Genomic DNA, 72089 nt, shown 5'->3' with positions numbered 1-72089 from the left:
AGCTAAGTGGCAGATGAGATTCAATGTTGATAAATGTAAAGTCATGCACCTGCGATGTAAATATATGCAAGCAACTTATACACTTAATGGGACTGCACTAGGCAAATCCATTATGGAAAAGGACCTTGGAGTCCTTGTAGATAATAAACTTGGCTGTAGTAAGCAATGCCAGTCGGCAGCATCAAGGGCAAATAAGGTCTTGAGCTGTATTAAAAGGGGCATAGAGTCACGGGAGGAGGGAGTCATTCTTCCACTGTATAGAGCACTGGTAAGGCCCCATCTAGAATATGCTGTACTGTTTGTTCTCCAGCGCTCAAACAGGACATTATTGTATTAGAGAGGGTACAGAGAAGGGCAACTAAGCTGGTAAAAGGTATGGAAAATCTTAGCTATGAGCAGTGTTGGACTGGCCCGGCGGGACACCGGGAAAATACCCGGTGGGCCCCGACCTTCAAGGGGCTCCGCCGGTCCAGACCCCCAATCGTAATAGTTCAAAAAAAAACATAGCCGGCGCGATGCGCTGTCTGTGCATTCTCGTCAGCACGGGTGCAGTCTGTGCATGCACGCCGGCGTGGGACAACACCAAGGAGGAGCGCGGCGCTGGCGCCGCAGCAAGGGGAGGTGGGGGCCGGGGGGCCCTGGACAGCAGTCCCGGTGGGCCCCAGGCCCCCCAGTCCGACCCTGGCTATGAGGAAAGACTGGCCAAGTTGAGGTTGTTCACGCTGGAGAAGAGGCACTTAAGGGGTGATATGATAACTATGTATAAATATATAAGGGGATCATATAATAATCTCTCTAATGTTTTATTTACCAATAGGTCTTTCCAGCTGACGCAATTAGAAGAAAGGAGGTTCTGCCTAAATATTCGGAAGGGGTGTTTTACAGTGAGAGCTGTAAAGATGTGGAATTCTCTCCCTGAATCATTTGTACAGGCTGATACATTAGGGTTGGATGGCTTTTAGCAAGTGAGGGAATACAGGGTTATGGAAGATAGCTCATAGTACAAGTTGATTCGGGGACTGGTCCGATTGTCATTTTAGAGTCATTTGAAATCATTTTGCCCCCCTCTGAGGCAAATTGAAGAGTCTTCAGTTAGGCAGGTTAAAAAAAAAGACGAAAGGTTGAACTTGATAGACGTGTGTCTTTTCAACCCAACTTACTATGTTACTATACTATGATTTACAACACAGGAGATTGTGAATCCTGCTGGGGTGACAGCTAGCTAGAAAGAGACAGAGTCAGAAAGGTTGAAGACACCAGTCTTTAAAAGGGAATAGAAGTTTTGGAGTGTACAGTTGTCTCTGGATTACAGGCTAGACTTCACCTGAAAATGAGGACAAAGAAGAAGCCATGGTAGGAACAGATAGACAGAACAATTAGGAACTACTCTAAATTTGACTGAGGTTTGTACAGACTGGAACAGATAAATGCTCATGCAAATTGGACTGTAAATAAAACATCGGGGTGACTGGAACAGGCCGGGCCAGCTGGAACTGGGACAACAAATCAGTGAAACTAGGCTGGATTGCTCAAGGCAACTTAAGAAGCTCAGTAGGACAGACTAGAAAAAAAAGCAGAGCCTGTCCATAGACACATCAGTAGGATGAAGTCTGTATGGAATAAAAGGTAATATCAACAAATATTTGGCATTTCTACAGAGATGCTTCCTGGACGACTGAAGCTGTTTTATTTATCTTGCCACAGGGCACAAAAACACTGGGTCTGCAAATTCTGGACGATTTTCTTTTCAAGCATATTCTGTTGGTATCACAGATCATTGTCTGTGGGTCTTCTCTGGGCCAGTTTATGGAATATTTGCCTCCAGGCAAAATGTGCAAGAAGAGCAAAATGCACCTAAAATTATTATTGAACCCTGTACTTCAGTGGCAGTTGCCATGTTGCCTATAGCGCTGTGCACGTCACCATATCCTCAACATGAAAACCAGACAAGATCATTCCCTAGGTCAGCCCAGTATAAGACATTGGTTTTATTTCCTAGTCATGTATTAAACTCAGTATAAAAATCAAGCCAGTCCAGCTATAGTAATTAAAATGTTGTTGGTGGCTACGGTGAAACTGCACTTGAGGGGAAATTAAGTATTTTATGACTTTCTTTAATCAGTTACGTTCAGCAGGTGCCACTTTTGTTATAAATATTCATTACACTGGCAGTTAATAAAGGACTTTGAAACGGAAAATAATATAATTAATGTAAATTTGAAAAGTGCTTGGAAAAGCACCCTGAGCAATTATACATTGCCATTCTCCTTTTCAGTAAGGTTTACATATCCTTTAAAGACTTTTATTTGATCTTTATTTATTTTTATATCACTGATTAAGTCAACATTAGCAGTACCAGCATTGAATGTGATTTGCTGAAATCTGGCTGGAGATTAAACATATAAAATTTTAGCTTTCAGCTTTGCAGTGATCTCTCCTTGCCCTCTTGGCTGAAGGACTGGAGACAAGTTGCGTTTCTTTGCGATCATTATCTTATGTCACACTGTAGCCTGAACTAAGTCACACTGTAAAAATAAATCCCAGCCAGACATAGGTACAAAGGGGTGCTGTCTAAGAGCCAAGAAAACCAGATTGGGGTTGCAACCTATAGAAAATAACAGACATGTTTTATTAATGTCCTTATAAATTCCTGCAGGCAGTGCTGTAGTTGCTGCTTTTATTAAAGTAGGTCACAATAACCAGATCTGGCTGCTTAATGTGTACTCAGGACTGGCACCAAGTATATAAGGGCAGAGGGCCAAGTTTTCCAACCACAGGATACACAAAGGTATTACACATGGAGTCACCTACCAGTCTACCAACTTTTAGCAAAATTTAGTATGACCAGTCAAGGGTATTGGCTTGGACATTTTAATTATGTATCAAATGTATTAAAGTGGGCCTTGGGTGAGTACTGACCCAATACGCTGATGCAGTGCTTGCAAAACTGAATCTTTAATTATGGCCGATCGATACCTGGCTGATTTTCATCCAATATAGGTCTGGAAGCCCCCATACTTGGCTTACAAGATGCCAATGGGCATGTATCCCAAACTTAGAACAGACTCCAAGACCCAGTTGCTGCTCACTCATCGGCCTATAACAGCCTATGACTAGCCCTTCACTACTCGGATGCTGACAGGTCTTAACATGAGAGGCCCAAGGAGAGAGTTCTGAGCAAGCAAGGGAACCAAGCATGAGATAGTGGAATGGGAAACAATAAGCGTAGTCCAAAACCAGGTCAGGTCTATGACAGTCGGACAATGTGGTATGAATACAGGAGACACAGGAATAGTCGGGGCACAGGCCAGGTCAAACACACCAATATTGTGGTACAGAACAGGATCCAAGAGAATAGTTGAAACAAGGCAGTGGTCAGGACAGGCAGTGAGCTAGATGTGGTCAAAAATAGGCAATGTCAATAACAGATCAAAAATACTCACGGAACGCACCCAGGAACTATGAAATAGACCTTTTGTTGGCCAGTAATTATTTTCCCAAGGCCTCTTTAAATATTTAATCTTTGTGCCAACCACAATGACGTTGAACACGAATCCACGTCAAACCCCAGAAGTGCAAAACTCCCGGGTGAAGAGACAGGACGTGGCGGGCGTCCCCTAAAGGTATATTAATTACAACTGGGAAATAGACTGTATTTAAAAAAAGAAAATATGCACTCTGACAGCAAAGGGTGAAATGTTGGGGGGCACAGGACTCCCTGCAAATACTTATTTAGGGTGTGTCCCTTAACAAAACACCAGCCCCCTATGGTTGTGATGTTTGCCCCCTCCATAGATACAGCCATGAGTGTGGCTACTTAAACAGCAGTCATTAGCAGATACGTACTCACACAGTAGGTATTAATATATTACTAACCAATTAAAAAGGAACCTTCACCTAAAATGTAGTTTATAGTTAATTAGCAATATAACATTTTCCCAAAGACAGAGGATAGCAGAGGCAGTGAAATGTCAGAGAACAGTAAACTATTGATATATCTGGAACAGTGCCATAAATTCTGGGAACAAGACATTTTTCCTGAACATATTACTGGAGCTGCTTACCAGTCCAACGGCGCCCCTATAATTCCTGCTCACCCCAGCAGTTACAGAGTCTGCTTTGCTCTATAGTTACACCCCTGCCTTTCAGTAAAATGGTCAGTGAGTTTGTATTGTAGTAATTGTGGATGCAAAAAAGTACATCCAACAAATTAAACACGTTGCCCAAATGTACACAAGGGGAGTGGACAAGAACTTATGGTACTTCACACTTGTGTTCATGGGGGGGAGGCATGGAAATAGTTGCTCTGATCTAGAAACTTGGTTGGTAACTTATCCAGTATCTCTACAACGGAGCTAGTTCTGCACATTTCTTTGGAGTTGACTGTTTCTCAGGCATTTAATTATGAAATATATCCAGAATAATCACATTGGACTTTATACTTATAGTTGAGTAACAACCACAATCATCTTATGCTAGAATGTATTTATACTGAATATATACAATTTCCAGTACCTAATATATTTGTTATGGTATTGTGACATCTAGTGGTGTTTTCACATCTTTACAACTTTTAAAAATAAATCCTGAAACAATGGCAGTATGTACACAATTTAGACTACGCACGGACTCTAAATGTCACAATATAAGGCTAATTAGTAATTAATACAGATAATTACTACATGGCAGCACAGAAACCAGTGCAATTAGCATCAGAATTTAATAATAAGCCCTGTAGCATCATCTTATATTACAGACCAATCTCCTTTTCTGCTGGATAATTTGCAATGACTCCTAAACTTAGCTTCTCAACAGCTGCTCAGAGCCCACTGAGCATGTGAGTGTCACAGACACTTTCCAAGATGGTGACCCCCTGTGACAAGTTTGAAGTCCTGGATCATTGCTGCTTTTGAAAAGCTGAAACTTTAGGCTGATGCAATAAGTTCAGTATATAAAATATGGCATTTTTAGCGATATTAATTTTTAGGGTTTAGTTCTCCTTTAATGAGGTAAAGGAAAAGCCCACTCCAAAGAAATGCTCAGAATTAGCTATACTGCAGATTTACTGGAATCACTGGATACTTTACCAAACAAGTTTCTAGATCAGGTATCAATGGGAGTATCAATGTGAGTGTTCCAGGGTGTGCGTGGTCACAAAAGTTGCTTTCTGGCAATTCATAACTGGGAACACCTATAGATGCAACTTGCAAAGAGTTCTCTGTACTTACTGAGTGTACAAGGCAAGTGTTCCAGGGCTCCATTATGCCTTACGCTTCAAAGCTTCTTAACAAAATGTGTAGAAAAAAACGAGTGTGAATGTAAAGTCATTAGACTTGTCTGGGCCAATCTGGCACTTGCATCAACTAAATTGTCACATATAACTATTGCTTGTTGGAGATGGAAAACTCGGATGTTTATTTTTGCTGTTGCATCTTTACACCAATCTCTCGAGATCTATCTTTAGTGCAAATGGCAAAATCAAATTTTTTTCAGTGAAGGAGATGTATTTCTGGATAAAAATATGTCGATTCAGCTGTTAAAGCTACCAGGGTAAGTGCCGCCTGAAGAGAAGTTCTCGTATTGAATCATAAGAGATGCAATATTCTAACAGTTGGTAATGATTTTGTGCCTATATACTAACTGGATTAAGAGAATTCTGTATACATATGCTGCATATTTAGCATAATTGAAAATACAAATCATTCTACTGTGAAATGATCAATTTTACAACTTTTTCAAGTTTTCACAAATTATATGCTTGTTTTGTGGTCCCACCAATATAAAACAATTGAGCATTTCCCTGATTTAATTTTTTTTCCGGATTTTAAACCATTTCTTTGCTGGTCCCCTGAAAAATGAAAAATGAGGGTTCTACTGAAGTTCCATTTTGTCAGGCTGATAATTCACTGGAATGTTGGGAAAGCCTGCAATTGTTATCACCTTAGCTGGTCTCTAAAGGTGGCCATAGACATAGACAAAGATGACGCCAAACGAGTGGACCCCCCCTCCCATATGCCCACTTTAAAGTGGGCGACATGGGGCTGATCCGATCATGGGCCCTAGGGCCCAACGATCAGATCATAATGCATCCGAGGCGGGTGGTCGAATTGCGGGGCCGCATACACGCACAGATGCGGCTGCGTTCTGACGGGATTTGTGGGAGGCCACAAAGGCCCGGGCCTAGGGCAGCAAATTCCTAGGGGTGGCATGCTGCCCAGCCACTCTATATGGAACAATGGGGACGCGCAGCTCCCCGGTGCTCACTAGAGCGCTGTGGGCGGCGGGTGCTAGGACTGCGTGGCCTAGGGGCGCCCGCCTCTCAAATCAGGCTCTGGAGGGGATTTTTTAACCTGCCCGATATCGATAGGTAAAGCCCGTTGGATGGCCCCACACACGGGCCAATAAGCTGCTGACTCGGTCTGGCTGCAGCTTTTATCAGCCCGTTTATGGGGGCCCCACATTTACAAAACAATATGCAACCTTTTTTTTGCTGTTAGTGAAATGGAATTCTCAGCATCTCCCAAAAACCAGCTGAGCTCATCTGAGGTTTACTTTACTGACATTTTTTTTTTATTTGGAAGAGGGTGCACACCGGATAGCTCTTCTGAAGGGTTTAGGGTTGCTATCTGGCATATCTGCAGCTTCGCCAGTAAAAACAATGCTTGTAGAGCAGAATAACAAAAATACAGGAAAACTGGCATTTTTTCAGACAATTCGTCAAACCTAATGTTTCAGGATCTAAAATTGTTAAATAGCATAGTGTGTAAAAAGAAATGGTCTCCAAAAACAGGCTTTCATCTGCTGGTGTTACTTGTTCATTATGCAACAGTCATGGCACACAATCTGGAATTACTGTCTGAGAGAGAGATATTTTATGTTGTAGAAGATTTTTAGCTGAAGGAAGGAATGAGATCATTAATTAGATCTATCAGGACTATATAATGGATGTGCGTTAAGGAAAAATAGACTTGGGCACCCAAGCCTTGACATTCATCTGCATTTGTACGATAGTCTGTGTAGGGATGTGAAAATCTTAGACACCCTTACACTTTACAGACAGGCACATCCCTAGTAATATGGACACCTCAGTGGGTCCTTATGGGGACCTTGTGCTTATGTAACCCCTGCAGTTCACACAGTGTACTCTAGAGGCACTGTGCTAGAATATATGCTTCCTTTATGCTGCTGTGTATGTTCTATACTCCATTGTGGATCAATGTGCTAAATGATCTCTGTGCTATTGTTCAATAAATACTGTTCTTTGTCCAACTGTTAAAGAACTACTGGCGCCCATCATTGTGCTATCGCATCAGGTTACAGTTACACTACACCCTTGCCTCCACCCCGCTGCGAGGGCTTACCCCTGAGAAAGAGAGCTCATCGGTGGTCTCAGCCCACCAAGGAAAGTAGCTTAAACTGCCCTAGCACAAGTCAGTTTACTATAGCGCTACATCTGTTTAAAACTTTGGCTAATGTTACAAAAAACAGATCTCGGCCTGTGGATAAATGCAGCCTGAGAATCTGCTTCTACGTTGAGAGTTAGTCCCTTCCTTGCTTGCACCTGGATCCACTGCATCGGCCAGGTGCACACGAGGCAGATTTCATTGTCAAAACACAAGAGTTTGTATTATCTGCACTAAAATCCACCGCATGTGCCTGCATCCCGGCTGAAGCAATGGATCTGGGTGCAGGCAGGGAAAAAGGATAACTCTCGTAGTAGTAGCGTATTCTAGGCCTGTGTATTTACATCCTGAGATCCGGTGTGTGTGTGGCATTAGCCTTAGGCTACAGTCACACTGGGCTGATTCTCAGCCTGCAGATAACTGCAGCAGATAAACAGCCCCCTATGCTCAAATCAGCATTCTTCTGTGCCTTCACCCAGAACCACTCATTGATCCAGGTACAGGCACATGGAGAAGTTTTCATTGCTAAAATGCATCATAGTTTGTACCAATATCCACTCCACGTGCCTGCCCCTGGGTCGACACAGTGGTTAAAGTTGTGGGCACAGAAGAGAGCTGATTTGAGTGTTGGGGCTGATTCTCAGCTGCATTTTTTCGTAGGCTGAGAAATTGACCAAGTGTGTCCGTAGCCTAAATGTAAAGGTATATATATTACACCAATTATTTTGAGTGGGTTGTTTTGTAACCTGTGCCAATAGAAACCAGATATATGCCCTATGAGTAGGGTGAGCACTCTTTAATTTTTCATTAATTCTTCTTACAACATTGAACCACAGGGTTGCTTTGCATAGGGAGAGGGAGTAAGAGATAAAATATGGGTAACCAGTATGACTGTAGAGGTAATGTAGGCTAGGATAGTAATGGTAAGTGCACAATGAAATAAAACATTCCTTTTCTGATTAAATATATTTTCAACCAGTAGGTGGTACTGTTGTTTAAAATTCAATATGTTAGCCTTTTAAAAAAAAAAACTGCAAATATCTCAAACTGGAAAATGCTTTCATGCTAATGAAATAAGAACTCAGTATATTTCATAAATTCATATTTAAATAAGCCTTATACAGTACCTAATTTCAAGTCTCGTATGCTTATGAGAATAGTCGTTATTATGTCTCTGTAGATAAGAAATATCAACAGCGGGTTTTCAATGTTGAAGACCATTGTGCCTCTCATCTCCAAGGATAGAAAAAAGCAAGGTTTTGTTTGGCGTCATGTTTGATGCATCGATAAATGCCATTCATATCCCATTCACTGGATTCACGTGACTTGTGCCTGCACTTTAGGAGAGAAATGCTTTCTGGCAGGCTGCTGTTTTTCCTTCTCAATGTAACTGAATGTGTCTCAGTGAGACATGGGTTTTTACTAATGAGTGTTGTTCTTAGATCTACCAGGCAGCTGTTATCTTGTGTTAGGGAGCTGCTATCTGGTTACCTTCCCATTGTTCTTTTGTTTGGCTGCTGGGGGGGAAAAGGGAGGGGTTGATATCACTCCAACTTTCAGTACAGCAGTAAAGAGTGATTGAAGTTTATCAGAGCACAAGTCACATGACTTGGGGCAGCTGGGAAATTGACAAAATGTCTAGCCCCATGTCAGATTTCAAAATTGAATGTAAAAAAATCTGTTTGCTCTTTTGAGAAATGGATTTCAGTGCAGAATTCTGCTGGAGCAGCATTAACTGATTCATTTTGAAAAAATAATTTTTTCCCATGACAGTATCCCTTTAAGTTAGGTACAGTATAGCTTGTATAAGCATGATTGGAGCTTTGAAGGTATCCAGATTGGGCCTTTGTGAAAACCAGTAGAAAGAGAAGCAATAACACCAAAACTACCGGTGAAAGTGGAAAACAGGACAAAAAGAACTTGGTCCTACCATATGTAGCTGGGGTGTCAGAAAAACTTAGAAGGATTTTTAATAAACACCAGATCCCTATCTGCTTTAAACCCAACACACTGAGGCAGCAACTGGTTCACCCAAAAGACCCAACCCCAAAGCACAAGAAGAGTTACATTGAGTATGCAGTGCAGTGACGAGTGCTCTGATTTGTATGTGGGGGGAAACCAAACAACAGTTACACCAGCGTATGGCGCAGCAAAGAAGAGTCAGCTCCTCTGGTCAGGACCTACATCTAAAAGAAAAAGGACACACATTTGAAGACTGCCAAGTCCAGATTCTAGACCAGGAGAGCGACTGGTTGAAAAGAGGTGTTAAAGAAGCCATATATGTAAAAACTAAAAAACCAAGTTAGAATAGAGGCCGGGGTGCAACATTTATTGTCTGCCACATACAATGCTGTTTTGGCACCTCTCCCTGGAAGGTTTAATAACACATCAAAGCTCCAATCTTGCTAATACAATCAACACCTAACTTAATGACATCCTTGCTGATTATGATAAACAGATTGTGCTGATGGGAGCAACATTCTAGAGGATATATTCCCGAATAAAGATCTTATTTACAAGTTATTCTAAATTGAGAAAGCCAGTTGGATGACTGGTAAAACTTCTCCTTGGAAAAAATACAGAAAGTCCTGTTGATTTGACTCATGTCTACAGATAATTGGCAGATATTCAATAGTACTGAGAACTCTTTTTTCTCTCTAATATTAGCACTAGAAGGTTTGGGGAAATTTTTGGTGCCTCCTTAACATATGCCCTAAAATCGAAATCACTTAATCTCTTAAATGCTGATTTAGCAATCTCTTGCAACCTGGGCATATTTGCACCCGACACTGTTGGTAAATGCAGAACACAGTGCTGACTGGCACACAATGCCAATAACTGTACCATTGTAAATCAAAAAGAAAAAATAAGCAAATAATAAGGGGAGAAAAATACTCACAGGTAACCCAAGTCCATGCGTTCAAAAATCTGAAGCAGCAAATAGATGTGAGTTTTCTCCTAAAGTTAAGGCCACAAATTATAATCAAAAATTCAAAACATTTATTAGGACATACGGATAACCTCCTAACGCGTATTCAGCCTATGAGTAAGTGCTCCAGTAGGTTCAAAACGTGTTAGGCAGTTATCTGTATGTCCTAAGAAATGTTCTGAACTTTTAATAAACCCCCCATGTCAAAGGGGGTATTCCTTTTGTGATTAAACCCAAGGAACCGATGTGCTTATGGAGGGAGGCATGTTGCCTGGGTATCTGGGCGTTAACAGATCCACAAAGCAAGCCGGCTGGTAATTTCCACATCTTTCAAGCACATGAATGTCTAACCTCTTTTCCTTGAGTTGTGGGTATTTTTGATTTATTTTAATGGACGTTCTGTACTTTTATAGAAAATAAGTTCTTTGTGTTCTCCTTTCATCTCTCAATGCTTTCAGTTCACTTCCTGGCATACTCAAATGTCTCCTTTCCATTTTTCTTGTCAAACATTTATAGCGATTTCTTCAATTCTGTGTCTGAAAAATACTTAGGGTGGTCTACCTTCAGGTTAACTTTTAGAATGTTACAGAGTGGTCAATTATTTTTAATGGATTTCAGTTTTTTATAGTTTTTTAATTATTTGCCTTCCTCTTCTGACTTTTTCCAGCTTTCAAACGGAGGTCAATGGCCCCAACAGCCAAAACCTATTTATCTGTAAGGCTACAATTTTATTCTAATTGCTACTTTTTATTACTTATCTTTCTATTTAGACCCTTCTTTATTCATAATAAGAATTCTCTTTCAACCCAATGTTTCCTAGTTTAAATTCGACCCTAGATAGCTGCTAAAATTGCAAACTGGTGAGCTGTTGACAAAACGCTAAATAATTATGTATACAAATATAATTATGTCTACATCATACTAAAAGTTAATGTAAAGGCGAATAACCCCTTTATGAAGAGTATACGATAATTCTCACCACCGCACACCTGTTTATTTACTCCTCTGCTTCCAGTGGTGCTGGTACTCCGTGGACCAGGCAAGGTCCCTTATGCAAAGATACAGGAAAATACGGATCCGCACACACTTTATCTTCAAGCAGATGGGGATAGCCCCAAGTTTATTGTGCCACCAACAAGATCAACGTTTCGGGGGGGTTTAACCCACCCTTCATCAGGATGGCACAATAAACTTGGGGCTATCCCCATCTGCTTGAAGATAAAGTGTGTGCGGATCCGTATTTTCCTGTACCCTTTATGAAGAGGACATTATACTTTGTAACTGTCCCAGTGTCTACAAAGTGGTACATTGGTTGAAAGGAGAATTAAAGTTCAACACATAAGTAGGCTAGAAATGCTGTACAATATATTTTGGGGTTCTGTATAAACCGAAGCTGACCAGAGCACAGAAGATCTGTATCTTCAAAGATGTCCCAGTAGCTCCCCATCTTCTTTTCTGCTGATTTACGGCACATGTTCTGGGCTGTTGTCACTTACTGAGCTTAGGGACTGGCACAATATACTGAATATATAGAATTTAAAAGTTACAATAGTCAAGAGTGAGTTTGTCATTTCATCCATATATTGTACAGTACACAGTGAAACGAAACAACGTTCCTCTAGGACCATGGTGCTACACACAACATAGATGTTCCGGACAACAGACAAAAAGTGCAAGTGCAAAAATATGCAACTCCTGCAAGACAGGTCAGCACAGTGCAGGGACAAGACAAGACAGTGCACACTCAGCTGATGTAATATGTTAAGTAAACAATGCTAAACGTCAGACATGATGGGTGTATCTTTGTGACATGACAGTAGTAAGAACATGATAAAGAACATGATAAAGTGCAGATGTGCTCATAGAGAACAATTGTATACAATGGCTATTTATTTATACAATAAGGTCAGATGGAGTGTGAGTGTGAGAGAGATCTGTCCGGTCCCTGAGTATTCAGGAGCCTTATGGCTTGGGGGAAGAAACTGTTACACAGTCTGGAAGAGAGGGCCCTAATGCTCCGGTACCTTTTACCGGATGGCAGGAGTGTGAACAGTGAGTGTGAAGAGTGTGTTGGATCAGCCACAATGCTGGTGGACTTTACGGATGCAGCGAGTGGTGTAAATGTCCGTGATGGAAGGTAGAGAGACACCTATGATCTTCTCTGCTGTCTTCACTATCCTCTGGAAGGTCTTGCACTCCATGACAGTGCAGTTCCCAGCCCAGACCGTGATACAGCTGCTTAGGATTCTCTCGATAGTCCCTCTGTAGAAGGTTTTGAGTATGGATGGTGGAAGATGGGATTTCCTCAGCTTGTGCAGGGAGTAGAGGCACTGTTGGGCTTTCTTGGCTAAGGAGCTGGTGTTGTGGGGCCAGGTAAGGTTCTCCGCCAGGTGGACACCAAGGAATTTGGTGCATTTGATGATCTACACATTAGAGCCGTCAATGTACAGTGGCAGGTGGTTACTCCTAGTCTTCCTAAAGTCAACAACCATCTCCTTTGTTTTGTTGGCTCTGCACCAGTCTGTTAGCCACTGCACCTCCTCTCTGTATGGTGACTCGTCATTATTGCTGATGAGACCCACCACGGTTGTGTCATCAGCGAACTTTATGATGTGATTTGTGCGGTGCGTGGCTGCACAGTCATGCGCCAGCAGAGTGAACAGTAGAGGACTAAGCACACAGCCTTGAAGGGCTTCGGTGCTCAGTGTGGTGGTTCTGGAGATGATGTTTCCAATCCTGACTGACTGAGGTCTGTTGGTCAGGAAGTCCAGAACCCAACTGCAGAGTGAGGTGTTCAGTCCAAGCAGGCTCAGCTTTTCTATAAGATGCTGAGGAATGATAGTGTTGAATGCTGAACTGAAGTCTATGAACAGCATTCGAACGTAGGTGTCTTTTTTGTCCAGATGAGAGGGCCAGATGGAGGGTGGTGGCTATTGTATCATCTGTTGAGCAATTTTGACTGTATGTGAACTGTAGGGGGTCCAGTGCTGGTGGCAGCAGGGTTTTGATGTGCTTCTTGACAAGCTTCTTAAAACACTTCATGATGATGGGGGTATGTGCCACAGGACGGTAGTCATTGAGGCAGGACACTGATGATTTCTTTGGCATGGGTACATGGCGGTGGGTTTGAAGCACTTCGGAACAGTGGAGGTGTTCAGAGAGATGTTAAAGATGTCAGTGAAAACATCTGCCAGCTGATCTGCACATTCTCTTAGCACTCTGCCAGGGATATTGTCTGGTCCTGCAGCCTTCCGTGGGTTTACTCTTTCCAGAGTTATCCTCACATCAGCCACCGTCAGACGCAGTGCCTGGTCACTAGGCAGAGTGATGGTCTTCCTCATTCCTGTGTTGTTCTGTGCTTCAAACCGTGCATAGAAGTCGTTCAGCACATCTGCAATGGAGGTGTCACTGTCACAGGCAGATGGTGTTGACCTGTTTTTTTGTGATAGCCTGGATGCCCTTCTACATGCGCCATGTGTCGCCAAGCTGTGTATTCTCTGAGTGTATGCACGCTTAGCTACTCTGATGGCATGGGAAAGTTTGGTTCTCGCTGTTCTCAGGGCGACTTCATCACCTTCCCTGAAAGCAGAGTCTCGGGCCCTCAGTAACACACGCACCTCTCCAGTGAACCACGGTTTCTGGTTGAGGTGTGTAGTGATGCACTTGGAGACAGTGACATCATCAATGCACTTTGTGATGTAGCTGATTACAGATGACGTATACTCATCCAAGTTGATGTAGTCGCTGTAGGTTGCAGCCTCCCTAAACATGTTCCAGTCAGTGCACTCAAAACAGTCCTGATGAGCAGTAATGGCTCCTGCTGGCCATGTTTTCACCTGCTTCAGAACCGGTTTAGAGTGCCTGACGAGTGGTCTGTATGCTGGAATTAGCATAACAGAGATGTGGTCTGAGTATCCGAAGTGTGGGCGGGGCTCTGCTCGGTACGCACTGGAAATGTTTGTGTAAACCTGATCCAGCGTGTTTGGCCCTCTCGTAGCAAATTCCACATGCTGATGGAATTTAGGGAACACTGACCTGAGATTCACATGGTTAAAATCTCCAGCGATAATTAGTCCATCTGGGTGAGTGTTTTGTATGTCCATGATAGCGCTGTAGAGCAATAAATTGCTGATTGTTAATTCAGATTCACACTATATGGCAGCTCCAAATCCAGTGCAATTTTCATCATAATTCAATAATTCATAGCACCAGCCTCTGTAGCACGTGAACCTCATGATTTGTGACATTCCCTAAGCTTTGCTTCTCAACGGCTGCCCATCTACACTGAGCATCTGCAGAATTACATTGTTTCACAAGGAGCAATCGCCAATTTTAAGACAATAAGGGGTATATTTATCAAAGAGTGAAGTTAATAGTGAAGTTCCGCCACTAGAGTGAAATTCTGCCACTTTCCATTCATTGCTATGGGATTTTTATAGGCGTATTTATCAAAGGGTGAACTTTCACCCATTGATAAATACGCCTTTCAAAATCCCATAGAAATTAATTGAGAGCTGCGGAATTTCACTCTAGTGGTGGAACTTCACTCTTTGATAAATTTACCCCCAAGTGTGGTAGTGCTCCCTTGTAGATAGGCTGTGACTCAAGATGTAGAGCATGGAAACTGCAACTTTGCGTTAGACAAAAGTGTTCAGTCCTGTATCAGTCCATAGCTCTGGAGGGACCATTTGCCATTGCAAATGCCTCTCAAAATACCATTGTCTATATACTAAAAGTTTATAAAAAGGTAAACCTCTCCAAAATAATCTAAGATGGTGAACCCTTTGTGCATAATTTTGAAGACCTGGATCACTACTGTTGTAGAGATTCTGAAACTTTAGGCTGGTGCAGTAAGTTTAAGATGTAACATACTACATTTCTGCTTATGTTTGTTTTTAGTGTTCAGATCTCCTTTAACCTCTTACAAATATGTCTCCTTGGGCTTTTGATGAACACCAGTTAAGCAAAAAAGCTGTTGCACCCTTTCATGTAAGACCATATATCCGGTAGATAAAAGCATGCATCATGGGTTGGAAGAGTTAGAGAGGGGCAAGGTCTTCAAGACAACAGACAGCAGTTCTACTAATGGACAAAATGGCTAATGGACAAAATGGATTTTCATTTCCTGCATAACTACGGAGACTTCTAAAATGTGTAGAGTGGTTGAAGTCTCGCTAGCTTGTGGTGTGAACAACAAAATCAAGGAGATGGTTAAGGAATTGGCTTAGTTTGGACATGGATGATGTAAGGTGGAGACTGAAAGAGACCAGATATGTTGCATAATGAGGAAAGGAGGCAAAAAATGTGCAGCAAAATTGTCTTGGTGATAGCAGAAAAGATATGGATTTTGATGCTGGAGTAGAACCCAAAGGAGTGTGCAAAGTTGCTATAATGGTTTTCCTTTCAAGAGCATTGCGTTGATGTCTTAGATATGAATTGCAGTTGTGGGGCTGAGTTTTAATAGAAAAATGCATGTAGGGTTTATTTTAGGGATGCACTGAATCCAGGATTCGGTTCGGGATTCGACCTGGATTCTGCCTTTTTCAGAAGGATTGGGACGAATCCTTGTGCCTGGCCGAACCAAATCCGAATCCTAATTTGCATATGCAAAATAGTATTCAGATTCAGTATTCAGATTCCAAAATAATGTATTCAGTGCATCCCTAGTTTATTTACTTTTTGTATATGAGCATATATATAACTGAAACTTGCAGTTTGTGTCTTTCATAGACTCTTCATATAAAAAAAATATATGTATATGTATAACTGGGACCTGCTGTAGGCATTTTCCATAGACTTCAGTACAATGAAACATGATCCCAATGATGATGATAATGTGGTAAAGCCTCTAGAGAATTCCTCAGCTGATGCAAACAATATGTGATCAGAGTAGTAAAGCTCTCCGCTTTCAGGAAAGTCTTTAATTAAAACATGTGCTTGTGGTATGAAATACAACCATAGGCCTACATATTCATATTGATATGAGCTAAGTGCAATCACACAAGGCTTCTGTTCCTCTGAAATGTGTCTCATATATGTTGCTTTAGAGCCATACTGTCAAGTTGATACCAAGAAAGTGAACTCCATCGGAAGGTTAGTATTCTGGCACAGACAAGGAGGCTTGCTATGTCCTTGGATACCTCTAATTTGGCCTTGGAACCCCACTACTAATAGTTGGTGGTGAACCTTCACCGTAGCGAGAGAATGATGAGAAACAGATGCTGAGAGGGGGATAGTGAAGATATCACTATCAAGAAACGGTACAGAATTTATAATTGATTATATTTAGAAAGTTTCTTATTTCAGTGTGCTAAACCTTATATTAAATTAAAATTTTTGCTATAGTCCCCCTTTAAAGGGCATGTAAAGTCTAATATAGAATAAGGCTAGAAATGCTGTATTTTGTATACTAAATATAAACATGAACTTACTGCACCACAAGTCTAATCAAACAAATAATTTATGCTTTCAATGTTGGCTACAGGGGGTCACCATCTTGTAACTTTGTTAAACATCTTTGCAAGACTAAGACTGTGCACATGCTCAGTGTGGTCTGGGCTGCTTAGGGATCGTCATAAACAAAGCTGCTTGAGTAGCTGCTGGGAAGTAAGGCGGGGGCTCCACCTGTTGTTCATAAATAGTTAGGGACCATCTGACAATTCCTATCCACAGCAGTAAATGAAGGGAGAATTTCACTGCATACAGTCAGGTTTCTTATAAAAACCGTACACATTTTTTAATTAAAGCATATTGGATATAGGTTTCTTTTTCATTAAAGAAACTAAAAATGGGATTTCATTTTTTTGCCTTTACATGCCCTTTAAAAAGCTCTTATGGGCATTTGCATTGTGAAAAAAAAATTCACAATTCTGTTTGCACACTCGTATCCAGCTTTATAAATATAACCATGCGCAGGGCAAATGTATTCAATGTGCTAACCAATCTGCCCTGCGGGAAGTTTATAAATGAGCCCCAGTGTGTTCAGCCATGGGGCTAAGCATTATCAGGATACATGGATGCTAGACAGGGATTCCTCCTGCTCTTATATAAATAAAGCCCATTTAGTGGGTCGGTCGATTTATTCATTGTTTAACCTTTCCCAAGCCCAAGCTTGTGGAATTATGGTGGTGTATACTGTAACGCAGCATGTTAGTATCAAGTTATTTCAGACTGTATCTAGCAGGAGCAGCATGCAGCATCCATTCAGGTTCTATTGTGATTGCAGTGCACAGAGAGAATCCCAGGGATACTGGCAGATAGGTGGGTGTGGTAGGGGGTGGTCCGAGGCATATCACTGTCACGGGCTTTTGTTTGCCAGCAGCACTGAGAGCTAGAGGCTGGGCTACTGCTCCGTGACTATAATCCGGGAGATAACATGGGCTTTCCAACCTGGACCAGATAACATTTCCATGGCTGCAAATTAAAGGTAATTCTGGTTGCCCTGCTGCATGGCTCCTGACACAGGGAAGGTATAGAGCATGGATCTATTGCTGGGTTCTGTAATGAACAGACATTTTGCTTGCATGTTCTGGCTTGTAGCCATTCCTGATTTAATTTGAATGCTGTGGTGCAGGGTTATTTATTTTTTTGTATTTATTTGCAAAAAGGCATTTAGCTTTAACCTGTGCTGTGTCATTCTTGCATGTGCGTATTGATATATAATATATAAAATATATCCTGGGAGGTGTGATTGTGAACATACTGGATGGATACAGAATTCTGCTGACCTTTTTTGCAGTTCTCCCAATGACCACAGGAGGGCAAAAATGCTTTATATCAACATTTGCCCCTTTTTATAGCCAGGGTGGATATGGGTGTCTTTGTGCAACACACCCTGTCCGCTGCATTATATATATAAATATTGGCAGCTGTCGCCCTGTTTGCCTTTCACTAGGCACTAGGGTGTAGCTATGCAGCAGCATTAAATTAATTCATTCAGTGTACTGTGGGCGTGAAGCAGATCTCTCTCTCTCTTTCTGTACAGAAACTACGGGATTTCTACGATAAAACCCTGTAAAAGGGGCAAGTGGTTTGTATGCAAACTGCTCCTGTTATCACCATATTCATATCAGGTAAATATCCCAAAGAAATGTAGTTGGTCTGTACCAGCAGCTGAGCGAGCCTGTCTAGTGACATTTCAGCAGAGTTAATCAAATCCAACCCAAAGCCTATTGAAGGGAGTGACCGGTTTACTTCACTGATCCATATATTGTAAATGCTTCCATTACATCCGTGGGTGTCAGGCCAGCAATAGGAGAGATGGTGGCTTCACATGGGTATGTAATTGTTACTACGAGTAGAACCACTAGGAAACATTCTACAACACAATTAATGGTGTAAGAAATGCATAAGACTTCGGACAACAGTGCCGTTTGCTTTCTGGGCGTTCTCCGGCCACCCAGGGAACCAACTGGGCATAAAGATCCATTAGAAAGTTAGCCAGATAAGCTCAGACTATGTAACTGAAAGGCTAAAGACATTATCCCAACTGTGTTGGAATCACAGCAGACTGCAATGTTAGGTGCCTTTTAGTCGGCTACTTGTTTTATAGACATACAGTACTTTGCTGCTTTGATTTTTGTCTGGGTGCTGCCTACTTTGCAGCTAACCTTGACAGCCAATTCCCCGATCACATTTCTAGTGTTTGACTAAAAGAGATACATTCCATACATTCAGTCAGACCGAGTTTGATTGAAGCTTTTTTGATGGCTTACAAATACAGTGAACATCCAGAAAATTTCGCTGCCACTCCCTTGACCAGCACTTGAAGCTTTGTACGCCCAGTGTTGTAGAGACATGGCCTTGCTCTTGGACGGTCTCTGTTAATTGCTGGAGCATGTTCTCAGCATTTTCAAGGTTAATTCATAGGAACTAGTTGTTTTTTGTTATGAGATGCTGGTAGGGTTGCCACCTTTTCTGGAAAAAAATCCCGGCCTTCCTATATATTTTTATTTTTCCCCTATTAATAACATTGGGATCAGCCATCATTTTTACCGGCCAGGCCAGTAAAATACCGGCCAGGTGGAAACCCTAGATGCCGGTGGGCAAATACAGGGTGGTAGAATATTACTAAAGCTTACAATGCTTCTGTTTTGTTGTTCCACCCATAGAATGTTCAGCAGCAGCTCATGTAGGAGACACATCTAAATCTATTTGCATTTTCTTCTGTAATTGAGAATAATGTATCTAATTGCATTGTGGATAATAAATAGCATTATGCACTCCCGAGTAGTGCAGGCTTGCAGTCTCATATACCATGAGGGCCCTTTGCTGTCTGTGGATTCATCTTTATGTGAGTAAGCATGGAACCAACTCCTCACTAGTTATGTGCAGGGCAGTGATGTAGGATGGTGCATCAGCTTGTAATGTAAGTAAATTACAGATTTTGCTAATGAAAAAGTGTTAAGATGAGATACTAAATTGAGCATTATGCATTAATCAGTGACCTCCCAAAAAAAAAACAAATCCTGCACTGAATTCATGCTGAGCACTGATACAGGGTCACTGTGGGCACTCAAACAACCACTAGTAAGTAGAAAGAATTTTAAAGAAAGCTTTATTTCCGTAATGGCCCTGAATCGCGTTTCATGCTTTCAATGTGCACCAAGCCTGTGATTAAGTTCATTTCTTTGTTTATTTCTATAATCAATTTATTTACAGGGAAGTTTATGTGCCTGCTAATGTTTGGTTTCTTTATTATTCTTTAGTGAATGGAATTATAAGAGCAGCTATATCTTCATGCTGCTTACTCTTCAGTTTTTTTTCTCTTTTATCCTGTTGCTGCGTCACTGCATGGCATTTAGCTTAGCATGTGAAAAGGTGCACCCAAGCCAAATGGCAACTGGCATTCTAGCTGCGCCGCTGGATTGAGCCAGATTCATTTGTCAATGTACACATTCAGAGAGAAAACATTGGAAAAGCTTAGGCACATCACTGTGCCCGTGACCAATCATAGTGGTAGGATGCCAGTGTATAGGAAAAATGGCCATACATATACTTTGTGGCCAAAATGACACATAATTAGTGCAATTAATGTTTAGGTTGGGACTGCAACTTAATTGGCAACCTGATGGTTCGGGGGAATAGAGGTTTAGAACCCATTGTGGCATCACTACTGATCTACTGTCAAGGGTCATTTTACACCAGGGGATCTGCCAATACATTATTTTATTTGGAGGTGCAGCCTCTTTAGCTTCTACATGTAACATTTGCAGCAAGCAAAGATCATTTTATGGCCACATCTATTAAGGAAAGTGTGCCTGACATTTAGCAATGATACTACTGTATTCTCTACAGCAGGGATCCCCAACCTTTTGAACCCATGAGCAACATTCAGAAGAAAAAGGAGTTGGGGAGCAACACTAGCATGAAAAATGTTCTTGGGGTGCCAAGTAAGTGCTGTGATTGGCCATTTGGTAGCCCCTGTGTGGATTGTCAGCCTACATTGAGGCTCTGTTTGCAGGGCACCTGGGTTTTATAAAACCAAAACTTGCCTCCAAGCCTGGAATTAAAAATATCAGCACCTGCTTTGAGTCCAGTGAGAGCAACATCCAACAGGGATCCCCAACCTTTCTTAAGGTGGCCATACATGGAGAGATCCGCTCGTTTGGCGATGTCGCCAAACGAGCGGATCTACCTCCGATATGCCCACCTCGAGGTGGGCAATATCAGGCTGATCCGATCGTGGGCCCTAGGGCCCAATGATCGGATCCTAGCGAATGCGGACGGGCGGTCGGATCGCGGGACCGCATCAACGAACAAATGCGGCCACGATCCGACGGGATTTTTAGTCCCATCTGATTGAGATCGATCGACTTTCGGCCAGATCTCGATCAGGGAAGCCTGTCGGGGGCCCCCATACACGGGCCAATAAGCTGCCGACTCGGTCTGTCGGCAGCTTTTATTGGCCCGTGTATGGCCACCTTAACTCGTGAGCCATATTCAAATGTAAAAAGAGTTGGGGAGCAACACAAACATGAAAAAATCCCTAGGGTTGTGATTTGCTATTTGACAGCCACTATGTGGACTGTCATCCTACAGGAGGCTCTGTTTGGCAGCACACTTGGTATTTATGTCTCCAAGACTGGAATTCAAAAATAAGCTCCTGCTTTGAGGCCACTGGGAGCAACATCCAAGAGGCTGGTGAGCAACATGTTGCTCACGAGTTACTGGTTGGGGATCACTGATCCAAGGGGTTGGAGAGCAACATATTGCTCATGAGCTACTGGTTGGGGATCACTGCTCTAGAGTGTATAATGTCAGCACCAGCCTGGAGCATTGCAGGGCACATACAGTACAAAAATTTTAATGCAATAAGTCTGGCCTTGGTCTTGGACCCATTTTTCACAGTGTTGCTGTAATAAATTCCAAATTCACTGGATCTGGAAAAAGGAAATCCTGTATACAGACATACTGATGTGCTTGTTCATCTGCAGCAGCTGGACAGAAAGATTACTAGCTACTTTGGCTACTCACACCTGTAGGCAGTTGGCCATAAAGGCTGCCATTATCTGCCTTGCAGCTAAACACAGAACGTGATATGTCATATACAGTGGTTTACAGTACTCATTTTGTGGCATTGAAATGCAGAGTAGCCCTGGGCAAAATATGCCTGGATCCGCTCTTGGAAATGTGCCCCAAAAAGCTGCTGCCCTTGTTGCTGCCCATTCCCATGCACAGGTATTTCAGAGGGAATGAAAGGCATATATAATTGTAGTCTACTTTTTTCAAATACAATGGCAGTGTAGATGGGAGGTTTGTTTTTTGCTCTCGATAAAGTCCTTTCGGCTGAAATGTCATGTGTTTAATGTACAGCATTAAATAAATTTGGGAACTCCCCCACTGTTGAAATGAACTCATCTGTGATGTGTATCTCTGTCAGGAGGTGTAGTGATCGCTCTAGTTGATTTAGTACATAGATGAGAGTTTAGAGGGTAACTATTGTGAAAATGAAAATCATACTGAAATAAAAAACTTTCTAAATACAATCAATTAAATATTCTGTATCATTTCTGAAATAATCAAGTTCATCTTCACTATTCCTCTCTCAGCATCTGTTTCTCTTCATTCTTCATGCAGCAGTTGGGTGTCATAGTCATTGAGACTTGAAACCGGCAAATAGGCACGCACTCAGCAGGACTCCATGCAGCAGTAAAATCACTTCACTTTATTATACAAACATTAAGCGTCCTAGCGCGTTTCGTGCCTAGGATGCCTATGATTTCGTGTGTTAACACACGAAACGCGTTAGGACGATTAAAGTTTGTGTAATAAAGTGAAGTGATTTTACCGCTGCCTGGAGTCCTGCTGAGTGCGTGCCAATTTGCCGGTTTCAAGTCTTGATGTCTCCCCTATGCTCAGGGTTCGGGGCAAGCCCACCCGAACCAAACTATAACTGCGGTGAGTGGGTTTTCAACCTATAATATTGACCACTAAAGGAAAGATTGTCCAATAAACTAAATATATGGCAGGGGGTTAGAGCGCTCCTGCTCCTTTCCTCTATTGTTTAGTCATAGTCATTGACAGTTAGATCCAATATATCTTATAGGTGGGCTCCTTTCAGATGTATTAGAGCTCACTCAAATAACTGATAACAGCACAAACAAAATCTAACAAAATATCTGCACAAATTCTGCATGTAGAGAGACATGATGTCTGGTGATTTTAAATAGAGTGAGCTCTAATACATCTTCTAGGCAAAAGGAGCCCCCCTATAAGATATATTGAATCCAACTGTCAATGAATATCTGACATCCAACTCCTGCATGAAGAGAGAATGAAGAAAGACAGATGCCGAGAGAGGAATAGTGAAGATAAACGTAATTATTTCAGAAACTATACAGAATATTCAATTGATTATATTTAGAAAGATTCTTATTTCGGTATGCTGAAGCTTATATTACCTTTTCGTGCTAGTTCCCCTTTAATAGCACATACTGTGAGCATTTCAGCTGCTGCTTGTGTGCCCTGCTTAGTAGGTGGTTATTGCTCATAGCTGGAATGACTAGTAAATTGGCCCTTGTCATAAAGTAGTTCATTTATCTTTGTCTGTTAAGAATGCTGTCCTTTGATTCCAGGTACTCCTGGCGGAACAAGGAAAAGGGCCGCTTCTAAAAGCTAAGATATCAGCAGTCAGTCTGACTCACTTGCCTATTTTAAGTTTGCTCCTCTGTTTTCCTCCTACGCAGCCACATGAACACAAACCTGCTGCATCTCCCCAGCATTCTGCTTCTTGTTGCAGCGATGGTGTCATTGATCTGTAACCTTTTTTATTGCTAGTGCAATGTGTATTTCCTTTTGGACATCCCCTGTCCGTGTCCAACCAGGAATGTTATTAGAAGGAGCATTCACTGATATCCTCTAGCTTTCTTCCTCCTTCAGTGTTATTTCTGGATTAGTCAGCCTCTCCCGAATTCAACCTACATTAATGAATGCAGATTGCTATACATTTATCGCTGAATATAAATACAAGTAATGACTGTTCTAATGAATACATTAACACCATAGTCCTATGAATCACTATATTTCAGAATGAACTCCACATATTATTTTGATATAATCTGTGTGCAAAGCAGTACTATTATTATACAAATTCCAATGCACATGTCACGCAAAGAAGTTAGTGTCTGCTAATTCTAATATTGGTTTTATTGTTTTCTACAAGGTGCCCTGGGGTTCACTAGGATTTCGCCGGCCGGTGCCCTGTTGGCCTAGTTTGACTCTATCGGGGGAACGTAATAAAAGTCGATAACGGAAAAACTATTCGCAATGGGAAAAGTTATGCCTTTGCGCTAATTTAATATAGTTTTTGCGAATCCTGAAACTGTTTAGCGACCACTTCCAACAGTGGAAGACCGTTTGCGAATTTTATAATTTGCACCAATGCGCAGTCAATGTAAAAAAACTTCTTACTGAAAAAGTCGTTATGTTTGCTCCAAAAGTTTATGACACCTTCAAACACTTCTTAAGAGTGCGCAATTAAAATTCGCAATTGAGCAATTAGAATTCGCAATGCAATAACAGTTTAAGGAACAATATTACATTGCGAGATGCAGATTTATATTCTTATTAGTGCAAATTGTTGTTCTCTTTGCAAATTTAATTACATCCCCCCCCTTAGTCTACTGAAAACAGAGCATAGCTGTAAGGAAATCTTACCCTGGTGGTATAGTGGGGGGATGGCAGGGACGCCCGCCGCGTCTATCTGTTCTGGTAGCGCCGGTCTAGGGTGCGCGCACCTCTTCTTGGATTTTGTGCGCATGCGCGCTGACGTGATGACGTCAGCGCGCAGTGGCGCGAAATTCAAACGGTATTAAAGGGGACTCTTGCTTGTTTTCAGTGCCCGTGATAGGATTTGTTTCCTGGTGCTGTTAGCTGTTGCTATTCTGCTTGAACCTGATTCTGTTTACCTTGATTCTGCTTAACCCTCCTGTTTGACGTTCTGGTTTGACCTCTGCCTGTTATTTGACTCCGATTCTGCCTCAACCCATCTGATTGATTACCTGGTTTTGACCCTTTGCTTCCTGACGATCCCAGCTTTCTGCCTGCCTTGACCCAGCCAGTCTGACCACGAATCTGCCTTATCCTATTGTACCGCGATCTTCGGCCTTAACTGACTTTAACAACTGTCGTGCCCCTTTGCCAGCCAGAACTCCTCACCTTGCTCCCCTCGAAAAGTCCAGGTGGCATCTGAGTAAGCTGAGGGCTCCTCCCGAAGCCAAAGATGGTCACACTACTGGTGAAGCCGAGCCAAGGGAGCTTGGCACTAGTTCTGGTTTAGGGTGCCGACCGTGACAATAGCAATAGCCCCTAAGGCTAAGTTCTACAGCACTTGGGGCCATGGTGCTCAACAAAATCACCAGTCATTACTTCCTATTGCAAACCATGAGAAAAACTGTCTAGGGCAAACACAGCAGACTCCACTCTGAAACAGAGGTCTTCTCTTCTCAGCCTGAGCACCTTGGCTCTCTGAAATGCCCAATTTACACTAAACCAGTGCTTCCCAACTTTTTCTATGGTATAGGCCCATAATCTGAAAGAAGACATTTGAAGTCATATTATAGATATTATAGAAAGCTCTCTATCAAGCCCATAAGGCAGAGCCATAACATTTGCCTTTGCCTGAGCCCATGATCCTCCAGTTGGACAGCAATTGCAAAATCTTGGTTAACTTATTATGTTACGGAATGGCAAGTTCTAAGCAACTTTTCAGTTGGTCATCTGTATTATTTTTTTTAAATATTTGAATTTCTCTTCTGACTCTTTTCAACTTTCAAATGCATGGCACAGGCCCCTGCACCCAAAACACTATTTCTCTGTGAAGCTACAGTTTTATTGTAGTTATTACTTTGTATTACTTACTGTTCTATTTAGGAGCTTCTCTATTCATATTCTTGATAGGTTAAATCGGACACTATGTTTGACATAGCTGCTGAAATTCCAAGCTGGAGAGCTACTGCACAAAAATGAAACAATCCAAAAATGGCAAATAATAAAAAGTGAAGACTAATTTCAGATTGTCTCTGCAGAACACTAAGGGGCAGATTTATTAAAGTGGACCTGTCATCCAGACATAAAAAGCTGTATAATCAAAGTCCTTTTAAATTAAACACGAAATCCAAATTCTTTTTTTTTTATTAAACCATTCATAGCTGTTGTTAACTCATTTAAAAATCTCAGCTGTCGATCAAATTTTGAGTGCCCCTCCTCTATGTGTTAGGCACTTTCCATTCAGCACTTCCTAGATGTCACTGCTCTTCCCACATTCCCCCATTCTCATAACCATCTAATTGTGTAACTAGCGCATGGGGATGGACATCGGGTCCCCCATTCTGATGCACAAACAAGATTCTGAGATGATGCAAGACTTGCCTTAATAAAACGGTCCACAAATGGCTCCTTTCTGCTTGCTATAATTATGAATTCCCAGACTGAAGGAAACAAGATTCAAATAATTTATACAGTGTATTTAAAGTTCATTTGACTAACATGATAAAATAGGATTTGGGATAATTTTTTTGGGTGACGGGTCCCCTTTAAGGGTCGAATAGTAAATTTGAATTCTAATTTCGGATTTTTTTTGCTGTCAAAATTCACCCATTCAAATTTTAATCCCCCCAAATAGAATTTAAATTTGAATGTGAGATTTATCACCTGGACCATGGAATCAGTTCTAATTTGAATATTCACCCCCTAAAACCTGCCGAGTTAATTTAAAAGTCAATGGCAGAAGTCCGTTATTGCCTTCCTGACGGTCAAGTTTTTTTCGGAGGAAAACTCGATTCAAATTTGAATCAAATTCTATTCTAATTTTCAGGTCGGGACTATTTAATCGAATATTAGACGTTCTAATTTTTTCTTAAATAACCTCCCATTCGAGTTATGAGTATATCCAAATTTATTAAAGTGTTAAAAAAACGATTCACATAAATTTGAAATTCGACCTTTGATAAATCTGTCCTAAGATTTATTTTATAGGTGAAGAGTGCCTTTAACATGAGACAATTTCTATTTTTTTGCCACAGCTAGATTATAGTCATGACAACAATGGCATCAAGGCAGAATAACTAAAAGGCACATGGATCCCTCAAATTCAATACTACCTTAAATAAAACGTTTAAGTTTCTTGTGTCGTTTGCCTAGTGGAAAAGAAGCTTTTTGTCCAACTGTAATGGGTATAACATATCATATCATGTGTATAACATATCATCAACAGAATGCTATTTAAGGCACACACAACATTGTGCTGATGCAATTCTATTTGTAACTTGTTTGTGCTGGTACCAGTGAATAAATGTGTTTTGGTAGCAAGAAGGTAAACACTGGTTAAAGAAGTGCCTTCTGTAGTGTTTCAGCACTCTGGACAGCTCTCCAGATTCATTCTCAGTCTATACCAGCATTTGGTGGACTTTTATTTGGGTCAAGCCCAACCTTGAAGGTCAACACTTTCAAGGAGCCGCCCTTAAAGCTCCCCATAGATGCAAAGATTCTTCTTGCCGAACGACCGATTTTAGGGAAGTCCGTCCAATCCTTCGAAATTATCGTGAAGTTAGTGGGATTCGAACGATTCGTACATTTTGCGATTTTTCGCCCGACATCTGTCAGGAAATTGATCGGCCAGGTTAAAAAATCTTTGTCAGTCCCAGTGCAATTTATCTATGTTTGCAGGGCCAAGTAGGCAGCTCCCCTTTGTTTTCCTGGCAAATTGGTCTTTTTAGTTGATGGACAATTCATACGATCGTTCCGAGAAAATCGTGGTCTCACGATGAAGATCGGATCTTTTAAAAATCTTTACATCTATGGCCATCTTAACTCATAGCAGTGTTTTATATATTTTATATGTTACATATTTTATATGTTGGTGCTATATAAATACATCTTAATAATAATAATATGACAATATTGCAGTATCAGCCATTGAGCCCCATAATTCCAATAATATATATAGAACAGCAAATACTTCCTAATCCCCAAGCCCCACTCTCTTTAACCTTCATGCTAAATTTCCAAGAATATGTAGGAAAGCAAATAGACTTTCTTCCCAAATCGCAATGCTAAATGGACTTTTATATAACAAGATATTACACATGCAAAATCAAGATTTTTTTATGCATTTTTCCAATGTGAGCTGAACTCTAAACCCATAAAGTGGGTCACACATATTTAATCTTCAAAATGCAAAGGGATTTGAGTACTTCTCTATTATACTAAAAGTTTGGCTTTTTTACTATATGTTTTCATCCTGACCCTCCAAGCTTATTGTATAGTAATATGAACTTTTAGGCTAGTGGTAAGTGGGAACAGTTTGATTGTTGGCTGCTCTTGATGAGAAGGTAAAATGGATCCTGCCTTCTGTTTAGCACTGCAATACATCCAATTTCCAAATCATAGCATTAAAGAATCATGGAGTATAGGCAGTATCTGAATTTATTGCTGTTTAAAGCAATCTATTTAGTTCTTCCAAAATACTGGTGTGGTCACATCCCAATATAACTGAGAACAATATGCCATTTTAGGAGATTATCTATTTGCCCACAAAGACACATGAAAGCCCAACTCCTTTAATACTTATCCTTTAAAGTAGTGGTTCCTAACCTATAGTTTGGGTCCTCGTGCTGTTCAGGTTGGGTCTCCATGATATCCTTTAGTAATGTGGAATGCCCCAATACAACAGACAACAATAGTCATAAAAATAAAGGTGCATAGTTAATTCTAAACCAATTCTTAGGCCCCCAAAGTTGCTTTATTTAAGTCAACTGATAAAAAGGGAAAGCCCCGCCGTAGAGAGTCAACACCAGATACTTGGCAAGGCCAGATACTTGGCAACACTTGTTACTAAATGACCCAATGCTGAGCATCTGATACATTTACAGGAAGTCATTTTTAAGGTTTAATAAAAGCTTACCTTGTATGAACCTGGATCTGCTCAATAAGCTTGGCATCTGGCATCCTTGCATTGATTTAATGCTTTGCTTGTCAGCTGACACATCGCTATCTAGATGAAAGCTATTCACTTAATATGCTTTTTTTTCCAGAAAAGATAGCAACCCAAATACTGATTGCTGATTGGTTTCTCTGGGTAACTGCACATGTGCAAGACAGCACCTATGTTATGTTTACAGACACTGGGCAGTAACCCATGGAAACCAATCACGTTTTGGCTTTTACGACTGAAACTGCAGCTGACTGGAAAGAAAGTCAATCACTGATTGGCTGCTATCAGTTACTGCCCATGTGCAAATTTGCCCAGTGTTTATACATGAGCCCCAGTGGGGGTCATTTATCAACACTGGGCAAATTTGCCCATGGGCAGGTACCCATAGCAACCAATCAGATTGTTGCATTCATTGTACTACCTGCAGCTGCCTGAAAAAAGCCAAGCACTGATTGGTTGCTATGGGTTACTGCCCATGGGCAATTTTGCCCAGTGTTGTTAAATGAGCCCCACTGTGTTGCTTCATGTAGAGACTATGGGGCCAGTTAACATGCAGAGGATATGATGTAAATAAGTTGTTTAATAGACACTGGTTTTGGTGGAACATCATTCATAGCACTGTACACACCTACAGAATGTAAACCTTCCTTATAGAAAGTAAAACTGCCCATGCATGTTAACAGGGAAAACATGTGTAATGGGGTCCCATTCTACTAAATTTGCAGGGTCAGAAATCCCCAAGTATTGACCCATTAGCACCTGAGTGGTGGTAGAATAGGTGGTAGGATGGGGTTGCAGTGATTAAAATTACAACAGACAAGCATTGTCATTCCAAATCATGCCCATGAATGGCTGCCTGGCTGCCCAATAAAATCTGCATGTTTTGCAAAGACGAATACCTGATTTTAGAATTTTTAGTTCACTGAATATTGTTGAGAGGTGCTATGTATCCATGCCAATAAACTGCCAGTTCAGAATGACAGGCAATACCTGCCTATGTATGGGCAGCTTAAAACACTATGGGGTTATATTTTAAAGTCTGAATTGGCCTTTTAAAGAGGAAAAACACAATTTTCCATGGAAAAAAAACTAGAGCCCTGGAGGTTATAAAAGTCTAAATAAAAATGTACTCCAACTCAGACCTGCCAAGTTCATGCAGAAGTCAATAAGAAAAAAAGAGGTTCCGCCTAAATATTTGGAAGGGTTTTTTACAGTGAGAGCTGTGAAGATGTGGAATTCTCTCTCTAAATCAGTTGTACAGGCTGATACATTAGATAGCTTTAAGAAGGGGTTGGATAGCTTTTTAGCAAGTGAGGGAATACAGGGTTATGGGAGATAGCTCATAGTCCAAGTTGATCCATCATCCAGGGACTAGTCTGGTTGTCATTTTGGAGTCAGGAAGGAATTTTTCCCCCCTCTGATTCAAATTGGAGAGGTTTCAGATGGGTTATTTTGCCTTCCTCTGGATCAACTAGCAGTTAGGCAGATTAAAAAAATGTTAAAAGGTTGAACTTGATGGACGTGTGTCTTTTTTCAACCTAACTTACTATGTAACTATGTATGTTACTATGTTACTATTAGGGATGCACCGAATCCACTATTTTGGATTCGGCGGAACCCCCGAATCCTTTGTGAAAGATTCGGCCGAATACCGAACCGAAACCTAACCCTAATTTGCATATGCAAATTAGGGGTGGGAAGGGGATATTTTTTTTTACTTCCTTGTTTTTGGGACAAAAAGTCACGTGATTTCCCTCCCCACCACTAATTTGCATATGTAAATTAGGATTCGGATTCGGTTCGGCCAGGGAGAAGGATTCGGCCGAATCCGAATCCTGCTAAAAAGGGCCGAATCCCGAACCGAATCCTGGATTCGGTGCATCCCTAGTTACTATGAGAAGTCCAGAAGAAATCCTTATCTGCACTGAGTTTTGTGCAATAATCCGAAGATTTCATGGTTTTTGAGCATCAAATTTGAAACAGGCGCAGTTTTCGGCGACAAATCTAAAAGGTCACGGTATTCGGATTTTTGCACAATTTTAAAGAGTTTTTTCCCCCAACACCACATTTCCTGGGAAAATGTATTGATAAATAAAAGGAAAAAATCTGTACGGATTTTTGCCCAGGTGCCACTAGCAAATCATGCCATACAGTGAGAAGGCCCTTTAGTTATTGTACAGTCAGGATAGAGATTGGCAGTAGTACAAGTATGGAATTGGAGTCTGCTCTAACATCTAAAGCCGGACAGAGCTAAAGTTGGCCCCAGATCAGATTTGTAACAGAACAGAATGGAGAAGCCCCAGCTCCAGAGGGGGGGGACCCTGTTCCATACCCCCCCCCCAGCCTACCCCATTCCATATGGACTATGCCCTTTTTTATTAACATAGCCCTACATTTGTTTCATGTTGCTTGGCTACTGTCTCACTCTGAAGAACACGCTTGTGCCTTCAATGTAATGCATAATGATTCCCCCCCTCTACCATCGCTATGGATTAGTATTTTACAATCCATTATAATAATAACAACATCCTTGTAATTCCCTCTTATGTGATGATTTTTGGTAGCATATTAAAGAATGTATTAACCCCTAGGTGCCTGCACACGGGGTAACTATGAAGGGGGACTGTTGAAGAGAAGCTCTTGAATATTATGGATGAGACCGGGGCATTATATAATTCATGGGTTTATAACCTGCAACCCTCTTGCTGAACTGTATTTGCCAGCTTTTCTGATATCAGTGGGATACTGGAATACAAGCTGAATTTTTCCTGGCACAAAGACTAGTCATATTTATGCACTGAACTATCACTTGGGGCAGGGGTCCCCAACCTTTTTTGGACCAGGGACTGGTGCAAAAAAAAATTTTTTTGCTAGGGTTGGGGATGGGGTCGGCGGGGTCGGGTGAGGTTGGCGGGGGACGAGGGTGGGGTATGGGGGTGGTGGGGGTCGGCAGAAAGTTTGGACACTCCAGCGTCCAATTCAGTGCGCCTCGTTTTTGTGCACTGGGCTCGGCAGCCCAGTGCAGGAGTGTCCGTGTCCGTGTCCTTCTGGGCCGTGGCCCGGTGGTTGGGGACCGCTGCCTTGGGGTATTTGCAGACACCCAAGGCACCACACGGAGAGAGGAGCAAACTAAACATCGCCCTTCCTTATATATATATATATATATATATATATATATATATATATATATATATAAATAAATAAGAGTGTTTCAAAAACTGCACACACAGGACTTGTATAGATGAAAAAAAGAAGAAAAGTTTATTACAACGTTTCGGCTCTGATACTAGAGCCTTCCTCACCTGAGGAAGGCTCTAGTATCAGAGCCGAAACGTCGTAATAAACTTTTCTTTTTACTTTTGTATTATACCTTTGTTTGGATGAAGTACAATGTACTGTTTTATTATTACAGAGAAAAGGGAAATAATTTTTTATAATTTGGATTATTTAGATAAAATGAAGTCTATAGTAGATTGGTGTAACGATCTGTTACCTGGGATCCCGGAGGAGGACAGCTGGTCCTAGGCGGACAGATGGCAACTGGAATTCCTCTACGGCTCCGGTCTTCACCAACGCCCTTTTGGGGCCCCGGACTTTCTGCGGCAGAGTCAGCAAAGGAGCCAAGCGCGTTAGCCAAAAGCGAAGTATCCAGGGATCATGCAAAGGCGTAGTCAATTACAGGCAGTGGTCGGTTTCAGGAAGCAGAGAAGCGAAGTACAAAGGGATAAGGCAAAAGCGTCGTCAAGTTCAAGCAGTGGTCGGTCCGGGCAGTGAAGGTACAAGGTTGAATTAACAGGCCAAGGGTCGAATAAACAGGAAAGCAGGCAAACGGGGCTTGAGCAGGAACTGTGGAAACAGAAGCCAGCTTGGGCAATGTGAGGAGAAAGAGGAAGGTATTTAAGGGGACAGGAACCAATCAGGAGCAGGCTGAGGAAGACAGACAGATCAGGGACCAATAGGAAGCCAGGCACCCAAATTAGAGGTCATAGCTCCTAAGTGTTTTGGTGGGAACGTCCATTTTGACATGCACCGGTGTTTATGTGCCAGCGCCTAAGTTGACGCGCTCCAGCGTTTATGCGCTGGCGCGATGCCGGTGTTACAATGGGTTTTCCCTAATTCAGAGTTTTCTGGATAACAGGTTTCCAAACCATAGATCCCATAACCTGTATACTGTATAACACTTCCAGTGAATGTTATTTAAGGGGTAGTGCTCCTTCAAACACTTTTTTCAGATTGTTCACCAGAAATGAAGACTTTTTCCAATCACTTCCTATTTTCTATATGTGACCGTTTTTCTAATATTGAAGTGTAAAGTCTAATTTTAAAATTTACTAAAGCAGCTATGGGAGGGTCGAGACTCTTTAACTGTTCTAAATTGATACATTTAGTTGAGACATTTGTTATTTTTGCCCCTGCTGCGCAGAATTCCTGAGCTTCATTAAAGGCAGCTGTTAGAATTGATACAATAGTTGCTAATATTCCACAGATACTGCTGAGAAATGTAGCAACTAAATGTAGCAACTAAATGTAGCAAATTATAATCGTTCAGAATACGTTCCTGGGTCACTGAGCTGCCAGACTGAGACACTAGAGACACAAACATTACATTTTAAACTTTAAATTTTGGAAAAACAGTAAAAAATAAAAGTTGGAAAACAATTGAAAAAAGTCTTTGCTGATGGTGAACTTTTTGAAAACAACTGAGCTGAAAAAAGTGTTTGGAAGGTGAGCAGCCCCTTTAGGTATATATGGAAAGGAACATTTGAACATATTATAGAGAGAATCATGTACCCCCTATAGGAAAATATAAAGATCCAATTACCGTATAAAAACACAAAATAGCAGTAACTGCCGTATTCTGCTATTCTATCATTTATTAAAAACTTCTTCTTGTCCCACTTGGTCATTAGAAGTTATTAACTATTTAAGTAAATTAACTTTGTAAAGTATTTTCCCTGATACTGGGGATCCATGGAAACAAAAAAATACTTTTGTTAAATAGTTAACATGTGTCACGTTTCCCTCCCTCACTGAGTTTGTCACTGGTAGCTATTAGGTTTATTTTTTAGGCAGAGCAGTGGGTGGAGTAGGCAGTGAGTTTATCTCCTGGAAGCAGATATCTGTCCCCCCTCTCACTAGATCATGAGACAGATCTGTAGCAACAGCAGCAGCAGGAGGAGGAGAAGGGCACGTGGGAGATGTTGTCAGCAATTCCAGACAGTAGGGACAGTGCATGGTGGCCTCACATGGGACAGTCACCCAAGCCCAGAGCCAGTTGCCAAGAGCAGAAGATCCCTGAAGTCTGAGATGTTTGCCTCTTGCCTGATGCTGTTGGGATATACTCAGTGAGTAACTATGTGCTGCTGGGACAGTTTTTGTGAAGGACAGAGAGGGTTTACTCTGGGGTTTCAGAAGGGCTCCTTGAGGGGCCACATATATCAAAGTACAAAAATATTATTTTGTGTAAAAGTCATGACATCATTTCTGTATCTATGTAAGGCTTGGCTCCAGCTTTCCTTAAACTACAACTCCCAGCTTCCAAAAGCTGTCTGGAAGATAACTGGCGAGGCAGTACAACTGTTAGTGCAGTGATCCTCAACCAGTAGCTCATGAGCAATATGTTTCTCTCCAACCCCCTTGGATGTTGCTCCCAGTGGCCTCAAAGCAGGTGCTTATTTTTGCATTCCAGGCTTGGAAGCAAGTTTTGGTTTTATAAAAACGACGTATAGTGCCAAGTAGAGCCTTCTGTAGAGTGCCAGCCCCACATAGGGGCTACCAAATATCCAATCACAGCCCTTATTTGGCAACCCATGCTTGTGTTGCTCCGCAAATCTTTTTACATTTGAATGTGGCTCACGGGTACCACTGTGTTAGTGGACCACATCCCTCATGTATGTCATTCAGCTAATGGGTTCTGACTAATGAACAAATTCAGTACATTTGTGCAAAACAGATCATCTTCTTATCAGTTTTGAGGAGCCCTAAAATAATAAAATTGCTTTGGGGGGCCCTTTGATTTCAAGTTACGCCACCACACCAGTTTGCAAGCTCAGGTCAGGGAGGCATAGCAGTAGACTAAAGAGTTATAAGGCACTATTTATAAGTACATAGGGTGCAAAAACTGGTGCAGATTGTCATGTTTCTTTTCCCAGAATTAATACATCATTACACCCATTGCATAATTTCCACTTCCACTAGGCACACACAATTTTTGCTCCATTTGTATATCATGTATAAGTAGCACCCTCATCATTGTTTGCCTCAAGCGAGCATGTTATGGGCATTCTGTCACACTGTATTGATTCATTCTGTCACACTGGTCTTCATATTCGCATGGTGGATTTGGTGCAAAAAAAAAAAAAATAAGTATACAAATCCTGATACCTGGTACATTGCAAGGTTTGCTTGTGCCCATTGCAAGCAGGGGCGCTCCACCAATGAGGCGAGTTGAGGCACTCGCCTCAGACGGCAGCGCCCCCCCTGTTTACCAGGGGCAGCAAAAATGGCTCTCCTGGTAACTAAGAGCCAAATTTCCGCTTTTCAACCCAGAAATTCGGCTCTTCTAGTGCAGAGAGTGCAATTGCGTTCTCTGTACTAGCGACGTGGACCACCCCCGACCCCTCCGGTGCAATGTGGACTGCCCCCGACCCTCTCAGGCACTGAAGAGGTGAGTGCCTTGGAGAGAGGTGGGGGCAGCAAAAGGAAGGTTGCCTCAGGCGGCAAAATTACCAGGATCACCCCTGATTGCAAGTGGTACTGTTCCGGGCACAAAGGAGTGTTGAATATTAAAGCTATTACATTCGGAAGTAAATTAGCACCCATGATTAGCACCCACTCTTTGTACACGAGGCCCATAAAAGAATTGCTCTATATATTAATTGAGAAATGAATATTTCAGCTCATTCAGAGATGGAACTATGTTCAGTGTAGTCAGTGCAGTGGCACTTGGGTCAGCAATTTTAGGACACCCTTGGGCCTAAGAATGGCGGCAGCCAGTGGTGTAACTAAATATCACTGGGCCCCACAGCAAATAATTTTATAGGCCCCAAAAATGTCTAGAGATTGACCTGTTTTACCAAGTTGTATTGAATTTGTATATGAATTAGAGCCTCGTGGGGCCCCTATACCTTCTGGGCCCCCCTGCAGCCGCAGGGTCTGCTTCCTCTATAGTTACGCCCCTGGCGGCAGCTTTCTGACAGATAACGGTTTGTGTTACAGGCTGAAAGTGGGTGTAACTGGGTGGCATTAGAGCTATCCGGAGTTATCTGTTCTGCTTTTTAATGTTCAAACAATTCAGAGTTATTTATAGGCTAATCTAGCACTGGGGCCATTAATTATTTTGTTCTGCTTCAGATATAAAAAATTCTACATTTTACCCATTTTTTGCTCTGTATTTGTACGGTCAATTTCTGCTCTTAACTTAATCATGCTGAACCTCCACATACAGTGAATGCTGTGCTGTTGCTATGACACGTCTTTATAACAACTGAGACTCTTGATTCAGGACATTAACTCACCTTGGGTTGCCAGTAATTGATGAAGGGGTTTCTGGCTGGCAGCAGCTGCCTGCGCCCTTGTAACACATGTGTTTGTTTAGAGCAAGAGAGCGGGTGGCAGTTAGCTTGCTGCATGACTATCCCCGCTCCTGTCAATGTATCCTAGCAACCCCGGGGATGCTGCAGTTCTGTAGAAGAGGAGGAGGGTAATAGAGGGAACTGCAATTTGATGTGTTTAACTGCTTCAGTGGCATATATTCAATGCCTATCGTTTGCACATTATGAAAAAATGGCAAGTTAAAGGCGGATGATCATACCTCGCAAATCTCCCGTTTTCAGAGGGACAGTCCCTCTTTTGACAGCTCAACCCGCAGTCCTTTGTTTGTACTGGAAAGTGCTGATTTTCTCTGCACTGAAAAGCCAGAAAAAGAAACAATGTTTCTAACTTAATTGGCTTTTGGCAGAGAGCCCAGAACAGCCACAGCTGCAGATAAGATACGTTTGTAACAATTTTGAGATAAGCAAATAAGTAATTGTAACAATATAAGATAACAGGTCCCTTGGGAGAAGTTAGACTCACAGCTTAAAGGACCAGCAACATCAATTTTTTTTTAAAAAAAAAAATTGTTAGTATACAACAAAAAAAAAAACACAAAGACAAATTAAACTTTGAAATCGCTGTCTTTATTAAGAAATAACTTACTGAAACTCCGCTTGCGCTCCTCTTTAGAAAAGCGATCTGGCAATCCATCATGAGGCGCTCGATTTCTACTCCCTGCCTTCCTTATAAGAGATAGTCAGGGAGGAGAAATCGAGCACCACACAATGAATCGTCGCCCTGTCGCCTTTTCTTAAGAGGAGCGGAGTTTCGTTAAGTTATTTCTTAATAAAGACTTAGCAATTTCAAAGTTTAATTTGTCTTTGTGTTTTTTCTCATTGTATATTAACGAATATTTTTTTTAAAAAAATTTGATGTTATTGGTCCTTTAAAAGGCAATTCACCTTGATTTGTAAAACTGTAACAACTGAAAATACACAGAAATATGTTCAACTTTCATAACTTGCCAAATTTTATAAAATGAACATGGTAACTAGGGCGGTGGCCACAAAAATGGGCATGGTTAAAAAAATGTTGCCACGCTGTGCACGTTTTATTTCCAAAATGTTGGGAGGTATGCAGATCTAAATAAACATGTATAATATGTGAGAATTATTATGGTGACAGAACATATTATATGGGCAACGGATTTATAGAACTCTGAAGCTGCCCATGGACTTATGTTTGGACCTACTAGGTCTGTACAGTGACAGTCCATGGATTCAGCACATTTTAGCTAACCCACCACTGTCCTGGTTCTGTTTAGGTGCTTGTAGGTGACCTGTATTATTTGTTAGAAGCACCTGAGGCCTCATAATGAGCCATAAGAGCGATGAAGCAGGCGGATTGTGGTTGGCGCGTATCACAATGCAGATCATCGCCCAGTTCCGAGGTTGTATTTATCAAGGCAAAACTAGGACACTGCTGCTGTCAAGCAAATAATCCATATTTATCAAGAGAGAACCTTCCACTGGATTCTCTGCCATGTTTTCATGGAGCAATACATCAACAAAATATAAAGCTGCTGTCATTTTGGGTCATTGTATGTTTAGCACAAGGATACAGCAGTACTGATGGAGCAACTATCTTATCTACTGCTCTGCACACCCACCCACACACACTGACAGGCTCATGTAATGAGACACAGCACAGGCCGAGGTGCATGCACAGCAAACGGATGTAGATACACACTTAATAGCCAAAATCCACTGAATAACACACACACACAGTATATACAGTTGTGTTCAGAATAACAGCAGTGTGTTTAAAAAATAAAAGCTCAAAATCCTTATATTTAGTTGTATAATCAGTGTTTCTGAGAACTGCTGCACATCTGTGATGCATGGAGTCCACCAACTTCTGGCACCTCTTACATTCCACAATTCTTCTGCATTTCTTGCTTTTGCCTCAGAAACAACATTTTTGATGTCACCCCACAAGTTTTCTATTGGATTAAGGTCCAGGGATTGGGCTGGTCACTCTATAATGTCAATCTTGTTGGTCTGGAATTAAGATGTTGCTGGTTTACTGGTGTGTTTGGAGTCGTCTTGTTGTAAACCCCTTTTCAATGGAATTCCTCTTCGGCATAAGGCAACATGACCTCTTCAAGTATTTTGATGTAGTGAAACTGATCCATGATCCCTGGTATGTGATAATAGGCCCAACATAGTATGAGAAACATCCCCATATCATGATGCTTGTGCTACCATGCTTCACTGGCTTCACAATATACTGTGGCTTGAATTCAGTGTTTGGAGGTCATCTAAGAAAATGTCTGCGACCCCTAGACCCAAAAAAAACAACAAAGAACAATCTTGCTTTCATCAGTCCACAAAATGTTGCACCATTCAATGCACCAGTCAATGTGTTCTTTGGCAAATTGTAACCTCTTCAGCACGTCTTTTTTTCTTTAACAATGGGACTTTGCGGGACTAATTTAACTCAAATCTGCTATTATTTGGAACAATCCTCAATTAATGATTCAGTTACATAGAATCAGCAGCATGCATGTCATGACTGTTGGGTCTGTTGCTTTTCTATTACTCTACTACACCTACTAGTAAATTATTTGCCATGTAGAAATATAATTATTACCAAAACCAGTGATTGATCAGGTTAATGATGTCGGACTGCTATAATTCTAAACATAATTGTATATAAAACAAATGGACACTAGAGACCCAATTACTTACATTTGTATTAAGTTGCACCAGTGGAAAAACCTCAGAGCAACCAATAAACAAGGAGTTTGGATCAGAATAGTGCATACAAGTCAGTAAAAACAAATATGATTGGTTGGTATAATGCAACTTAGAATAAGTGGCTTGGTATATTCTGTAAGAATTAGTCATTTAATAACACTGGTGATGTTATTAAATGAGCCCCTCTGATTCTTACAGAACATACCAAGCCACTCCTTCGATTCACATTGACTGACTCAGAGAAATGGAGGACTTAGAGCAGGAGTCCCCAACCTTTTTTACCTGTGAGCAACATTCAGATGTAAAAAGAGTTGGGGAACAAAGCAAGTATGAAAAACGTTCCTGCGGGTGCCAAATAAGGGCTGTGATTGGCTTTTTGATAGCCCCTATGTGTATTGCAAGCACAGAGGAGGTTCTGTTTGGCAGTACATCTGTTTTTTTATGCAACTAAAACTTGCCTCCAAGCCTGGAATTTAAAAATAAGCACCTGCTTTGAGACCACAAAGAGCAACGTCCAAGGGGTTGGGGAGCAACATGTTGCTCGCGAGCTACTGGTTGGGAACCACTGGCTAATAAAGAGAGGTCGAAGCAATTTGGGTATTGGTAGGATACTTTTAAATATAAGGACACAAGCTGCAGAGTGATAAGGGCAGCAGAATTGCTTGGTCAGTTCTGTCAATCCAGTGGGATAGTTCACAGTGTCGCTCTGTACTTAAAGGGACAGTAACACCAAAACATGAAAGTGTTGTAAAAGAAATACCAGCAGTCTGCTACAATAATGCCTTTTTTTTACGGAAGTGCCGTCCAATCACTGAGTTTATTATGTGGATACAGTGGGGACATTGAGGACTGAGCGCCTGGACAAGGGCACCGTGGTAAATTGGAGCAGTCCTCTATGGTTTTTGTTTTACTGATGTTGTAAAAGAAAAACAATATAATGTACTTGTGCCCTGCACTGGCAAAACTGATGTGTTTGCTTCAGAAACACAACGGTAGTTTGTATAAACAAACTGCTGTGTAGCCATGGGGGCAGCCATTCAAGCACAGGACACATAGTAGATAACATAGGTTCTGAAGAATCCCATTGTATACTACAGAGTTTATCTGTTATCTGCTGTGTATCCTGTGCCTTTTCTCCTTTTTCAGCTTTGAATGGCTGCCCCAATAGCTAAACAGCAGCTTGGTTATATAAACTATAGTACAGATTCTGAATCACAGACCAGTTTTACAAGTGCAGGGCACAAGTACATTATATGGCCATTACTTTAAGGCACTTTCATTGTTTGGTGTAACTGTACCTTTAATGCCTCAGGGCTGTACCTATGCCACCCTCTACATTCTCCCCATTTTGAGCCAAACCTTGGCTTCAGTAAAAAAAAGCTTAAGGGCTCCAGGATGAACCTCCCTGATATTAAATGGTTATTTCTAGAGGTTGTTATATGATATGATAATGTGTAGGCTCAGGCAAAAGGCCTTTCCTTTCTACCCATAAAATGACCTTGGTTGACTCTGGCTCTGGAAAATGCACAGATTGCAACTTCATTTAGATGCAGAATTACAGGTATGATCAACACGCAGGGCATTTGACAGAAACTAAATAATTCACCAGGCTACTTTAGCCAAGTGATGATACACAGAGCATCATTACTCCGATATATGGGGAAAAAAAGCTCCCAGATGCTCAGGTTGAAATGGCAAGTTTTTTCTAATCCACACAGCATATTGTACCAGTGCAACCAGTGCTCCAGAGGAAGCAGCCGGAGCGTCATGCCGCACCTAATATTTTGCTCACCTAGGTCCGTGGCTTTTTGGCCTTGCCACAAATCTGGGCCTGGCTGACTGTATACTTCAGGGATACCAGAACTACAACAAATGTGCAGAGCTTTGCTGTACAACAGCCATATGCATGTTACTTCATATCCTATTTAACCAATCCCGGGCCCGGAAGATGGTAGTTACGTTACTGAGCAGGCCCCCCAGTCACCTCCCCCCCTCTCCCCCCATCCCAGCCGCAAAACCGCACCTCCCCCCCTCACATCTACCTTTTGCTGCGTGACGTGGCCGGGGTCAGGGAGGGAAGTAAGCAGTGGCAATGCAGGGAGTGAGGCCCAAAAGAGTTTTTTCCTAGTGTCCCACTGGTCCAGTCCAACCCTGGTTCGTCTGAGCAAAAATTTGCCTGCCGAAAAGGGTGCAAAACTTTGTTAGTGATGAACTCTTTTGCTAGGGAATTGTCCTCTACGCCTTTTAGTAAATTGCCAATGTCCCTCTGGATTGTCTTTTTGGCACATTTTTGCTAGTGACGGGCACTTCGCCCTTTAGTAAATTTGCCCCATTCTGTATGATGCTGTTCCAAATAAAAGCAAGCTACTGTAGATCTGAGCATATTGGACATTTCTGTAATGATTCTTGTGACACATTACGGACAGTGACTCCCTCCTTGTCAATACCAAACATATTTACAGTGAAAATGTATGTGATGTCCTAGATGTTTTTGAAACAATAACTGAGTGACTGATAAATCAATATTTTCCTATATCTGTAACCTTGTTATGAGTTAAGGAGGGGGGGGGGCTGACAAATGGTTGGATAACAAAGGGAGAAACTGACCTGATGAAAACCATTACCATATAGACAGAGTGGTGCCTTATAGTCTTGATACAAAGCATGTTACTTTGGTGGTTAATGAATAGAGGGGCCCTTATGCTGCATGTATACCTCAGTGGAAAAGCTACTGCATAATCCTGCTAGGCCACAGACAAGCTATGGCAAACTATTCATATTTCTGTTAATAAAATAATAATAAAAAAGGGTGATGCAAGTTCTGCCCATTTACTGTAAGTGATCATGAACAAATTGAGAATCGTTGTTCATACCCCACACAGGGTGGTCCAGTTTAATAAGTACAGGTGTGGAATCCGTTATCCATAAACCCGTTATCTAAAAAGCTCTGAATTACAGAAAAGGCTGTCTCCCATAGATTTCAATTTATCCAAATTTAAAAAAAATTCTTTGTAATAATAAAACAGTACCTTGTAGTTGATCCAACCTAAGATATAATTAATCCTCATTGGAAGCAAAACCAGCCTATTGGGTTTATTTAATTGTTTACATGATTTTCTAGTAGACTTAAGGTATGAAGATCCAAATTTCGGAAAGATCCGTTATCTGAAACACCCCAGGTCCCCAGCATTCTGGATAACAGGTACCAAACCTGTTTTGGAATATGCTTAATTATAGTGAAGATCGGGGTCGACTGGCCCCCCGCATGCATGAGCACCGACGAGCCACATATTGTTTTTTGGGGGGGCCAGCCGATCAGGGAGCGCCCAGTCCGACCCTGGTGAGGATGGTAAAGCAGATGGGGAAATTAAATTTTGCATAAGGTCACAATACGGGGCACCAGTGCTCCATCAGGCATATTAAACACGCACTCTATAACTGGCCATAGAACCACAAAGTACACCATTTTCTTTTCATGATCTCCTTCCATTGTTCCATTATGTTATTTTTATATCTAGTTTATTTTTGGAGAAATAACCAAAAACCAATGGTCACCAATGACCCCTCTAGTGCATGTTCTATTTATGTAGTGTAAATGTATTTATATTTATTTTTATTTATGTATTACATAATTAGGCTGATCTTGAATATGTTTGTTGCTGAGTGGTGTTGCGATGGTGCTGGTGTCCCCCTAACACACTGAATATGATTCTTGACTTTCAGGAGTCAACATAAGGTGGAGAACATAGTGACCTTGAAAGATGAGCAGTGAGACCACCCCGGAGGCTGTGTCCTCTCCACCGTCCCAGGAGCAGAAATATTTTGACCGATACACTGAAGACGACCCAGAATATCTGCGTGTCCGAAACATGGCGGCGGATCTTAGGCAAGATGTTAATGTTATGGAGCAGAAGAAGAGAGTGAGCATGATACTGCAGAGTCCAGTAAGTGCTAAGAGGTGATATTGGTTGGATGTCTAAAAGTCATGGGGTGGACTTGAATCAAAAGGTAAAATTTGCCCCAATGTGGACAGAGCTACCTACAGCCAATCAGATTTCACCCATAAACTTTCAATGGGGGAATTGAACCTGCTGCCATTAATACCAGGGTTCCCTTCACAGTTCACAGTTGGTCACTAGGGGACTGCAGTTTTAGGTTTGAAAAATTGGATGGAGCCACCAACAGCCAATCAGAGTTATCTCATTGATTGTAATGGGAAAATGTAAACTGCTGCCATTCCCACATGTTTCATGCCAGTCTCCCCAAACTTTTCACAGTTGGCCAATGGGGGACTATGGTTCAAGTGAGCAGAGCCAACAATTCATTCAATAAATTAGCATGTTTTTTCAAACTAACATGTCTCAAACTTCACTTTCTAGTTTGGTGTTACTGTTCCTTTAAACGCCTACCCTAAATCACTTTGTCAAATAGAGACAAAATGGTACAAGGTTCTAGTATCCCATAGCAAATCAAGTAACAGCATTTAGTGCAATTTGAATAAAGAAACATTTCTTGTAGGTCATTATAGGTTTGTAGACCTGGGCAAAAAGCAAATGTAAGTCAGATTGTGGTGGAATCTTTTTCTGTCCGTAGATATTTGAATTCTTAGCTTTGACAGTGTAAGCATTTCCATCCTGGCATTTCATTGTTCCCTTCAGGCTGTTACTAACTGTTCTTCTGCCCACAAAGCAGGGGAGATTAGATTCTGTATTTAATGTGTGAATTAGTCATTTTACTGGCAGTTCAATAACGGGTTTGATTTTATGCCAACCTGGTCCTTTGTGCCCTAGGCAAGTGCTATAAATATGTACAGTATAGATATGCAATATGAAGTATTAGTATGTGAAACCTTGATCTTATTACTGCCAGGAAACAAATATATTTTCAGTTTGCTGAAGTTTCAAAGTATTTATGCTCTCCAACGCTACTCTTCCCTGTCCATGAATTATAGTTTCTTCTTGTGCTTTCATAAAATGATTGCTGTATTTTAATGTCTAATTTATTACATAGATGCAATGCAATGAGATCTGCACAAATCCACTGTTTCCACTCATCCATAATTGGTCTTGACATTTTGATGCTCAAGGCATAAAGAAGTCTCTGGAGGATTTCCTCTTAAATAAAGCCACCGCTCCCTTAGATTTTAAAGGCACATGCCTATGAAATCCAACTCTGCTAAAGTACATATTTATAATCAGCCTTACTGAGACTATTTATCCAAGGTTTTTTTAGTGGTTCTCTCCATTCATTCAGATTTCTCCTGCTCCTGATGTTTGGCCTCTCGGTCAAGTCAGCGACAATGAACTGCATTCTGTTCTACTTGTACTTAATATCAAGACAAGCAAATCTGATTTTATTAAAGAGCTCAAGAGCAATTTGGGTCTATAAATTACCGTTAACCTCCTTCAGACACAGCAAGGTTTAAGCTCTTGTTTTTATGAAGGCCAGAAAGACATATGGGATGAGTCCCAAAAGCTGTGCCAAACATATATGTCTACTGTTGCCATTTTTAATGGTGTATACAGGTATGGGACCTGTTATCCAGAATGCACAGGACAGGGGTTTTCCGGATAATGGATCTTTCCGTTATTTGGGTCTTCATGCCTTAGGTCTACTAGAAATTAATTTAAACATTAAATAAACCCAATAGGATGGCTTTGCTTCCAAGAAGGATTAATTATATCTTAGTTGGGATCAAGTACAAGCTACTGTTTTATTATTACAGAGAAAAAGGAAATCATTTTTAAAAATCTGGATTATTTGGATAAAATGAAGTCTATGGGAGACAGCCATTCCGTAATTCGGAGCTTTCTGGATATCGGGTTTCCGGATAAGGGATCCTATACCTATATGATTAAGTAACATATAGACAATCAGCCCTACTGGTCACCTTTTGGGTTCAGTAAATATCTGATTGGGTTTCTATGAGTTACTAGACCTGGTGCAAACTTTATGATCTCTATTATATAACTCCATGAGGCACAATAATTAGCAATGCTATAAAGTGATGACATTTCTTTATGTCTCAGTCTTTCAGGGAAGAGCTGGAGAGTCTCATCCAGGAACAGATGAAGAAGGGAAACAATTCCTCTAATATCTGGGCTCTCAGGCAAATCGCAGATTTTATGGACAGCACTGCTCCATCCGTCTTTCCAACCTGTCCTGTCAGTAGGTGCCTTTTGCTAATAACTTGCCAAAAAAATTGCTGTTTAAGTTTTTCAATTGAGAATATAACCGGAACTTCCAATCTCAGGGGTAGAGACATTGTGTGTGATATTTAATTCCCTGTAGGTCAATCTAATTACATTTTGTCACCATGGTGTGTATATTGGCGGTGAGATGGCCTCATCAAAAATTAAACAAAAAATAGAAAGTAACCAAACTTCATTTCAGGCTCCTCGATGGTGTTGCCAATCAATGATATCCACTGCAATGACCCTGTCCCTCTGGCTAAAGGTGAAAGGCTCATGAGATGCAAACTTGCCAGTGTCTACCGACTGATGGACCTTTATGGCTGGGCTCAGCTTAGTGGTACCTTTGCCTCGGTGAGTACAGTTTACATTGACAAGAATATCGCCTAATAGACAATAATGATATGCGACATGAGTCCTGATTCATTTGTAATCTCCCTAAGAGCAAATGTCCTATCTAACACTATTTACAAGTTTGCATAGCTTTTGTATATTATTAAGTACTATATTAACATGCAGACATTGTTTTCAGTATGGCAGTATTGTGAAAGTCTATCATATACTTTAGCAATTTGCTAATTATTGGTTTATCCATGGCATGAAGCCCTTTCTTCCTAAAATATGATATTCATTACCAGTACATTTCAGCAAGGAGCAGCAATAATTTATTACAGTTTTATTCACTGGGAGCTGTAATAGTAATGATAATACCTGGAGGAACAACCATAGATGCTTTTGATTGGTAGCAGCACAGGATTTATTTATCAAAGGGTATAGACCCAGTGACTGATGGGGGGAGCAAGAGATATTGGAGGTCCAGTAGGCAATAACTGATAAGCAGTTCCCATATATGTTTCTCAAAAATGTCTTATTCCCAAAGTTTGGGGGGTACTGTAGGGCCCAATAACTTTTATATATGCTGCTGCTCTGAAATATCAGCTTTCATGGGAACGTTACACACTACTGGTCTCACAAGTCAGTGCCTCAGTTTCCAATTGTTCATTTGTCTAATGCAGTGATCCCCAACCATTAGCCAATCACAGCCCTTATTTGGCACCTTTTTACATTTGAATGTTGCTCAAGGGTAAAAAAAGGTTGGGGACCCCTGGTCTAGTCCCATGAAAGGGGAAAATATGTAGTTTGGGTGGTTTTCTAAAGTAATGTAACAACTGTGGGAAATCTATCCACAAGTAGTGATGGGCAAATTTGTTCGGCAGCCGTGAATTCCCGCGATTCGCCGCTGGCGAATAAATTTGCGAAACCGGTGCAAAAATTCGCAAAACGGCACCAGCGTCTCGTATTTGATGCCCGCGTCAGTTTTTGTAATCATGTAAACTGTAAAAGAAGTCATTTTTGCAGGAAAATAAAACACATATTACCACTATTTGTTGTGCAGGTATGGAATCTGTTATCCGGAAACTTGTTATCCAGAAAGCTCCGAATTAAGGAATGGCTGTCTCCCATAGAGTCCATTATAATGAAATAATACAAATTTTTTTTATTATTTTCTCTGTAATAATAAAACAGTAACTTGTGCTTGATCCACACTAAGATATACAAAATCCTTATTGGAAGCAAAACTAGCCTATTGGGTTTAATTAATGTTTCCAGTAGATTTAAGGTATGAAGATCCAAATTACGGAAAGATCCGGAAAACCCCAGGTCCCGAGTATTCTGGATTATAGGTCCCATACCTGTAAATTGTTTTAAAATATCAGTGCCAACCTGCCCATGATTGAACATGATTATTGGTATAATTGAATAATTGAAGGCAAACCCCTAAAACAGCTCACATTGGCAGTTATCCTTCTTTCTTCTACATTGGCTTTCAGATAAGAGTGAATAAAGAGCAAGACCACTTCTTAATCAGCCCACGGGGAATCTCCTGTAATGAGGTGACGGCATCAAGTCTGGTAAGTTCCAACAGTCCCAAAGAAAAAAATGCAATTGCACACAGGATTGATGCAAGCAAGATTGCCTAGCGTGTTTAATGTGGAGTGCCACGTTTCGGGGGCACGTCCCTTTGTCAAGGATGCTTGACAAAGGGGCATGACCCTGAAACATTAGAGGATCTCCACATTAGAGGATCTCTTTTGTCTTTATTTTGCTTCCTTGAACATTTGTAATAATAAGTGGCCACTTCAAGCATTTGCACCAACATCTCTAACATCTATAATACGACCTAGATGTACTCGCCCTATTCAAACTGACCTAAGCACAAGTGTACTAACGAAGTTAGTGTTAATGAAAGTTCACTATGAAATGCTCACGCTAACAAATCAACGCTACCGAAACTTCGCCAGCATTTGGACACAACTTTTAGTGGATTAGAGTAGTAGTAGCAAATATGCGCCTGATGAAGTGGCGTGAAGTGTGACGGGAAATTCGCCCTTTAGTGAATTTGCCCCTGTGTCTTTCAAGGATCCAGCATGTTGCTGGGGTTGGCATGGCACAGGGAATATAGCTTGTTGGCTGCTGGTGCATGCACTGCATTTTTACATCAATTTTTAACCCATGCCCTTAATACTATGACCAGCATTCATCACTTAAGTTAAGTATAACCCCAGCATCAGCCACCAAACAACCACTTAGTGGACACTAACACACTTGGCAAGATATACAGTATTCATATAGTTGAGGAATTCCAAAACAGAAAACATCCACCAGAATTGTTTAATGTCACCCACAGGTTAAGGTTAACATTCTGGGGGAGATGGTGGAATCTGGAAGTACCAGTTTTGAGGTGGCCTCTTGTGACTTCAGCCTGCACTCAGCCATATACTCGGCACGACCAGACGTGAGGTGCATCATCCAGTTACACACGGCAGCTGCTACAGCGGTAAGATCTGCTCTACTAATGGGGTTTCCATTGACCACCCTCTGTAGGAGAGTTCCCCGACCATGACAGCAATCCATAGAACTACTAGTACTGAAGTGAATGGAACCCAGCTTGCAGGGAAGGACATGTGGGATATTCTTAGTAAGCTATAAAATAAAGTGATAAGAAAAGCACAGTGTGGGTGGTTTCTCTATACTAGTGTGTGAATGACTAACTAATCTTTACAGCAGCAGCAGGGGTGAACCATCTGCAGCTTCCTGGCTTCTTATTTATCGACAGTTCCCAGCATTTTACTATAGTGACATTGCAGCATGCTGGGAGCTAAGGTACAGCAATGCCTGGAGGGCTGCAGGTTGTCTGCCCCTTCTTCAAAGTAAACCATAAGGAAGTGATCCCTAACTAGTATCTTGTCATCAATATGTTGCTCTCTGACCCCTTGGATGTTGCTCCCAGTGACCTCAAAGAAGGTGCTTATTTTTGAATTCCTGGCTTGGAGGCAAATTTTGGTTGAATAAAAACTAAGCATCCTTTAGCCAATTTAAATAGGGACTTATTTGCTCCCCTGTGGACTTTTTTCATGCTTATGTTGTACCTCAACTCTTTTTTATAAATGTATGTGGCTCACAGGTAAAAAAGAACCACCCAGGCATGGATTTGTGGAGAGGCCACCAAGGCCCAGGCCTAGGGCGGCAGGATTTTAGGGGGCGGAATGATGCCCAACCACACCCACATTGGTTCAGAAACACTGGGGATGCATAGGAGATACAATAGTTTTAAATTTCCCATTCGCCAATCCCCATTGCTCCGGTCCCGATGATGAAAATTTGAGAAAATAAAATGGAGGGGATAGGGGCGACAAAAGACAGTGGGCCTAGGGGTGCCCACTATTGTAAATCCAGCCCTGGAACCTAAGAGCATTGGAGTGAATCATCACTAACTTTATTATTATTAAGATATACAAAGTTACGGATGGTATTCATCCCAGGGTACTTGGCAAACCTCTTTACTTAATTTTTCAGGAATCATTAATATCTGGCATGTTGCCACGAGGCGAATTGCTAATGTTGTGACGCTATTCAAAAGGAATCCCGTTAGAGTATATTAGATATAGTATATATGTGACTACAATGAAGGCTACCTTATCAGCCTCAAAAGTATAGGCCAGTTAGTCTGACATCAGTGGTAGGAAAGCTTTTGGAAGGGGTATTAAGGGATAAGACACTTGACTTCATTACAAATAATAATACTATGAGTTTGTGCCAGCATGGTTTTATACGAAATAGATTTTGCCAGACCAAATTAATTTCTTTTTATGAGAAGGTGAGCAGGGACATAATTTCTGGGATGGCAGTGGATGTGATCTACTTAGACTTTGCAAAAACATTTGATACAGTATCACATAGAAGGTTACTGTTTAAATTAAGGAATTTTGGGCTGGAACATAGTATTTGTACCTGGATAGAGAACTGGCTAAAAGATAGACTACAAAGAGTGGTGGTAAATGAAAAATTTTCTAATTGGACCAGTGTTGTTAGTGGAGTACCGCAGGGTTCTGTACTATAGACAAATAGCAGGGGACCTTTTTACCCATAAAAGGATCACTGTACCATTTCATTTGAAGCAATGTAGGTGGTTCTCCACAGTGAGGTTGTGAAATGCACAGCCAGATGTTGTTGTGATGGCTGATTCTGTTATGCCTTTAAGAGTGGCTTGGATGATTTCTTGGACAGACACAATATCTAAGGCTATTGTTATACTAAAATCTATAGTTAGTGTATGAGTATATAGTTTATGTGAGTGTATGGAGGGGTCAGTGTGTGTATATATCGAGGCTGGGTTTCATTTGGAGGGGTTGAACTTGATGGACTTTGGTCTTTTTTTAACCCAATTCAACTATTTAACTTTGGAAATGGTTGATGCCACATTCAATACTAACTGGTTCCACCAACTAGTTCTGTGTTTATCCTAGGTATCAGCGATGAAATGTGGCCTCTTACCCATCTCCCATGATGCCTTGCTAGCTGGGGAGGTAATGAACTATGATTACAGTGGCGACATGGAGGAGGAAGAAGACAGGATTGAACTCCAGAAGTGTATGGGACCCACATGCAAGGTAGATATACAATTGTGTTCCCAAAACAGACATTGCATATTTTCACATGCGCAGTGGAATAAAAATGACATCATATTTGCTGTTGGTTTTTCGCAAGTTTTCCTTATTTGCTATGACTGCAGTTCTTGCCTCCAGATCTTTGTCTGATTTGGTCACACATGTGGTGGGACAGATGTGGTTGATCCATTTGGTCCTCAGGCCATTAGGCTAGTAGGCTAGTGCAGAGCTCTTAGCTGCAGATCATATCCATGGCCCGATGTGGCCCTTGCCCAATCAATACTTAACTGAGCAGCAGTCAAATATGAATTGGGCTGATCTGATTGCCTCGTCCTCAAGCCAGTAAGGAGAGTCGCCTGCCATTCATTCATAAGTAGCTGAGTTTACAGATGGGTTCCCATCCAATAAAATACCAGATAAGGTAGCCAGAAAGACATCCAATAATCCACCTCAATATCCACTCCCCGAAGAGTTTGCTGCCCCAGATCCACCCAATACCTGCCCAGTGATGACACTGTCATGTCCACTCAACTCCTTTGCCAAGTAGTTCTTACCTGGTAAGTTGTCAGCTACAGTCCGTGCTTGTAAGGGTGCCTTACTCTCCATGCACATGGACAGAAGAGGGTGTTCCATGGGGGAGCTTATAACTGTTTAATTAAAAAGAAATTGGTCATTTTTTGTGGGGGTTAAGCCTCCATAAATCTTTATTATTATATATGTAGTGCCAAATTGTAAGTTCTTCAATCAGGTTATGCTTAATGCACCTATAGAAAAATTATAACAAAATGACTTTCATGTCTATGGCGCAGAGGGCATGTTGACCGCCACAGTGCTATAGCGGACAACCAAATAGTTTAAAACACAGATTATAGAAAATTATGGGATTTTTTTGCATATGGAACTGGTGCCTATTTTAGGGAGAGTATTTCCCATGCTCTGAGCATTAGGAAGAACTCCATGTCCACTTTGATTCACCACTAGAGTACTATATTGGAGGGAGGAGGCCTCCTCTGAAACATCTTGCACTGTTGTTGCCTAAACTCTGGTCATCATTTTGGGCACATTACTTTTCTGCTTCATAATAGTGTCCCTCTAACTGCTTGCTATGAGGAATGCACCCATTGTTGTAATCTTTGTGGCTCATTGGGATTCAGTCTGTCAGACCATATTATGCTGAGGGTTGGATTTCCATGGGCAGAGGGTATCTCTTTGTCCTACACTATAACCTTTGTCCCCCAAACCACGATGCAAATCCACCCACCGTATTGTGTCTGATGATGCTTCACTCAGTGTGTCTTTACTTTTATAAGATTTTATTGAACTTATTTCAAAAACAAACAATTATTTGAAAGAAAGGAAAATGAGGAAAGAAATTTAAGGAAAGGAACAAGGCAGGTGTGCAGTGTGTTCTGTTTCTGAGTGAGGTTTTCCTATACTCAATAATTCTGTACATTCAGCCAGGTACCCCACATAACTTTCAATTTCTCTGAATAACCTCTCACTAGGTAAATAATTTACTGGCATGGGAGGGAGTCATTTACTAGTTTTCGCCAGAATTACTGTATAAGGTACGGGGATCAAGGGATTTTTAGTGTATTAGGGTGACCTTCTTAGCACAGTACAGGTATGGGATCATCTCCCATAGACTCCCTTTATTCAAATAATCCAATTTGAAAATAATGATTTCCTTTTTCTCTGTAATAATAAAACAGTAGCTTGTACTTGATCCCAACTAAGATATATTTAATCAGTATTGGAGGCAAAATCAGCCTATTGGGTTTGTTTAATGTTTAAATGATTTTCTAGTAGACTTAAGGTATAAAGATCCAAATTACGGAAAGACCCCAGGACCCGAGCATTCTGAATAACAGGTCCCATTCCTGTATAACAACTGCAGATAACACTAGTCTAGTGTAAGACCGCAGCTGTATGTCCCCTTTTAATCTTAGAAAACATAGTTCTAGGGAGCGAATATTTGGAAGTATGTGTTTCTCATTTATGTAACGAAGTACCTCACTCCTAACCTATGTTGCCCCTACATTTAGAGCATTGGTCCAACACATTTTCATAGATTTTGGCTAAACAATATTGGGTTAAGTATGCCCTGCTTGGAAATGTTATTTGTACATATCTGTCTTTCATGGAGATGGTTAGTTCTGGGACTAAGAGGAGAAGGGCCTGGTGTGAACAGAATAATATACTCAGCATGTTTAAAGCATGGTTTGTTTGTTTTTGGTAAGAATGAATATTTTATCAAATTCTTAGTAATAGATATCTGGCTTTTGGCTTATTCAAAACACCCCATGTCCCAAGCATGCCAGGGACTCATTCAAATCACAAATCAAATCAGATCATGTGTTCAATAAGAATATAGTGCTGCCATCCCCAGAGACATTGCTTACTACTGTAACTCCAAGACTGGACATGTTGCAATTAAATTAAAGTAATCCCTTGATGTTTCCAAGTGGAGCATCTGTCGGCTCATCTGTATGCAAAATGCCAGAGATGTTGTTCTAATCTATTTATCTTTAACCACACAGATCCTCATTCTGCGGAACCATGGGGTTGTTGCGCTGGGAGAAACAGTGGAAGAGGCTTTCTATAAAATCTTCCACCTTCAGTCAGCCTGTGAAACCCAGGTAATGGGAGTCAATGTACTTGGATCAGAGATTATATCTGCTTTGTTACCAACACAGTTTCATTTCTTATCAGAGAAACAAAAATGACCATGTGCACACCCAAGCCTCTTGTACTGTGTGCCTGGTGCTCAGTATTGGGGAGAAAGCGTTCCCTCCAAAGTATCATTTAATATAAAAAGGCCACTGGCAAACAAAGCCAATCCAAGGGGGGACTAGCCCCTATATTTTTATTATGCTAAAACCACACGGTAGGAGCTAGTCCCCCTTGTATCAGCTTTATGTACCAGTAGCCTTTCTACTTTTCTTATCGGCCCATAGACAAGCAGTGTCAGCACAAGAATGTAACGTCTGGCACCTGATTTGTTCCAATTTTTAGTACAAACGACTTTTTAACTAATAGCATTAGTAATGGGCGAATTTATTCTCCAGGCATGGATTCACAGCGAATTTCCACATTTCGCCACCTACGAATTATTTCACGAAATTGCTGCAAAACTTCTCTGGCGAAAAAATTTGTCGTGTAAAAATTGGCGCACGTCAAAATAATTTTGATGCCCATTGACTTTAATGTATTTGGAGAAAAAAAGTTGCACATGTAAAAATTGTTGCTTGTGTAAAAATTGTCATGCATCAAAATAATTTTGACACCCATTGACTTCAATGCGTTACGTGAATTTTTTGCCGTTTCACAAATTTTTTCGGAGTTTCACAAATTTTTCGGCGAAGCAAAACGGGACAGATTTGCCAATTATTCAATAGATGTTTTATTCCCCATGTGTTCCTTCTATCAGTACAGAAGAGAAGTTTTATATTTCAGACTTGCCATTCTCATAGAAGGATCTACAAGGGTGCAACCAACTGAAACAAAACAGCCAACACCAGCCAAAATCAGTTACAGATCTGATGTAGGCTTAGGTATTATTTGTCTTAGATAATGTCACCAAGGAAACCCATGCTGCATATAGGTTTCCTGGTTGCTAGGTGCCAATTCTTTTGCACTTTTCATCTTGCCCAGTACATATCCTCCTCATAAAGGTGCACCTATCAGAATGGAGAACAAAGAGTTTCACTTCTCTCAGTTTGCAGTTGTGCGTGTGCAATATACCAGAATGGTTTCACTGATACCAGAGAGGCACGGTACTAGAAGCTTAGTATTTACAGTATGTCTGCTCAGGGCAGGCATTAGGTATAGGGTTCCCTTGCAGAGAATTGTATAGTATATTGCAATCCCCATTCATATGCATAAAAGGGAAAAAAGGGTATACATTTCATTACAAACAATAAAACCCAAAGGGGAATGTATACCCTGCCTATAAACTGACTCTGGAGAAGAATAACAGGAGCACCCCTCTCTGAATACTGGCTTTTACAGTTCTGGTATCTGTAAATTTGTGGAGCGGAAAACACCCTCTGTTATTATGTGGAATGAAAGACCAGGGTGGGACCACATTGTCAGGATACCACGGAATCTCCTCTATGCATGGCAAATGGCATCAGCTTTCATTCCTATCATACAGACGTGTAATAGAAATTCCATTGAGTACATGAATATAAAGGTGCATAAAGTGAGCCCTAGATGTCATATTCTCAAGTGGTCCCTAGGAGATCCAGTCCAACATTCATGTACATAGGCCAGGGGGGATATAACTCTGTTTTCATTGTTTAATTTCAGAGTGTGTACAACATTTTGGAAAGCATGGCCACCCTTTGTCATTGCACAGTGAAAGCAACAAACATGGTCTTATATCCACTTGGCACCTAAGAGATGCCTTACTCATATGGAGCAAATATACATTTTCTACATCGACAACATTGCAACAGTACCACCTAACCCCCTACATTTACATGAGGCATATTTACCCTTTAATGAAATATCCACAATCACCATCATTATTAAAGTATATCTTGTACCTATACATACACAGAAAAGTGGTTTATAATGCAGGTCTTTCTAATAAAAACAACACAGGATAAAAAATAATGGTATTTATTTCATATCATTGTATATGTAACTACATGCGATGCACTGGCTCACAAGTGGGCTGGTATTGATCACTCACAATACGGGGTATTTAAACAATTAACATAATGGCGGAAACTATCATGCTGTAACCATGGCAACTGCCAGGGAACGGCTTGTGTTGGTCCCCCCCTATAGTGTTGCGAAATCACAAGTGGTTAAGAAAAAGCTTCTTCTTGGAAATGAACGTAGAACAGGAGAACGGTGACATGAGAGCATGACCTACTGGCCAGACAATAATACTGCAGGCAGGAAAGATTAAAGAAGCTAAGAAATAAATGGAACTTTTACAAAAAAACAGCATCAAACTAAATAAATTCTGATACCAAAGGGAGACACTTCTCAGAACCATAACTCACGTGTTAGGTGAAACCCCCGTCATTTTGTTTTTTAGCTTTTATGATTGTCAATTATTTTTTGTACCTATTTTAGGTTTCATTGTAACAATTTTCAACCTTTTACTAATTTGTTTGGTACCATAAACATGAGAAAATGCTGCTTTTGCTACTACAGCTATGGGACCTTTTATCCAAAATGCTTGGGACCTGGGGTTTTCCGGATACGGAATCTTTCTGTAATTTGGATTTATATGGAAATCATTTAAACATGACATAAACCCAATAGGATTGACCCCCAATAAGGACTGTTTTAGCTAAGATCAAGTACAAGGTAATGTTTGGTTATTACAGTAAAAAAGGAAATATGTTTTAAAAAATGTTATTATTTAATTAAAGGAGACATATAGGATAAATAAAAAAAAAAAATTTTTGTAGGCAACTGTGAGTTATATATGGTGTTGCTTTTACATGGTGCTAAAAATTAATATGATATTTAAAAATAGCCCCTTTATTGGAGCTCCCTATAGATGTTCTCTGGTCCTTGCCTGTGTTTCAAATGAGGGGTGGGCGTGTCCTAACGTTCCATGCCAGAAGCACAGTAGAAGGGGGACAGCCAATGACAGCCCTGCAATCGCACAAGCACAGACAGGCTTCAGTTCCCTATCAGGTCTTGTTAGCTGCTGATTGGTTCCTGTCCTACAGTGCAGTGAGTTGAGAGCCGCCAGCTCCTCTCCACAGCCTGGGAATTCAGGGAGCAGGAAGTGGAAGAGAAGGGAGGAATTATTAGGGTATTTGCAGAAATATTCAATAAATCAGCCAGAAACACTACTTTTTTAAGCACAATTCTTCTATATCTAAATGAGTACATTCTTATTTTTTACACAATATGTCTCCTTTAAAATGGAATCTGTGGGAGACTACCATCCTGCAGTTCGGAGCTTTCTGGATAACAGATCATATTCCTGTACTTTTTTCAGCCCTAAATATCCATCACAGCATCACATCTTGTTTTCTGGCCCAAATAAATCCTTTGATGATAGTATAGTTTGCTTATTGTTACAAACGCACGTTATTATTTTTAGCACATATTTATATTTAGCATTTAAATCTTGCTTTACAGCGTAAGTCTTCTGAAAACAGAAGGTATTTACTTGCCTCATGCCATATACATAGCACTACCTTACAGAGCCGGAACTAGGGGTAGGCAGAGTAGGCATGTGCCTAGGGCACAAGGCTGGGGGGGGGGGCAGACACGTACCTTCTCTGTCTCTTACTCCTAGTCCATTCTCCTCTCTCCTCTCAAAAATGAGAGTTTGACTGCCATTATGGGCAGAGACGTGCAAATCACTCCTTTATTTCCCTTGTGTCAGAACCGCTGGTTTTATAGCACAGATACAGCCTAATAGTTCAGAGCCATATATCCAACTTGCAGAGAGCCTGTTTCGATCTTGTTAGATCTGATCAATGCAAGAAATTGGAACATGTCCTCCCCAATCTTGCTTTACTAAACTTATTCCAGCTGGGGTGGCATATGAAACAGTGGTTTGGGAATCAATTTATCAATTTATATATGGTCATTAATTAATTTTACTAACTACAACCAATTGGGAGAATTCATTTGATATATAATTTATTAGCACTTAACTTAAAATGAATTATCTAGAAGTCATTGGATTAGTTGCAAACCAGATACTCAAGCACTTTATTAAAATATTATCCCTGGGAGAATCAATGCATTTATTTATTGGCACTGCACTTTAACATATATCACTTATCAATAAGATTAATTTTTAGTAATTCATATGAGCGCTTTATATAGCTATCAATTAATTTGTATATAATCAATCAAATGCACTAAATGATTGAGCTCTAAGCAGCAATTTAATGAATTGATTCTATAGCACAGGCACTTTAGATTGGTGGTATTTTATAGTTGATAATTTATTTTTCTTAACTCCGGCGGTTGTTGTTTTTGGAAGTATAAAGAGAATCAACTCTGGAAGACCATTTGTAGTACTTGATGGAATAGGGGTTCTTTTCTTTCTCTTATTGTGGCATATGAAGCTGAAATGACCCTGCACCACTGGATTAGGGATGTAGCGAACTGCCGATTTGGTGTTCGCGAACACCGTTCGCGAACACCGGCAAAAAATGCGAACGTTCGCGAACAGTTCGCGAACTTCGAACACCATAAAATCGTTCGATTCGAACGATCGAAGGATTTTAATCGTTCGATCGAAGGATTTTCATTCGAATCGAACGATCGAAGCCATTCGATCGAATGCTTTTCATTGGATCGAATGCTTACAATCGTTCGAACGAATGGAAATCGTTCGATTTTTAGCGGTCGAAGGAATTCGAATGGTCGAATGGTCGAACGATCGAACGCGAACTCAAACTGCGAACGTTCCCAAACGTTCGCGAACAATCGGCGGACACGAACGGTCGAAGTTCGCGCGAACTAGTTCGCGGGCAAACAGTTCGCTACATCCCTACACTGGATCTCTGAGGTTGATTATTGGGGCTAAAATACACCACTGCACGTATCCAATAAGAGCTTCACTTTCTCATTTTCTCATGTCTCTCCCCCTGTTGTGTTCTGCTGGACTACACATGCTTCTTACATAGACTAAAATGAATAGGCAAATCACTGAGGGGCACTCTATAGTCCGTTACCCTGCCAGCCTGCACTTCAAACATAAAACACCACGTTAGAACTGGTCTGAGTGCAGCAGAAGGGAAACTGCAGCTTAGTTAACAATGGTTTAAAGACTAATGCTATAATGCATCCGCTGTCATTACAGGACACGTAAAAAAGTATGCAGTCCTATAATATTTGGGAATATCAGCGTATTTTTGCCTCCTGCTATTCACATCGTTGTGTTTGCCTGGTGGATATAAGTAAAATAAACAGTGGAAGGCAGGGCATTATCAGGCCAGCACTAGATTCACCACATGTGCCCTTAGTCCTCTTTCACTAGAACATGATTGCAGACAATATGTATATACAGTATGTTGTACATTACAAATTACACTTTTTAGTGGTGTTTAAAGTGATTTTGTCTGATTTGTGTTTCAGGTGTTAGCTGTGCCCAGTGCCGGAGGCCCAGATAATCTAATCCTGCTGGACAGGGAGAAATATTGTCCCCATGAAGTTGGAACAGTGGGCTGGGCTGGAAGCAAGTTTGGACCCATGCAGAAGAGCAGACTGGGGGAACATGAATTTGAGGCACTGATGAGAATGATGGATAATTTGGTAAGTCTGTAGAACATTTGGAACAGATAACAGTTCTCTGCTCCATACGAGTGTACATCTTAGCACATGAGCCTGTGACCAGCATACACTGTAAGCCAATGAGAACCTTGCTACTGGAAGCATTAAAGGGAGAACTAAACCCTTAAAATGAATGTGGCTAAAAATGGCATATTTTATATAGTGAACTCATTGCACCAGCCTAAAGTTTTAGTTTATCAATAGCAGCAATGATGCAGGACTTCAAACTTGTCACAGGGGGTCACCATCTTGGAAAGTGTCTGTGACACTCACATGCTCAGTGGGCTCTGAGCAGCTGTTGAGAAGCTAAGCTTAGGGATTGATACAAACTATCAAGCAGAAAATGAGGTTGGCCTGTAATATAATCTGATGCTACAAGGCTCGTTATTAAATTCTGATGCTAAATGCACTAGTTTTTGTGCTGCCATGTTTTAATTAACAGGATTAATTATTAATCAGCCTTATATTGTGACATTCATATTATATGTATTCAGTATATTGTGAGTGGGTCCCTAAGCTTAGAAAACGACAGCAGCACAGAGCATGGGCAGTGAATCAGCAGAAAAGAAAATGGGGAGCTACTGGGGCATCTTTAGAGACACAGATCTTTACTGCTAAAGGGCTGTGGTTGCCTTGGACTGGTACAGAAGCCCAAAACATAATGTACAACATATCTTCTTTAGTTAAGCTTTACTTCTGCTTTAACTAAGATCAGTCCTCATGGCCTAAAAGGACATGGTAAGGGGGATAATTCTGCTGCTTTTACTGTAAATATTGCCTGAGGCACCCCAAAATTGGACATGTAAAGTCACATTATAAATTGTGGAAACATTATTACATCATTTTCTGTGCAGTGACGGTGACATTACTGCTTTATAGCTTTGTGTTATGCATGCTGTTTTTATTGTTTGTTTCTTTTCTCAAACCCAGCCAATTTACTTCTAATGGTGTTGTTTTGATTTTCTTTCCATTAGGGTTACAGAACAGGTTACTCCTACCGCCACCCGTTTGTTCAAGAAAAGACTAGGCACAAGAGTGAAGTGGAGATCCCAGCCACAGTAACGGCTTTCCTTTTTGAGGAGGAAGGGGTCCCTATCTCCACCCTGCGGCAGCATGCCCAGAAGCAGCAGAAGGAAAAGACCCGTTGGCTGAACACACCTAACACTTACCTACGGGTCAATGTGGCTGAGGACAATGTAAGCAGCCCTAGGAGCAAGACCACGGTAAGGAACCATGTCAATTAGGTCAGAGCCTTCAAACTCTGGTGTGTCAGAAAAAGGCTTATATATAGGTTCAGCATAGATCAGTTCAGTAACCTGTGTATAAGTAATATAATGGGGTGCCGTAAAGCTATACCAGTTATAGCTATGAGATAATAAGAAAATGTGATATTTTATATAGCTTTTCTTGCTTGGTGCCCTATCTATCTACAGTGGCTGAAAGCAGACGAAGTGGTTAAACCCAGTAGTGGAGTGCCCATCCGCATCGAGAACTCAAATCAGTTTGTGCCACTTTTCACTGACCCAAAGGAAGTTTTGGAGACAAGGAATAAGGTAAGAAATAGAGTTCTCTGTGTTAAATGCTGCATCAGTTGCAGTGGAACTAAACTTTGGCCAGTATCTGCTGTGTCTTTTTTGCCTTGTCTTCTTCAACATCCTCTGCTCTAAAACTATCATTTTATTACAGAAATTCCTGGTTAAAGTTGCAGAGATAATAGAATCCAGCACTTCCATAACAATGTATATTTTACTCCATAGATAAGAGAACAAAATCGCCAGGATATTAAGTCTGCTGGACCCCAGTCTCAGTTATTAGCCAGCGTAATAACTGACAAAAGCAGAAGTCCGGTAAGAACATTTTCCCCATTTTGTCTATGTTACTTCTAAGGGGGATGATTGGAATGTACACATGCATTATAATTAATTAAGGGGCCTGGAAATTTAAGGTTCATATTTATTATGCTGGAAACATTTTACGGTTTTTTTCTTACGCCGGAAGCAATGTAAAATAACGTCAAATCCTGCGTTTGCATGTGGTTATATTACACACACCTTCGACATTTAATTTCCGCAGATTTTTACACATTTTTCTTGTGAATTTTGTTTTACATAGTATAATAAATATGCCTCTTAATCTCAGCCTCACTGATCCTTACAACATGAACACAAGACGCTATCCATTTAAATGTATTAAATTGTTATATATTCTTCTAATGGGTCCATATGTGTGACACACCAGACGGTGGAACAAAATGATTTTATATAAGTTGTGTAATTATATGGCTTAGAGTCATTTAAGTACTACATTATTTGTTTTACTTATCTTAATGCCAGCCATTACAGCATAAATGTGTGCAATAGAGATGTGTGGGTTGAGAACAACTAGCCCATAACCTGCACCCAGGGCCGCCATTAGAAATTACTGGGCCCCTACAACAAAATTTTCAGGGCCCCCTGGGCCCCGCCCACCACGACCCCCAAGCCCCACCCCAGATCCCGCCCACTCCACACTACAGTTAAAAGACCACATAGACATCAGTGCTAAAAAAGGTAACCCCCCCCCACACCCAAACACAAGTTAAAAAAAGCTATTGATTGTCAGGCCCCCTTATAAGTCGAAAAAAACATTGGCGCCAGGGCCCCCCATAAATATTTTAATTACAAGTAAAAAAACAATTGATGGCCTTTGCCCCCCCTCCACAAGTTATAAAAAGCCATTGGTGATCTGGGGCCCCCCCTGCAAGTAAAAAAAATTGATGGCCTGGGCCCCCCCCCAAGTTATAAAAAGCCATTGGTAATCAGGGGTCCCCCTGCAAGTAAAAAAAGGAAATTGATAGCCAGGGCCCCCCCACAAGTTGTAAAAAGCCATTGGTGATCAGGGGCCCTCCTGCAAGTAAAAAAAAGAAATTGATAGCTTGGGCCCCCCCCCCCCACAAGTTGTAAAAAGCCATTGGTGATCAGGGGCCCTCCAAAAAAATTGGCTAGATATCCCCAAATTTAAAAAAAAAAATACTTGCCAGGGCTTTGTCTCTAAGGGGGGGGACCGGCAGCACACTGAGCTGAAATCAAGTAAGTGAGAATGGTCGGGCCCCCCCTTAGACAGAAAATCCTGCGGGCCCGGGACAACTGTCCCCCCTGTGACCCCCTGATGGCGGCCCTGCCTGCACCTGCCCAACCCGTGCATGCCCGCACATGGCTTTCTCCCTCCATTTATAGGCCTGCACCACCCTGCCCCACCAATGACATTACAAAAGGGGCAGGGCAACCATGTGTCTATAAAACCGGAAGTTGGAAGCCGGCAGTGTAAGGTCGCAGGCAGGGAGAGCAGGCAGAAGAGCTTGACCCGCAAGTGGTGTGCCGAGGTTGGTCTGAACTCACCTGACACGCGGATATTGTCAGTACATAGTTTGCAAAACAAAAAATGACAACCGTTGTTATTGAATCTATAGTGTAGAACAAATCCCAACTAGCAACGTTGGCTTGGGGTCAAGGAACACGGCTTTATTGTTTGCAAAACATTGAGCTCATTTATAAAAGTGATGGGCGAATTTATTTGCCAGGTGCAAATTCTTGGCGAATTCCCACGATTCGCCGCTGGCATAAAAAAAAATGGACTCCGGCGCCAATTCACGAATTTCGCGGGAAATTTTTCAGCTAAGCGAAACGCCCCAAATTCGCCCATCTCTATTTATAAAATATTCTGTATAATTATAACTATAAAGAGATTATTATGATTTCCCTCCACAAATTTGTGAGAAAAATGGGGATCTCCAAGAGGTTGCCAATGTACCCCCTACAATAGTAGCTAAGGAGTTATAGTCCCTGGTGGTGACAATCTGTTCCATTCATTAGCCCACCAATCTCACCTTTCCATAGCGGCACCTACAGTAAATATCACAGATGAATACCCCAATCCAGGGGTGTCCAAAAGTTAGATCGGGATCTACCAGTAGACCTTTAGCTGGTGATCAGTAGATCTCAAAATACTTTTCATTCAGATATTTATTTTGATAAGGTTCCATAACAAATGGGTGTTTCTTAAATATAACAATATACATTTTCACATAAATCGGTATTTAAGTATTATTTTCCATGGAACATAATGCTAACAATACTTGTATAGATGTAGATCATAATGGGACAACATCACTAAAAGTAGTCCTCGCATTACTAAAGTATGGGTGCTCCTGCCAAGCCCATTGGTCACTGTAGCATATACAAGTGAAAATAAAGACTAGAAATATAAAGCCATTGTTGAGTTGTGACACCAGAAAATGCACATAATGAATGTCACAAGGCTGAATTTCTGATACAGTAAAACTCTGAGGGTCAAGTATTAGCTTTGGTCACATTGAGTGTAAATAGCAGGCATCTTAGACTATGTTAGATTTGAATACTCTTATTTGGTTGTATTCTAGCAAATGAATTTCTCTGGACATTATTATGAAATAATGAACTTCGCTTGCTTAAAGCCCATCCCTTAATAGATGTTTGTACCACCAGAGTGGAGAAACACTGGGGACATTGCCATTCCACTCTATATTGCTACAAAAATGGAAATAATCTGATGGGACAAAACATGTCTAAAAAGCCTAAATGGTGATCATGTAATACATCTGCATATAAAAATAGGTGATTTCAAGTTAACCATGTTTTCTTTGTAGTCTGCAGACAGCCACTTGGCTTCAGGAACTGTACCAGAAATCAGACAGGAGCCATTAGAAGACATTTCCCCTGAGCCACCAAACCCCTTTAGCCAACTGACTGACCAGGAGCTAGAAGAGTATAAAAATGAAGTGGAGAGGAAAAAGCATGTCCTTGATGGTAGGTATAGAGAGGGCCTGTAACTACCAACACAATGTGGACATTCTAAGTCAGGGATCCCCAACCGTTTGAATCCGTGTACAACATTCAGAAGTAAAAGGAGCTGTGATTGGCCATTTAGTAGCCCCTATGTGGATTGTCAACCTTCACTGGTTTTTAAGCAGCCAGAACTTCCAAGCCTGAAATTTAAAAATAAGCACCTGCTTTGAGGCCACTGGGGGCAACATCCAAGGGGTTGTAAAGCAATATGTTGCTGACAAGCTACTGGCTGGGGATCACTGTTCTAAGCATTATGTTTTAAAGGGCACCTGATCGCAAATAGATTATCCCCAACCAAAGTTGAAAACGAATAGAGCCTGCACTCTGGTTGAGGGTAACAGGAAGGAAGAGGCTCCTTGTTGGAGCAGCCATGTTAGGGTACACAAATGCGCATAATGAGCGAATGCCACAACTTGCTCATTATGCTGGTGACATCAGAAGAGTAGTTATGCACAAGCGATCTGACTGCCATGGACGTTTTTTAAAAAAAGTGTGGGCTCTGTTAACTAACACTGTTGGTTGGGGATAATATATTTTGCCAACAGGTGCCCTTTAAGTGATGTGCTTGATCTTGGATGATGAGTACATGTATCTGTAATTTTAATTTATGAAACCATTGGCTGTTTTATTTGTATATGGGAAGCATTATAGGGCCCTTTAAATTTTAACTGTAATATTATATCATAATCTTTTATTATATCTTTTATAGATCCAAATGAGAAGGAACCAGCTGAGGATGATTCACAGCCGTCACTGGTGACCCCACCCACTTCTCCTGTCAGAAGTCCCACCAAAACCACAGTCCCTGTTGTTTCTCCTTCCAAATCGTCAGAAGGTATGTGGAACAAGCTCAGTGTCTTGATCCTGAGAATATCTATGGATGCTCTGCTTCAATCCCCATGCAAGCTTGTAAGGCACAAACATACACAACATAACTTTTTGGAAATGTTAAAATGTAGAGATTTTAGCAAATTTTGCATAAGAGATTTTGGGTAGTAGAAGAAAGACATTAAGCAGGAACTCCACAGCTCATATGAGTGTTGGAGATGTATGAAAACTTGAAGAATAACTCTATAGTTCTGGGGATATTTATGTCAGCCAAAAGTATTCTTCTAAAATTTTAATCTGACCCTTATTGGGGAGCTAGCCTCACATTTTGTGCAGAACTGATTAAAGCAGTGCACTTCTACATTATTTACATTAATTTACATTCATTAAATGCTATGGTCAGGCATTTAGCCCATTGATCAGCTGAACTGCCTACAGTATTTAAATGACTGGACCTCTTGCATGAAGAAACCTTAGATCAGGACAATTTGGCCATTGATATACAGTCTGCATCCTAATCACACACCAACTGAACTTGCATGTGCAAGAGTTTAGTAGTTCCTACTCAGGTACACATAGAGTCTCAATCTTTTGCTTTTCAACAGCCAAATCATAAAAAAGGTACCCTTACAGGGCAATGGGTTATATTTACCCTTTAAATAGAGAACTGTGATTTGGGTGGAGGGAGAAGGACGACTTCTAAATTGGGCACACTTTTAGCTAAATAATTCTGCAGAATATGGAACATGAGCAAATTGGCAGATTATCATTAAGTCTCCACAGTAGTTAAAAAACTGACGTTTTAAAAAGGTTTAATTAAATGAAGTACGCACCAGTTTACAAATGGTGCCTCGTTTTCTTGTTATTTCAAGGCAGTGGAAAGCACTGTAAAATTGTATCACACACAAACACACACATACAGATCTGATACTGTCACTCCCTAAAATGCAGTTGCTCATCTTGGAAAAGTAGTATTGTCAGCCGCAGGGCCGCAGCCCTGTCCTCCTTCTCCCTCTGGGACACATCCAGTTCTTCCTGTACTCATTGTGGTCATACTTTGTCATTGTGCCTTTGTGTGTGTCCCCACAACCTCTCCCTTCTCTTTCCATGTGCTCTCTCATGGCAGGAGTCACCTCAGACTCTGAATACCTCTCTTTGTAGTAAGTATGGCTGAACCCACCTTGCTGCTTTTTCTCACTCCTGTTTGCTTCTCCGGAAATATTCTCACCTTCCGTTCTCAGCACATTGCAAGCATCTGGTTACCCTGGATCGTAAACTAAACATCTTATAACTAGATGAATTGGCTGCAGAAACATTTTCATGACATGTACAACAATATTTCCAGGGCCCTAAATTATCAGTTCTTGTGAATTTAATTTACAATCATCCAATAAATGTAAAATATTAAAGTGATATATATGTACTGTATATATATATTCTACTGCGAGACAAGTTGTAGGGTTCTAGACCCTTATATAATTGACAAAGAACCTGTGAAGATAAGAAGAAATTCTATGACCATTTCATTAAATTTGTAATTTGTTCTTGAATCATTTCTTTTGTGTTAACAAATCATTAAGCAGCAGAACTGTTATACAAGAAAACAAAGGGATTATGGATCATTGGCATGAGGCAGACAAGTATTAAAATCCATTATATTATAAATACACTATCTGTAAATCTAAGGCACCATTGGACCTTAAATAGCAGGCTCTAAGCCAAAAGCTCATGTGTTGGTTAAAGGATAACCAGATTCAGCAATGATGCTGCAATGTTAACAATGATATAAAGAACTATACTATATAATAAACCATATAGCCTTATGTTCTAAACCAAGGATGCCACTCATAGCCCTGCAGCTGATGTGAACTGCAACTTCTGTTATTCCTCAGCAAGAATAAATGGTTGTGTAAGTTCCCAACAGTTGCCGGACAATGGAGCTCATGTACAAACGCTGAGCATATTTGCTCCAGGGCAGTCAGTAGCCAATAACAACAAATCAGCAGTTAGCAGAAAGAATAACAAAAGCATGATTGGTTGCTGTGGGTTACTTCACTAATGCGTGACTGCCCCCTGTAAGAAAATAAAACTGGGCAAATTTGCCAACATGGCAAGCAATCAAACGTTTGTTTTCTTTGCTCTGCCTGCAGCTAGCTGAACATACCTAATCGCATATTGGTTGCTATGGGTTACTGCCCATATGCCAATTTTCCCAGTGTTTCTTAAAAAGCCCAAGTATCACCCCTGCTTAAAACAAAAAAAAATGAATTGACTGTAAAATGAGTTGTGCTTTTAGCTATAACCGTGTGGGGATATAATCTGAGTGTTACGTTTTTCTTTCCAGGCTCCTGGGTAGACATGCATGTTGTATGCTGGTATCACAGGGGATGGTCTGCTATTTGCCCTGAACTAACACATAATTACTAATGCACACCTTGATCACTAACTGCTGAAATTGCTTGGTTACCCTAATGAAACTTAACCTGGGGGAAACCTGTGCTTTCACTTATGGCTCAATTTTAATTATATTGAGAAATCATTTGTTCTCTAGTGGTTTAAGGATAAAATTTACATACCTGCAGTGTGCATTCTTCCCTCCATAATAAGTTATTTCATCATATTATGTGCTACTTGCACTCTCTGGCTACTAAATAATGAATTTGTGAATAAGCAAGTCCTAGGCTCCCTTCCAATATGAAGTAGTATCACCTGAACCTTCTCCAAGAAAAAGTAAATTCATGTGAATAGCATTTATCACAAAAAATAACCCAATGCAAAAATCAAATATTGTGCTCCCATTTTCTATAGTTATATATTACCCATATAGATGACCTGAATGATTGTGTTCCCATGCTCTGGAGGACCCACACCTTCTCAGCTTAGTTTCCTATAATAATAATAAAGGCATAGAACAGAGAAAGACATTTTACATCTCTAGTAACATTCATATTGTGTCTTTGCAAAGGAGCAGGGAGAAAAGAAGAAACCTCAGTACCTACAGACTTGGCCACCACGGAGGAGAAAATCCCACCGGCTGTGGTGTTAAATGGTAAAGAGGAGGATCAGTCTCCTCCTGAGGAAACGCCACCCAAAGCCACAGATACAGAAACTCCTAAAGGAAAAAGCGAGACCGTACCAAATGCATCCCCAGAGGGATCTCCCACTAAGTCGCCTTCCAAAAAGAAAAAGAAATTCCGCACCCCATCCTTCCTAAAAAAAGGAAAGAAGAAAGAAAAAGAGAAAGAAAAGACAGAGTCTTGATCTTCTGACAGAGGTCTTATCAAACTCTCTATATTTATATATAAGTTCCCTTACTTCCATGACTGTGGCAGCCAAAGGGAATAAACAGACCCCTTCTAAATAAGGAAACAAAGGTGAGATGGGCTGCTTATTCCTTCAGGAATGGATGCTATGGGTGTTCTCTGGGATTTGCCTATATTTTGCTGGTGCAGAGAAGGGCACTGCCTCCTGGGACAATCCGGCATACATCTAACAAAGAAAATAATAACTTTATCCAGAAATGGCTTCCTCATAACATCACTGGGCTTGTTATAGTAAACTGTTTGCTTTTATTGTTTCTTTCAATGATTTTTTTTTTGTCTCTGGTATGCTAGAGTAAAATAAACCTACACTTGTAATTCTGCTTGTGTCAGTGACAAATGAACCCTGGAAAGTTAGGGCAAGCTCAATGGTGGTAAAATTGTACAATTAGGAGGAGCTGGGGTATATGTAGGCTACTTCAGAACTGCTTGTCATACCCAGGGGCGATTCGCCAATGAGGCGACTTGAGACTGTCGCCTCAGGCGGCAGCGCCCCACTAGGTACCAGGGGCGGCAAAAATGCCGCTCCTGGTACTTTAAGAGCCGAATTTCCGGTTTTCAAACTGGAAATTTGGCTCTTCTAGCGCAGAGAGCGCAGTTAGGCTCTCTGCGCTAGTGCACTGGCCCTCTCTGCTGCCCCGGTGGACCCACCCAGACCCCCTCAGGCGCAAAAAAGGTAAGCGCACGTGGGAGGGGGGCGGCAGCAACTGCTGCTGCCTTGGGCGGTGGAGGGGCCAGGATCGCCCCTGGTCATACCTAAATCAAAGCAACACAGCAGATGTCACTCTAGCCAGGATATCTAATCTGTGTTTTTTGAGATAACGTTCAGCTCCAGTTCACATGATCCTACTGAAAGCCATCTGGGGGTGCTTGGAGTTGGAGTTTAACAATATATGGAGAACCACAGATTGACCATGTCGGCACTATAGGTTGCTAGCTAAAGCATGCTTCCATTTGTAACATTCATAAATATATCCTGTATACAGGAAATCCCTAACGAGACTTGGTGAGTAAAAGGGTTCAACCACGTCTGAAAGATCATTTGTTGCTCGATATCCACCCCTTTCCATAATCACTGGGCTGCTGGGTGTGTCTGCGTAGAATTGGATACGGATATACGGATATAAATAATAACACATTGCTATCAGGAAAACAAATGTTTTATTTACTCACGAAAACACCTGAAAAAAGTTACTGCCGCTTTTTTAGCAGCAATAATGAATATATTGTTATAATTGTGTTTCAATCCACTTAATTTCTTCAGAAACTGAGTCTAATGGCATGAGGTTTTGTTTGCTCCCAATCAGCCTGTCAGCACATACATTGTCAGCACACACACAGAGTGAATTTTACTATGGAAGCTCTAAAGTATACACAGCATCAAACTGGGAAGTCCAAGGCTTACGGGGCTGCCACCTCAGGGGTCCCCACCAGCTCAGTTGTGCAGTTCTCCCCTTGCCTGTGCTGCAACCCTCACTCCTTCCCCTGTGTGTACCTTGTTCTTTTCTGTTGTGGCTGCGATCAGAGCCAAATACGCAAAAAGAGGCATCGCCAGGCTGACCTCAGCTTCAGCTCTGCTGTGTGTGTGCGCGCTCAGGCTGATCAGATTCAAATAGATTGTATAGGGACACGGAGCAGATCAGCTTCTCTTGGCCTGCAAAAATATGCAGGCTGAGAGTAGCTGAGCCTTTCAGCCTATGTGCCCACAGCTAAGGCTTGATTGTTGTCTGTAATCCAAATGTAGCGATAAATACTTCACAACCCTGCAGCCTTGGGAGATAAGAAAGGGTAAATTGATCTAATATTCTACTTTATCCTGTTTAATATTCTATACACTGTTAAACTGTGTTGTGTATCTCTATGATAGTCATGTGATAAACCCATTTTTTGTAACTCTTTTTCAGTGTTTCTTGTCATATCTCCATGTCTTAGGAAAACAGGGCTACAGGGTTGTTACTTAAAAATGTTACAATAAAAGGATTTCAATTACACAAATGTAAGAAAGTGGATAGGGCAGTGTGTTCTAAGGCTAGTTCCACGCGGTTGGCTGATATCGGCCTGAAATACTCAGGCCAAAAATCAGCCCCTAACGTGGGCAGTAGCTTCCATTTATATTTGCATAAGGAACCATTTTGTCATCTGCAACACAAGCACATTTGTTTTATATTTCTTCGCCGAAATCAGCCGAGTGTGTTTGCGCCGGAGCCAACATAATGGTCCCTTATGCCAACAGAAGAGGAGGCTACTGCACACGCGTAAGGGCTGATTTTCGGCCTGCCTATTTCATCAGGCTGATTTCAGCCCCCATGTGGCATTAGCTTAAGAAATATGCAAACAGAAAAGTGCCTGTAGTTTTGAATAATTAACATAAAATCCAGTGTTTACAGCACTAAACATGTACATAGTTTTCACGCAACACTATTTATATTCTGACCCTTTAATTATTCAGATGCATTAATACTTAATTATTTATGAATGCTACAAAATTCCCACCCCTTGGAACAAGCATGTTTTACCCATTAAAAATGTGCAGCTTACATTTTGTATTACTTGCCTTTCTTGACTCATCATCTCATGCTGCCTGTTATTCTTCTTCATCTTTCTTTTTGTGAAACTGTGTAGTGAGGTTGCCTCCTCCCTGAGGAACATAAGGCTGTGATTACTTTGATTTACACATTTATAATCTGTTTGCAATAGAAAATCTGAGGTATTGCTTTAAATAGGGTTACGCATAGAATAAGTGAATGGTTTCATTATATTGGTTTCATTGTGAGTGGTACACTGACTAAATGTGAAAGAAAGCCTACACCTTACTGTGATATAGAACTGAATCTAAATTGCAATGCTGGCTTTTAAGTTCTGCTCTTAACTCCTCTTTAAAAGGGATGTTTCAGCTTTTAAGTTACCTTTTAGAGTCAGGCCATACGAGCAGATTCAGGGAGATTAGTCGCCCCAGCGACAAATCGCCTCTTCTTCGGGGCGACAATCTCCCTGAACTGCCTTCCCCCTACCCTCTGCCGGATAAAATGAAAATCGACTGTGGCAATGCACACGCGGCGCTTGTTTTCTAAGTTGCCTCACGAGGAAACTTCGGGCGACTTCGGAAAACAAAGCGCTGCGTGTGAATTGCCGCAGGCGATTTTCATTTTAGCCGGCGGAAGGCAGTTCAGGGAAATTGTCGCCCCGAAGAAGAGGCGATTCGTCGCTGGGACGACTAATCTCCCCGAATCTGCTTGTGTGAACTGACGCTTAGGGGCAGATTTACTAAGCTCGAATGAAGGATTCGAATTAAAAAAACTTCGAATTTCAAAGTGTTTTTTGGGCTACTTCGACCATCGAATGGGCTACTTCGACCTTCGACTACGACTATCGAACGATTCGAACTAAAAATCGTTCGACTATTCGACCATTCGATAGTCGAAGTACTGTCTCTTTAAGAAAAACTTCGACCCCCTACTTCGGCAGCTAAAAGCTACCGAAGTCAATGTTAGCCTATGGGGAAGGTCCCCATAGGCTTGCCTGAGATTTTTTGATCGAAGGATATTCCTTCGACCGTTGGATTCAAATCCTTTGAATCGTTCGATTCGAAGGATTTAATCGTTCGATCGAACGAATAATCCTTCGATCGATCGATCGCAGGATTTGCGCTAAATCGTTCGACTTCGATATTCGAATTCGAATTCTAAGCAACGTTTAAATTTGTTCTTTCTGATCGTTGAATTATTTGATTTCTTCTGCTGACTATTTCCGACTTTCAAATGGGGGTCACTGACCCCATCTAAAAATAACAAACGCTCTGCAAGGCTAAAAATGTATTGTTATTGCTTTTTATTATTGATCTTTCTATTCAGTCCATCTCCTATTGATATTACAGTATGAATGGCTGCTAGGTTAATTTGGATCCTAGAAACCAGATTGCTGAAACTGCAAACTGAAGTGCTGCTGAATAAAAAGCTAAATAACTCAACAATCACAAGTAACAAAAAATGAAAACCAGTTGCAAATTGACTATTATTCTCTACTTCATACTAAAAGTTAACTGAAAAGGTAAACAACTCCTTTAAGGAAAGAGAAAATAGAGAAGAGAAAGCCCTGCTTATATGTATGCTATCAGCTGAGGGTTTTGAGAATAGCAATGATTAGACATCCTCCAATGACTCTCCACTGAACTACAAATCACAGCTTTCCAGGGCCGCCTATGATTCATGGCGTGTGCAGGGATTTGTAATAATGTAAAAACTGGAGAGCCAAAGGTATATAAAGTATCTAATTCTACATTTAAATTCAAATAAACAATAGACTTTATGTAAAGTTCTCTAATGACAAATGAATGCCTATATTCAAAATACAATATTTAAAGCTAGGTAGCCCTCTATAATCGAAAAGCAAGTCCTACACCAATAGGTGCATATACGCAATGGAAACTTTCCTAATGCCACTGGGAGTGTAAAGAAATTGGTGACTTTAGGCGAGAATGCGGTATTTATGGTGCTCTGTATATAAACTTTGTAACTCTTCAGTATGTAGCTTATGGGACCAAATTAGCTTCGCTGCATGAGTTTTTCTAGACAGACTGAGCTACTAAGTTATCACACTACTGCATCTTGC

The 72089-nt window shown here is 41.0% G+C and overlaps 1 protein-coding gene across 5 annotated transcripts; it reads left to right on the top strand.

The window, feature by feature from the left end:
• The first annotated feature begins 17636 nt into the window (after positions 1–17636).
• Positions 17637–67803, top strand: add2.S (adducin 2 S homeolog). Of its 5 annotated transcripts, none has more exons than XM_041588171.1 (16): positions 33919–34110; positions 42784–43004; positions 45090–45228; positions 45454–45605; positions 47084–47164; positions 47941–48090; positions 50060–50203; positions 52741–52839; positions 58277–58453; positions 59446–59694; positions 59905–60024; positions 60229–60318; positions 63135–63294; positions 64043–64168; positions 65288–65321; positions 67127–67271. In XM_041588171.1, coding segments are annotated over exons 2-16 (1905 nt in total). In that variant the 5' UTR covers positions 33919–34110; positions 42784–42821; the 3' UTR covers positions 67128–67271. The 5 variants fall into 5 exon arrangements, with proteins under 5 accessions (XP_018110675.1, XP_018110678.1, XP_041444105.1 ...); XM_041588172.1 differs by lacking the exon at positions 67127–67271 and adding an exon at positions 66506–67120; XM_018255186.2 differs by lacking the exons at positions 33919–34110; positions 65288–65321 and adding an exon at positions 17637–17758 and having other exon boundaries at positions 67127–67803.
• Positions 67804–72089: the final 4286 nt, after the last annotated feature.

This window comes from Xenopus laevis, chromosome 3S (assembly GCF_017654675.1).
Source record: "Xenopus laevis strain J_2021 chromosome 3S, Xenopus_laevis_v10.1, whole genome shotgun sequence".
Taxonomy (NCBI): domain Eukaryota; kingdom Metazoa; phylum Chordata; class Amphibia; order Anura; family Pipidae; genus Xenopus; species Xenopus laevis.
The sequence above is the reverse complement of the archived record's forward strand: the minus strand, read 5'-3'. Positions and strand labels throughout refer to the sequence as shown.

What these genes read in the sequence shown, in the direction of transcription:
- add2.S (XM_018255186.2), top strand. Translation starts at nt 42,822, where the DNA reads ATGAGCAGTGAGACCACCCCGGAGGCTGTGTCCTCTCCACCGTCCCAG. An exon ending in TGAGAATGATGGATAATTTG is followed by an intron (nt 58,454 to 59,445) that starts GTAAGTCTGTAG and finishes TCTTTCCATTAG; the next exon opens with GGTTACAGAACAGGTTACTC. An exon ending in GCCCTAGGAGCAAGACCACG is followed by an intron (nt 59,695 to 59,904) that starts GTAAGGAACCAT and finishes ATCTATCTACAG; the next exon opens with TGGCTGAAAGCAGACGAAGT.